At 45.2% G+C, this 71,316-nt stretch overlaps 2 protein-coding genes across 3 annotated transcripts; one reads left to right on the top strand and one right to left on the bottom strand.

Moving 5' to 3' along the window:
• The first annotated feature begins 25,581 nt into the window (after nucleotides 1-25,581).
• Nucleotides 25,582-65,848, top strand: KCNS3 (potassium voltage-gated channel modifier subfamily S member 3). 2 transcript variants are annotated; one of them, XM_044262040.1, is made up of 3 exons: nucleotides 25,582-25,941; nucleotides 50,060-50,250; nucleotides 63,847-65,848. In XM_044262040.1, the coding sequence occupies exon 3, from the start codon at nucleotides 63,906-63,908 to the stop codon at nucleotides 65,379-65,381; it is 1,476 nt and encodes a 491-aa protein (XP_044117975.1). In that variant the 5' UTR covers nucleotides 25,582-25,941; nucleotides 50,060-50,250; nucleotides 63,847-63,905; the 3' UTR covers nucleotides 65,382-65,848. The 2 variants fall into 2 exon arrangements, with proteins under 2 accessions (XP_044117975.1, XP_044117976.1); XM_044262041.1 differs by lacking the exon at nucleotides 25,582-25,941 and adding an exon at nucleotides 26,664-26,696.
• Nucleotides 34,974-43,406, bottom strand: LOC122915497 (10 kDa heat shock protein, mitochondrial-like). Its single transcript, XM_044262256.1, has 2 exons — nucleotides 43,247-43,406; nucleotides 34,974-35,275 (listed from the first exon to the last, which is right to left on the bottom strand). The coding sequence occupies exons 1-2, from the start codon at nucleotides 43,404-43,406 to the stop codon at nucleotides 34,974-34,976; spliced, it is 462 nt and encodes a 153-aa protein (XP_044118191.1).
• Nucleotides 65,849-71,316: the final 5,468 nt, after the last annotated feature.

Below are 71,316 nucleotides of genomic sequence, written 5' to 3'. Positions count from 1 at the left end.
TTACACATATTGAAAATGTTTCCTCCTGATTTATCATTTTTGTGATAGTCTTTGTTTATGGTATCATATATTTATGATTTTGATTATGGTATTTTTTTTGCTCTAGGAAGCTTTTCATTTTCACATGATCACTCTCTCTCCTTTTTATGGCTTATGTGTTTTTCCCTCTTGCTTAATTTTTTCCAGTCCTGAAGCTTTCCAAACATTCAGATTTTTTCAAATACTTTCATAGTTATTTGTGTACGTATCTTTTTAAAATAAGTGTTATGCACTATTTTTTTTTTAAAAGTAGGCTCTATGCTGAGTATGGGGCCCAACATGGGGCTTGAACCCACCATATTGAGATCAAGACCCTCGCCAAGATCAACTGATTGAGCCACCCAGGAGCCCCTATATGTATCTCTAATATACCAGCATTTTATTTTTGTCTACAGTGCAAAGAAGGAGTCTAACTTTATTTCTGATTAGTGTTCTTACAACTGAAGAATATATATATATATATATAGAGTCATCAAGAGTGATGAGCTGGGGTGGGGCACAGCTGCTAAAATGTCATTCTGTGTATACAAACCTCCGTCAGCTTCTCGTGTATTTGCTCCTGGTGCTTTCCTGAAGAGACCAGAAAGTGTTGGACAGCATCAAGTTTTTCTTCAACGGACTCTGCCTTGTGCTTATATAGATATTCATGTGAGACTGTATGTTTGTGCACATGTACCTGTATTTGTATTGGGTGTATGTGTGTGTGTGGTTTCACATGTTGGGGAGGACTGGGGAAGACAGTAATGTGGGGAAGGGGGTGTCTCGTGTTTGATCAGGTTTTAGATCAATCACTATTTTCCTTGCCATTTTTAAAAGAGTGGGATCCAAATGCTCTTAGCTTTGATTTTTTCAAGCTCAAGCATTAAGAATGGTTTATGAATAATTTGGGTAATTTGGGTTTCCCATACGGACCAGAATCTGTGCACGAGCTAGAGGACTCACTTGTCCTCACTCTCTAAAAACCTGGAAAGCCACACACTCACCTACTAGTTGGGCTGGCCCTCGGTTCGCCTACAGTGTCCACTGGAAAATGAGGAGGAGGCGACCGCTTGGTGGAAGGGGTGCCTCTGGCTCTAGGCCTTGTCACACCCACACGGCGGAGCTCAGCATGGAGGCAGTGCGCCTCAGGCCGGCTCTGCAGCAGCAGCCAGGTCCAGGAGAGGCCGCTGTCTGTGACTCGGCATTTGATTCGGCAGCAATCCCCTGTGCAGAGGATAGCCGGACCAGGACCCCAATTCCCCTTCGGAGCATTCCGAAGCAGCTGGCCCAGGCAAAACTCATAAATTGGAAGAAGGTATTTCTAGTGCTTGGACAGGGAACCGCAATCTGTGTGTGTGCGAGCTGTGTATTGGTCAGATTTTCAAATTTATTATTTCAGTATTCCTCCTCACAATGCCAGGAGCAGGGCATTATTGTCCTATCTTGAGGATGAGGAAACTAAGGACTGAGCCAGCTCAACAGCACAGAGCCCCATGACTAGCTAGTAGCACATGGTTGAGAGGTTCGCGGAAGAGCTCAGCTCTATGTCCAGATCTCGAGTCTTTCTCCGAGTCATGCTGCCTTTCCTTCCGGCTAACCCCGGACACTGTGGGCTGGGCAGTGGAGATCTTTCTCGGCAAACACTTGCTCCCGGGCTTCTTGACTGTTTCTCTGCTTCCCCATCTCTGGTACCCCCATTTCTTTCAACCATCAGAAACATTTCTGATGAAGCTGTCATTCCTCTTGTCTTCTAAATTATTTCCCTTTGAAGTTCTGCCTCTGCCTCCAACATTTCCTCAAAAATTCCTTTTACTTCCTTGCGGGCCCCTAGGATGAACCAGCGAGGAAGCCTGACTTCTGTTCATTTGTGTTCAATAAAGTGTTCCACAATTCACACTGGGTTGAGGTTTCTTTGTTCTTGTAGTTTCTGCCACATTGGCTAATTGGGACAGACACCAGAGCAGGGATAGGGGAGATCCTATGTAAATGGACAAGGAGACAGAATTTCCCTTACTTTAGGATATTTAAAAAATTCAGCAGCCAAAGAAGATGTGTATGCAAGTGAGTTTGGGTGTCGTTGCCTTCGAGGTCTAGTTGCCATAGCTAAATATGTGTCTACTCTAAAGAGTCATTTGCTTCTTATACACGCTCCAGGCTGCAGAAAGGGCTGGGCCTTGACCCAGGCTGGCTTGAAGGCAGCCAGAGTTTGGCTCTCTCCTCTTGTCCTTATCTGACAATTTGAGAGTTGTTTACCTCCAAAGTGAAATCTGAAGCCAAAACAGCATTTCTTAGAGTACCTGGAAGGACTTGATATTTTGGTTCCAGAAATGCCCTTAAACTGTGAGAAGGAAGAAAGCAAAGAACTTTTGAGGAAGTTCTTGTTCTTTATTGCTTAGGTTTGGAAGCCATTCCCTTCCCTTAGCAGAATCTCCCCACCATGTTCTTCTGCAGATGAACTCTGTTGACTTCTGTTTTCCCTCATTAAGTGAGGTGGGGAGGAGAGCAGGGCTGGGCTCAGGGAAGCTGGAGGAAAGCACCACATGGGCTGCTCCCAGCATAGCTAACAGTTGTGGATTCATCACCTGAGGTACCAGGCTCAAGGTCAAAGTCTTCCCTTACTTTTTCTCCTTCAGAATGGACTTTCAGACTTGATAGCTGACAATAGCACAGGGCTATATTAGCCCATTTTGCAAATAAAGAAACAGAGTCAGAGAAGTCAAGCCACCTTGCCCAAGGTCACGTAATCGGTGGCGAGCGCAGGGTTCCAGCAGATCTGCTTGACTCCTTCTTTTGGCCATTCTAGACCTTAGGCTCCAGCTGCCAGGAATGAAGCAAACAAACAATAGAAAAGTCTCGGCATTCGAGCCTTTCTCAGGAGCTTCTGCTCTCATTTGAAAAAGCTTCCATTGCGAAGGTGCACAGTCCAACAGACTGATTAGAATTTACGTAGATCAGGGCATAGTTTCAACTGTGATATCCTTTCTAGTCTCCTCCTATGCAAGGCGGAGTGTGATCATTCTCTCTTATAAAACGGAATGTGAGAAAAGTGTGGGGATTTGTCACAACTTTGGGGCATTTGTATGTTTCCATAGAGATCATATATTAGATTTCAAAACATACCCATTCTTAGGGACTACAGTTCACACACTTTTCCTTCAGTTTCTTTAGACATGAATTAACAAAACTAAAAATGGCAATTATAATAATAACAACAACTCATACTTACTGTGCCTTACTCATGGTAAGGCACTGTTTTTTTTTTTTTAATTTTAAAAAGATTTTATGTATTTGAGAGAGAGATAGAGAGAGACAGAACGAGTGGTAGGGGGGCAGAGAGAGGGAGAAGCAGACTCCCACTGCAGGGCTCAATCCCAGGACCCCACGATGAGGACTTGAGCTAAAGTCAGACGCTTAACTGACTGAGTCACTCAGGTGTTCCTAGGCCCTGTTCTAAGTACTTTACAAGGAATAGCTATTTTAACCTTTCTGAGGTGAGAGATAGCTACTTAAACAACCCTACAACGTAAGGACCAAAGCGATCCCATTTTAGAGCTTAGGAAGCTGAGGCATGGAGAGGTGAAAGCTTATTTAAATTGTGCAACTCGGCAGCAACAGACCCAGGATTCAATCCAGTCGTGCTCCCGCTAGGCCCTTCCTCGCACTCCCAACATGCCTTCGCGTTGCTTTCCTGATTACAAAGCATTTTACTTACATTATCCGGCTTAGTTCTTATTTATAACTCATTGCATATGAAACTGAATAGGGATGGTTACGTCCATTTTACGGATGTAGAGGTTAATGCTCATCAGGACGAAATATCACAACTGCTAATAAATGACAGACTCGGCATCAGATTTCAAATTTCTAGATTCCTAGTCTGGTTCTTTCCGGTTAAACTCTTCTGTTCCTGAGGATATCTAGTTGTGCCCGGAAGCCTGCCCCACAGGGCATCATCCTAAAGACAGAACAACAAAATGTGCTCTATGGGACAATTCCTTCTTGGTGGGTTTTGCAAGCAACCTTTCTGAATTTTTACGTCTCATCAGTGTGCACACAGAAAACAGTCAACGTCTGCAGGTAGGGTGGGGTGATGAAATCCTAAGCCCTTGAACTGAGTTTCACTCATGATTCAAGAATTTGCGTTCCCAGGAACCTCCCATCACTATTCTGACTACAATTAGCAGACGTTTAAGCAACTTCAGTCCTGGGGTACTAACAAGCATCACCATGTGCAAAAGCAGGGAGGTCTGTGAGTGCCCCAGGATCTAGGGGGTCAGATGTGGGCTGGTTTGGCTGAAGCACAGAGTCAGTCTGGAGGTTCAGGGAGAGGAGAACCCACGGGAAGGCAGGAGCTGGACCCGGAGGGCTGGAACATCCTTCAAGCTCTGGGAAGCCGACTCCACCTAGCCAAATCCCTCTCATGCCGGGACTGCCTTGGGGCACCTGGGTGGCTCAGTGGGTTAAACACGGGACTCTGGGTTTTGGCCCAGGTCATGTTGTCAGGGTCCTGGAATGGAGCCACACAGGGGACACAGCTTGGAGTCCTCCTTCTCCCTCCCCTTCTCTCCCTCCCCTTCCCCCTCTCTCCTTCTTCCTTTTCCCCTCTCCCCTTTTACCCCTTCCCCTCCCACTGCTCTTGATCTCTCTCTGTCTCTCTCTTGTTCTAAAATAAATAAATAAATAAAAATTTAAAAAAGAAAAAAAAGATAAAAGGACCTGGTATTGAACAAAACACTAGAATGAATGACAGGCTGTGCCCCACGTGGCTCAGTTACTAAATACTTAAGGATTTCCTGATTTACTTCTCACACTATAGTTCTTCAACCCATGAAGGAATAATCCCGTTTTTGGTGATAATGCTTACAATCCTCTTGCTTCTGTTGTTTTTTCTGTATCTCACAGCTCCTGCCATACCTTTATTTCAAACTTTGCAAAAATTCCCTCCCCAGTTGTACCCACATGACCCATGTCCTTCAACCCCTCTGTCTCTCACCACCCCCACCTTCTGTACATGCCCCTCCCTCTGTTCAACCCTCAGGATCAATTTATGAGGGCAAAACACAATCCCTTTTCTCAAGATAATTAAATGGAGCTGGGGGAATAGGCTTACAAGTAAATAAGCATTAAAAAAGCACCTAAATAATTAAAAAAAATTTTTTTTAAAAAAAGGTCCAAAATCCTTGGGAATAAGGGAAGGAGAGAGGAGTTCTAGCTGATGGGGCACCTGGCTTCATAGGTGAGCTAGCACCGAACTTGAACCTGAATGGGTAAGTGGGATATGGGTAGGGCAGAGAGATATTTCAAGAAAGACAGCAAAGCCAAGGTAAAAGGCAGGAAGGCAAGAGGCACGGCACGTGGGCATGGGGACTGAGGGTGTGTGAGTATAGACTGTAAAGGGCCAAATGCCAAGTTAAGGGGTTGGATGTAGCAAATACCTTTATTTTTTTGTTTGTCTCATTCTGTAACGGTATGCAGTGGTGATGAATTAATGCACTGATCAAGGTTTTATGGGCTCGTGGGATGTTTCTTAGCCTGCACTTGGTACCTGGGAGAGAGGCAGGATCCCTGCTCTTGGGGAGTTTATTTTTATTTTTTTAAAGATTTTATTTATTTACTTGAGAGAAAGTGTGAGACAGAGCACAAGTGGGAAGGAGGGGCAGAGGGAGAGGGAGAAGCAGACCCCTCGCCGGGCAGGGAGTCTGACACTGGGATCCATCCCAGGACCCTGGGACCACGACCTGAGCCGAAGGCGGACCTTCACGGACTGAGTGACCCAGCACCCACTCCTCTTTGGGAGTTCGTGTCTAGTGATGGAGGAGTAAGGTTCCCTGACCTAGGAGAAAGGATCTGGCGTTGGACAGTGAGTCTGCAGGAACTCTGGCGAGAGAGGTGAACTCTCTGGCAGTTAGAAGCATGGGTGGAGGGGTTGGAGGGTTACAGAATGTGAGAGCAGAGGCTGCAGGCTTGGGAAGGGAACAAGGGCAGAGCATTCTTAGAGGAACAGAAAGGTATGGGGAAGGAGGGACCAGGAGCGGCGAGAAGGGAACGGTGGGTCTAGTTCCGCAAAGTTATGGAAAAGCCAGCGCAGGAGACATCATTCCGAAATACTGACCAGTCCCCCAGCATTCTGTTGTTTCTCGAATGTTCACTTCAGTGAGTACCTGCCACTAACAGACCTGCCACTTTCCAGCACATCCATCAGGCTGTGAGGTAGCTGCCATTTCCCCCATTTTACAGACAAGAAAACGAGGCTCACAGAGGTCCAGCAAGTGGCCTGGGGCCCACGATTGATGGAGGGCTTCCCCCAGGCCTCTCGGCTGCACTACCCTCCTTCACACAAAGATCCTGGAAGTGAAATTAGAGCATGACAACCCCATGGGAGGAACGACGGATTGCTCAGGACAGTTCTGAAGACAGGAAATATCTGGGATTAACACTAAAACTGAAGCATTCCAGGAAAGGGGGAGAGACAGATTTCTTTGTTTATAGCTGATTTAAGGAAGTACAAATGCCTCCCCCTTTTGATCTTTCAGTTTTCGTGTTTGGGAAGGATCTATCCAAAATTCCTAGGGGGGTTAAATAAGTATACGAAACCAAATACAATCGATGCTCCCGTCACTTCCCACTTCCCTCCGCCTCTTCCAAAAGAGGCCCTTTCCGTCCTTCCTACCTTGGTGTCCCCCTGCCCACCTTTCTACACGGCGGCAGGTGAGCAGGCTAGAGGTGCCAAAGTAGGTCCTCAGGAGGCCAGAGGGACCAGGAGGTGCCATTACGAAGGGCTCTACTTAAAAGGAGCAAAAGGTATCAGAGAAATGCTAGGGCCTTGTTGTTTGTGTGTGTGTGTTTTAAATACCAGGAGGGAATGACCACGTCATTCCTGAGCCCAAGGCAAGGTTCACAATGCCAGGCGCTGGGCAGCAGCAGAGCAGTGCGACGTTGAGGAAGCAGGAGCTGGAGGCAGCCGCGATCTCCCCCACTTTTGGAATGCCCTGCCCATCCTCTTTGTGGACAAAGCTGCAGGTGAGTTTCCCGAGCCACCAAGCATCCAGTCCTTGCTTCCAAACCCAGCTGCTCTAGGTCACCCTGCAACTCAGGCACACCGGGAAGGCCATGGACAGATGTTTGGGATGCCAGGGAGGCCCACTTGCTGCAAAACAAGGAATCCATTCAGAAAACTTTATATCCAGGTGACAGGCAATCCTGCACCTGCGATGGTCCTGGACTATAGAGAGGGAAGCCCGGAGCAAATGGGCTGCTAGAGAATTTCCCAGCAGGCACCTCGGGGGCTGTGTTCCTGGGCTCCAAGGGGACATCCCTTTCTCCCAGCCAGGCTATGGACAGACTGTGTACCAAGGCAGAAGAAGAGATCTGGGGACCCAATTTTGTGGTCTGAGAACATGAGACAGTGAGAAGCCGTGTGGGTCAGTGTAGGAACTTAGCAGTGTCTCCAAAGTCACAAACTTCATGAAGTCTTTATCTGCAAAATGGGGAAGCAAAGTTTAATTCACAGGCCAGGTGTGAAGATTCAATGAAATGATGACCCTAAGCTCCATGCATAGCAACTGATGGTGTAAATGCTTGTTTCTTTCCCCTCAGGTTGAGGACATCTGGTAAAAAAAATTTGTCAACAAGTTAAATCAGCAAGCTTAGTGGAGGAGAGAAGCTGTCCATGAGTGTCTTCCCCAGAGGGATGGCAGGGGGTGGGTGGCCCCATGATGTCGGAGACCGGGCTCACCATGAACGATCCATCCTGGGGGCAGAGGTCCCAGCTCAACCACAGAAAGAAGCTGACGTCCTTATTTCAGCCTTGTGATGATAGAATTATTAAGTGCTTTGTTATATAGCAACCACACAAAAAATTCAAACGGTTTGGACGAACTGAAAATGCAAAGTAAAACTAACTTTCCTCATTGTCTAGACAACTATTACACTTTTTTAACTCTAGAGATTGCCCTATGAGTTTAAATGTCTGATGAAAGACAACGAAATTGGCATTTGCCTGTTTCAAGCACTGCATCTCCTAATTGTTCTTAATGACTTTTTTTTTTTACATCAGTAGGATTTATTTTTATTTTTTAAAAATATTTTATTTATTTATTTGAGAGAGAGAGGAAGAGAGAGAGAGAGAAAGCATGAGCCGGGGGGAGGGGCAGAGAGAGAAGCAGGCCTCGGAGGAGCAGGGAGCCCAACCAAAGCTGCTGATCCCAGGACCCTGGGATCGTGACCTGAGCTGAAGGCAGAGGCTTAACCCACTGACCCACCCAGCTGCCTCACATCAGTACGATTTAGAACTTATAAATTTTGTTCTCTAATTACAGTGAGTTGTTCTGTGGTCTACTTATAGGTCAAGTCTAAAAACTGAAAACTGATGAACAGCATTTACAACGTTATTTGGTATATTTTATACCATGAATGTTTAACCACGAAACTGGGTTTGGAACCTTATGGAAGCAGTACATCCATGACTCAGTCTGATATCAAATGTATATTACCTGCACGGCCGGGAAGGGGGGACATCCAAACACAGACATGGTCACATTTGTCTCTAGTGGGAAAGAAGAGGACCCTGAACTTTTCTGGGTTTATCTTTGCCACAATAAGGAAGATCTTCCTGGGGACAAGGAAGATGAAGGAAGGGCCAAGCTAGGCATACCCCAAAGTCAATTCTAACTGGGAGGTTTTCCGTTTCCTAATGAAGAACTTAACTTCCTTTGACCTGTTCAGACCTGTTGACTGCGACCAAGAGCCCCAACATGGAAATAGTCCCTACATAATACAACAGGCTACCCCCCCCCATATTCCACAGCTATCCAAACACCCTGCTGTGGCTTACCCACAGGGCAGCCTGCAGCTGGGTCCAAATTAGCATCATTTAGCGCAGCTCACAGAAAATGTTTGATCTGGGCACCTGGGTGGCTCAGTTGGTTGAGCGATTGCCTTTGGCTCAGGTCAGGATCCTGGCCTTCCGTGATCGAGTCCTGCATCAGGCTCCCAGCTCCTTGGGGAGTCTGCTTCTCCCTCTGACCTTCTCCTCTCTCATGCTCTCTCTCAATAAATAATATCTTAAAAAAAAAAAAAAGAAAATGTTTGATCTAACAGTAAAAGTAATGCCTAGAATCTGCCAAGAACCACACATAGTTAGGATCTTGACAATTTGTTTCAAAGTTTGTTTCTGTAATAGCTAAGCTATATTGATGAGTGGTTATAAAATAAATCCATTTGCATTTTCTATACAAAATTTATATCTTAGAATTTTATGGGAAAAAGAGTCTGCTTCTTTTTGCAAGTGGTATTCCGCCTCTTGTCATTTAAAACCTCTTTGACTAAATAGTATTTTAATGACTTTTTAATGATGAAGAGACACCACAGTCTAAACAATCTTAAAATTTGAGATCTCTAACTTCCCTTAATGCTGCCATAATATTTATATAATCATATTTTCTATACTGAATCTATACATGTGTTCCTTTCAGGGGTATCCCAAGGTCAGGAAAATATGAATTTTGTAACAAATTCAGTGTTTTATAATTAGCGTTCTTATAATTTAGAAATTCTTTGTTAATTTTGTGGGGGAGATTAAAAAAAACCTGCAAGTTTTCATTTTTAATTCATAAATTGTTTTCATAGGAGGAAAAAATTTTCTTAAATTTAGAAATGCTGGGCTTTGGGGGCTGTGAACACAGCCTTCAACAGGACCCTGGTGTCAGTCCCCTTCAAGGTCACCCAGCTGGAGAAGAACATTTGGGGGGGTAAACTCAAGTCTAAGTGCTCTCCATAATCTTTCACAGTTTCTATCAGATGCATAGCTTCTTTTGAAGGGCTAGCCGCCCCCAAACAGCTGTTTCTTATTGGTAATAGTCAACTATTTCCATACATGCATACATTCCAATGTGAAATCAACGATCATGTCATGGCCAGAGGTCCAGGTCTCAGCGAAATAAAAATCTTCAGATGGTAAATGGGGCTGTTTAATGTTAAGAAAGACAAAAGGTGCCAGGGATTTATGGGAAACAGGAGGTTTGAGCTCTACTCACAAAATATATAATCCTTTGACAGTTAAAACCAAGGAGAGCTGCTGTGGCTCCCCCTGCCCCTGGAGAATACAGAACAGTCGAGGTTGCAGCAGGAAGGTCAGTTCACTAGTCTCTGCTGTGTGTGACCTCCAGGGTTATGTGCATGAGGCTCTCCCGCACTCCAGAGTCACCACGTCTACACCGTCAAGGGGATGGCGAGCCTATGATTACCACTTTAGACTGTCTATGTCCAGCTGGACCAGATGAACCTTATCACCTACCAGTGGTAGTGGCTGCATGTCTGAAAACCAACGCTCCTAGATGAATTAACATGCAATACAGCACAGACCCTACCGCTGGTCTATATACCAATGCCTTCCTCTCTCTGCTTTGAGAGTATTGAGAGAAGTTTACCAAATAGTCGGAGAAAGAGGGGATGGGGTGGGGGATGGGAAGAGAGACACACACAGACATACATGCACGGAGAGATGGAGATGGCCCCGAAGTAGGCTTCCAGATAAAATACAGGATACCTTGGTAATTTTTAATTTTAGATAATACTTGGAATATTGCCATATTTGGGACATACTTAGAGCAATACTTATCCCTTGTTTATCTGAAATTCAAATTTAACAAGGCATCTTTCATATGGATTTGCTAAACTCAACATCTCTACTGAAAAGGTTTTGGTTTTGTTGACCTGAAAAGGAAAAATTTAGGATAAGCTAGAATAGATGTATTTTTTCAAATAATTTTTTTTCTGCCACTTTTGGTCTGATGTGCAAATTAAATGGGTAGCCAGGGAGGGTCTGGGAGGTGTCTTTGGCCAGATGAGGGGGAGTCAGCCAGGATGTGAGTCACCCTGAATATGTTTGTGCACACCAGAAACTCTCTCTCCTCATCGGAATGGGAACTTTTCCATGGCAAGTACATGTTATGGCCTAAAACCCTTTTGACCAGGAATTTTGCAGAGACCAGGAATGCGGGCGTGAAGAAAACACTTGCTTTCTTGCTCCTGGCTCACCCGCTGGTAACTTGGGCTCCCCGCGGCTGGCATCACCGGGAACTTCGTGGGTGCCCCTGGGACTGGCTCTGCGCTCAGAGGGAAGGGACAGAGGAGGGCCATTCCAGACTGGTACGTGGCAGCTTTATTACACAAGAGAATTTCTTTATTCTACACAAGAGAATTTACGTCTGAGGCTTCTCCTGGGCACCACAAGATGAGATCTCCACACCCATCCAGCAGGGTCTTAAAAGGTGATAGAGGGGCCTTAACTGGGTTTAGTCACCTCCACTGTCCAGAAGCTCTCCTCAACCCACTGCTTTCTCAAGTCTGAATCCTTAGAACTAGCAATTACTTCACAGTTGTGTGCCATCTTTTTTTATATGAAAAAATGCCCGAGAATAGCAAAATTAAATTTTCTCGGGAAGCCAAGTGAAAAAGGAGGCATATATATCCGCATGCTTTCCGTGCTAATGGGAAGTCTGCCAGAAGTGAATATGACAGAAGAGTAATGCAACAATTTCTGTGCATAGGGTTCTTTTCTTCTTCTTCTTCTTCTTCTTCTTCTTCTTCTTCTTCTTCTTCTTCTTCTTCTTCTTCTTCTTCTTCTTCTTCTCCTCCTCCTCCTCCTCCTCCTCCTTCTTCTTCTTCTTCTTGAGAGAATTTTATTTTATTTTTTAAGATTTATCTTTTTTTCCCACTTATTTTTATTTAAATTCAATTGGCCAACACATACTACATCATTAGTTTGTGATGTACTGTCCAATGATTCATGGGGTGCCTTTAACACCGTGTGCATGTGCGTGCGTGTGTGTGTGCGTGTGTGTGTGTGTGCGTGTGTGTGTGTGTGTAGGATTCTGAACACTCAAATTTCTAGGAGGCGGCAGTCCTGAGCAGCTGCAATGGCAGAGTCCTGCCACAGGAGGGCGCGCGGGCCTCTCTAATGGTTTTCAGGAGGCGCCGCAGAACCGCCGGTGAGGCAGAAAGCCTCGTGTGGTAAGGACAGTCCTAGTCGCTGGAAGGACCCTACTGAAATAAAAAGTGCCCTAAGTCCTCCTTTGTACATTAGCTGGCCCCATGAGGGAAGGCGACCTGCTGGAACGAGGCTAGAGCTGAGAAAAACAGTCTTAGGTCTGACCTGTGTGTGGCTCAGAGTCAGGCCTCCCTCCTGCTCTTACTGGGTTGAGGGGGCCTTTTCCCTTGACCCTTAGGCATCTCTGGGAGCCCAAGTGGAAGGGCCCAGTCCCCCAGCAGGGCCAAGTGCCCACCACAAGCTCGGAAACGGGAAGTTCCGGGAGCTATGGGAAGGACAGCACGTACAGGCGAGAGTGGCCACCTGCCTGAGCAGAGATCTCGCAGTGCTGGGCTGAGCCACCCGTACGGAGCGAGCAGGAAGAGCTCTGGAGACAGACGGCAGGCGGGGAGGAGCGTGGACTGCCACCCCTGGGTGTGGGGAGAAGGAGGAGTTCCCCATGGGCCGACTGGGTACCGTGGGCGCCCCCCAAGGTGTGCAGGGTTGCCCTCTGTGACCAACGACTATGGGGAGGGGCTTCAGCTGCGAAAGGAAGGGGCTGGTGGTGGGGAGGGAAGAGGCAGCAATCTGGGCTGGAACCTCCTATGTTAGTGGCCTGGGGGGAAGGAGACTGTCAGGTCCTCCGAGGTGGGCACGGCTCTCCGCCCACGTGGGAACTTGTCGCACAAGAGCACTGCTGGCCAGTTGGTGGGAACCAGAGGAGCCACGACCACTAACAGAGAACCACAGCAGTGGCCAATTCATCAAAAAGAAAGAAAAGACCCCAAATCACACCACCCACCACACCCACAAAATGACTGTTTGGTTCCCCCCCCCCCCTTTCTTTCCTTCCTGTTGGCGTCTTGGTCCTGGAGAGTGAACGAGGTGGGGGAGGGGATGGGCTAGTAAACAAGTCACCCCTCTCCACTCCCAGGTGTGTCTGACTCCAGGTCCCTTGTCCTGGGCCGATTTCATAGACTCTGGTTATTTTCTCTTATTAAGGCGAGCACGGCCAGTTTATGATGCCAGACTCATCAGAGAATCTCAGCTCTTTTTCTTAGCGGTCTGAGGCCACTGTCCTGCTCCACAGCCTTAGAGGGTGGAGCGAGCATGTTCTCCTTTCCTCCTCCTCTCCTTCTCCTCCTTCTGCTTCTCCTGCCTCCTCTAGTCTTCAGTCCAGCAGAGAGCTGGGGTGAGGAGGTGGGAAGGGGAAGGAAGTGTCCCTGAGTTGTAGCATCTGCCTACTTCTGTGAGGTAAATGTCCCACCGTGGCTACTTCAAGCTGCCAGTGCGGTGTGGCTGGACGTGGCGTTGGGAAGTGGTTGGGAGCCCGTGCGAGGTGGCTGAATGAAGGATAAAGGCTAGTCTGCCTGAGGGGGTTTTGCTTGCATATTGTGTTTTATAAAGAAGGACGTGGAGGGTCCTTTAGAAATGGTTCTCTGAGAGCTAGCCTGCCCCAAGGAGACAGAGCTGGCACTCCTGACGACTGTGAATTCTCCAGCATCTAAGAAATAAACGGCAGACATTTGAGCTGGGAGTGAGCTCTGATCGGGAAAGGTTCCTTCCAACACTAAGCAAACCGGGTTCACCAACAGAGAGTACTAAATAAATCAGGAGTAATGTTCAGAGGAGCTTTTGGACAGTTTGAAAAGAATAAGCTAGGGATCTGGGTTTCTCACCAGTGGACAGTCTGCCTGGGAGCCTGAAGGGCTGCGATGGGGGCTTGGATCATCCCTCTGTGCTTGTTCCAAAGAGAGATGAATGGAGACCTGTGAGAAGCCATATGAACCCTAATGGAATGGCCAGACAAGGATTCTACATTAAGTTTTGCTGATCTTAATGAGCCTTTCAAATTATACACTGATTCCTACTTCAAAGGCTTGGAGGTGGTGTTCTGTGAGGAGAAGATGAGGAAGAGGATTTGTGTATTAGTGAAATTTGCGGAGCTCATCTAAAGGCAAAGTCCAATGCCTTGTTTATGATGTGGAGCTTTCAGTAATGACATGGGTTGCTGGGTCCATAGCAAGGCTAAGTTGGGTGCTGTGGGGCAGCCCTGGGCTCCAGCTCTAGTAATCACTGGTGTTAGCATTTATCAACAGCCTGGTGTAGGTGCAGAGTCTTAGGACGCATGTCCTACCTGTCCTATCCTCAGACCATTGGCATTGCTTCCAGTGAGGGACTGGGGGCCATCTGCAATGGCAAAGGGACTGGTCTATCGAAAAAGGAGCCATCGCTGATGACCGGGCAGACATCAGTCACAGATATGCCACTTAGACCTGCTCAAGGTAGGGAAGAATAATGGTTGGAAAATTCCTCACTGAGAAGATTCTAAGATGTAGAATGGGGGGAGGGGGAGGGGCAGGAAACAGGCCTTTTTGGTGGTGGGTATGATGGAGCTCCTGGCTACCAGTAACTGAAATGTGACTGATAAATTTAATCAAAGAGTAATTTCCTGGGAGCTCACAGAGTTCATGAGAGTCCAGAAGATCACATTTGGGGATGAGCAGAATCAAGAACATTCTGGGTGGTTAAGAAGCTAACTTTGGAAATCCAATGACTATAGGAAGTAAATACTATCCTTCCATAAAACCCGAGTGCATAGAAGACTAAAAACCTAGGAAAATACTAGAATAGAAAAACAAATCCACCTTTTGATAAATGGAACTGACAAGAAAGCTTGTCTGTTTCAATTTGGATTCTGGGCAGAATAATTTTTTTTCTACCTTCCCAACTAGGTTTGGGGTTTGTATTTACACTATCTTATGGTCCCCAGAACTCCCATGCCATGCCATTAACCTAAATGTGGTCTCCAATGATAATGTACCCAAGAAAATAAACACCTTTTGGTACAGCAAGCTTGAAACCAGGACTTACAGACATCTTGGATGAGTGGGTTGATATGTTCATTAGGGTGAGTGTGCGGCTCCCTTACACTGTTGGAAGGAACCAGAATGGGAAGGCAAGAGTATCTGATAAGGGTCAGGAGACCTCTACCTGTGCTCTTGTCATGGCCTCACAAATATTAGGATAGGGACAGAACTAAATCCATGGGTTACTTTGCCAACCAGCATTTGCTAATCAGTCAATCTTTGGAGGTCATATTAGATCTGGCCAACTGGCTGATTGGTAAAAATTTCCCATTGACTATGAGCTTTTCTTTTTTTTAATTTTTAAAAAGTTTTAAAAAGATTTTATTTATTTATTCGGCAGAGAGAGAGAGATCACAAGTAGGCAGAGAGGCAGGCAGAGAGACAGGGGGAAGCAGGCTCCCTGCTGAGCAGAGAGCCCGATGTTGGGGCTCAATCCCAGGACCCCAAGATCATGACCGGAGCCGAAGGCAGAGGCTTAACCCATTGAGCCTCCCAGGCGCCCCAACTATGAGCTTTTTAATGACAGGGACCACGGATGCTTAATATATAGTAAGATAATGTTTTAAAATATTAATCAGAGTGTTTCTCTCATCCACAGTTTTTATATACAATTGTCTCCCCATTTAGTTAGAGGTTAGGATTAAGATTATGGGGATGCAAAGAGGAGGAAATATCAGAGTTTGACTTTTGACTTGCAAAATAGGCTCTTGATGCTCATATCTCCATAGCTTTGAGAGAAAGGAATTAAATTATAGAAGCTCAAGAGCTAAGATTCTAGCAAAAACAGTAAATGGGAAAGTGGATACGTGAAAACCAGTTTTCCTAGAGTTGATACAGCAAGTGAGAGACGGTGGGAAGACCTTTGATCTGAGAGCTGGTGGAGGCCTTAAAGAGGGGGGGAAGAGGAAAAGTCTGGGTAAATTTGGAAGAATCCCAGAGCAAAGGATACCAGTGCCCACATTTGAAGCCAAATAAAGAGATCTGCTCTTGGTGTCTGAGGCAGAGTAGTGTGCTGAGTAAGCTATTGGGGAATATGGGCCCAAGTGTACCTTACAGGGTGCCATACACACCACATGGTATAGGAAATGAGACAAGGAGTTCTACATCCTGTAGAAATGCTGCAGATTGCAAAGGTGGGTGATGGCCGCAAAGCACTAGGGTCAAGTCCATGAGGGACACAGTGAACTCAAGAAGCCCAGCGAAAACTAGTAACACATGATGGGGTAGGATGAGTATCAAGTACTGGGCAGCCCAGCCCAATGGAGGGTTGTAGTAATGCTTTACTTCACTTACCCTCATTGCTGGGGTGATGGTCACAGGCCTCTACAGATCTTACCTTTGACCTCAGAGAATAAGGGAAGGCAGCAGGTGGAGGGGAGGCTGATTTTACAGAATTTAATCCTATGAATCCCAGGATTTACCTGGAATTGCCAATATTGTTTTCTGCTGTCATGTAGAAATTAGTTCTCAAGAGCTGTCAGAGATAGAGAAATAAAGAAAATAAAAAAAATTGCACCTATAGATCTGTGTTCTTGAAATTCACATTCAATAATCCCAGTACTTTGCACTGATCCAGATGTAATAGTCATGTTCTGAAAACCTTTGTTGACTAGGAGATTGAATGAATGACAACACAGGTCTTCTGATCATTGGGGAGAGCATACTAGGAAGCCATGCTGCCAGCCCTCTGTCCTACGGGGTCCTTCCTGTCATCATCTGGCAGGACTTGGAGACTCAGCCCTGGGATGGTTTACGTAGAATGAGAATGTTGTTCAACCAGATGCTCAAATCCTAGTACTTTATTGTCAGAACAGAAGGGTACACTTTGAAGTTTATGTGGAATTTATATTGATGCTTCTCATTAGCCAGCTAGAAATTTATTTTGTTTATGAGGAATTCCTCTTTATATACAGAACAGGAGCATGGGTGCTATAAGCCAGAAAGAAAAGAAGAAGATAAATCACACTTATTACTCTCTCTTGTGCTTGGTGGGGCACCAAAGCCTCAATACAAACTTCTAAGTTGGTAGTATTATTACCACTGCACTCCCCTCCCCCCCTTAATGACTAAATTGTAGCTGTGGTTAGTATACTTGACACTCAGTAGACCTTCAAATATTGGTTGAAGGAATTAATAAGTGAAAATTGAGTCACATGCTCAAGGTGAAACAGGTGATAAGTTGTACATCCTGGATACAACTCTGAAACCTACATATTTCCATCACATGGTGACATGCATTCTAGGACTGTAATTCATTCCTTATGCAATATCTGGAAAATCTTCTGAAAGAAACATTCTCTCAAAAAGCAATGATATGGGGCACCTGGGTGGCTCAGTCAGTCAAGCATTGGTCCTCAGGTCAGGTCATGATCCTGGGGTCCTAGGATCAAGCCTAGTGTTGGGCTCCTTGCTCAGCAGGGAGTCTGTTTCTCCCTCTCCCTCTGCCCCTCCCTTCACTTGTGCTCTATCTCCTTCAGTCTCTCTCTCAAATAAATAAATAAATAAAATCTTTAAAAAAACACCTCTCTTTCCCTTTAGTCTTGCTTCTCTTGGGGACCTCAAAGTACATGGGTATAAGAGGCTTTCCTCAAAGCAGGAGCAAAAGAAAATGTGTCAACCTCAGAGAGACTTTGACGTGGAGCAGATGGAAGGTGAGGGACCACACGTCCTGCAACTTCTATTGTCTCAGTAAGCAGATGGCCAGGTTACATGCTACGGATGAGAACTGGGGATTTGGTGGGGATGGAGACACTCCAGGGCTCAGAATGGAGACTTGGTGGGGTTCTATGGGAAATGTGGACAAAATTGAAGTTGAGTAAGAAAGATTTGCTGAGCACAGAAAGAGATCCCCGAGTAGATGTGTCACACATTTCTGAGGGTGGAAGTTTTTATCCCCAAGGTTCCACAGGTAGTAAGTGTTATTTGAGATCTGTGTCAACTCCTGTAATTCTCTGTGCATTTTTAGAGCTGGCTCTCCACATTTATCTCTCAGTTGATTATCTTCTAGAATGCTCACTTCTTGAAAGCAGAGATTGTTTCTTCATCTTTGTGTGTTCCAAAGTCCTTAAGACAATGTGCAGCTCTGAGCAGCCTCTCTAAGGACCAGGATCCGAGCTGGAGGTTGAGGGCTAGGAGATGTCAACATATACAAGCAGAGGTTGAGTCAGCAGATAAGCTTGCCCAGAGGAGCAACCCTGGAGAGAGGACAGAGGCCGGGAGAGGAGCTGAATTCACTCGCTCATGGAAGTGTCCTCTACCAGGGTGAGCTCTTGTAAGGACCAAACTGCCTCCCGGGTCATCAGGATTCTTCTTCTGACTCTGGATCAGTGTGTGGAAGGGGATCCCCTTCTTCCTGCTTCTCCTTGAGTTCACCTCCATGGCTGATGATTGACTCTCAAGCTTTCTTGCCCTTGCTCTCTATGACTCAGCATCCTACAGCCAGCCTGGTGTACAAGGTTATTGAAAATGATAACTCGTGATAGCTCAGTGCTCTGATGAAGGAGAAATCTGGGGCCTTCACAGTGTCAGAGAACCACAGGAGAGTGTCCCTGGGTGTGGAAACAAGGGTGTACCCATGTGTGGCTCTGTGTGTGTGTGTGTGTGTAGCACATATGTAACTTCTTGAGAGCATACGTATATGCCCACACAGGTGTGTGCATTTTTGTGTCTTTGTGTATGAATGAGGGTACACGGGAGCCTGAGTCTTGTACAACAGACTTGCTGTCCTAGAAATCTATCTGCTGGATCAGACGAAAGGAGAATTTTCCATACTTTGCAGCCACAGAACAACCTGAGCCCAAACATTTATTTGGGTCTCCTAAAGGGAGTTATGAAAAATTCCTACCATGCATTGCTGCACCACCACAAAACTTGGCATTTCAGAAGCAATAAATAAATAAATAAATAAAATCCTTGAAGCATCTCCATTTTTAAAAAACGTCATGACTGCTTTAAGAGCTAAATAAAATAGTACATGTAATATTTATTAATAGTCATGAAGTAGCCATTGAGATTAGGATCACTCTCATTCATACACACACAGGCACACAAACAAATTGCTTGTTTTTCTCTCAGGTAAAAGGGTTGCAGTGATTGGCAGTATATGGCATTTCTCTCATAGCTCCCTGAAGTGGGGAAGGCTCCAGAGTTACAGCTCTTTGAGATGGGTGTCTGTCAGTTCCGATCACCTCCTAGTCACCTGGTTGGCAAAGGAGTGTTCTTGCCATAAATAGGATGAGCCTTGAACACACGACAGCTGACACAGGACAGATGAGACTGACAGCAGTTTATTAGTCACACGTACTCATAGCCACGGGGAGGAGGACACCGCACCCCACAGGGGGCCACTTGGGAAAGCTTGGGAGCAGAGAACCAGCAGGGGCTCGCAGGAAGAGTGCTTTGCAGTGATGAGAGGATGAGGAGATTGTTGGTTCCTGCAGGAGGATGTGATTGGCTTGTTTGAATAATTCCACAGGCTGGCAGGGAGGCAAAACCCATTAGATGAAGAAGCAGGTAAGGCACAGCTGGTCTAATCAATAGGGGAACTCGCCAGAAGGGGAGACTTTCCCCCTGTGGGGGGCATATCTGGCTAGAGTAGTAGAACTCCTGGCTAAGCCTCGGGGGTCCTGCAAAGTTCAAAGGTGTTAAGGCAGCACAAGGAATCTCATAATAATTGGGGGATACCCTACAGTATAATTATCCCCATTTTACATGGGAGAAACAGAGACCGAAGAGGGCCAGGTGACAGAGCTAAATTTTATGTTGAGTTGGATACCAAGAGACTTTTTTTTTTCTTCCTCTATATTGCTCATTATCTTATTTGAACCCTACTGCCACCCTGTCAGGGAACATCTACACAATGAAGAGATTGAGGGTCAGAGAGAGAAGAAATGCTCCAAGTCTCACAGCTAGAGGGGAGTAGAGCCAAGATCAAACTCAGAGGATTGAGTCTAGGTCAAACTCAGAACAGAGCCAAGGTCAAACTCAGAGGATTGTGTCTAGGTCAAACTCAGAACAGAGCCAAGGTCAAACTTGGGGTTGAGTCTAGGTCAAACTCAGAACAGAGCCAAGGTCAAACTCAGGGGGTTGAGTCTCAGGTGCCTCACCTGCTGGCAGAGCAGGCTCAAGGGCCGGCCCTGAGAGTCGTCACAGTCTGCAGGCTCCCACATCTCTGCACGGCATTGGGTAGGATACAGCCCCCATAATGCAGATGGAAACATCAGCAGGGTTCTGCAGCTCTGAGAATTCCATATAATAGGACAAGAAACTGGACTGAATTCTTCAGATAAGTTTGTTTTTGTTGTTATTGCTATATGAAAAAATAAGGACTGGGACCATTGTGTCGAGCATGTGCCTATCCAGGGGCAATTGTCAAAGTATTTAACAACTGCTAGAAAGACTGTTCAGTCTGGTTGGGCCAGGCATTGACTCTTTAGTTGTAGGATGGTGGGAAGTTCTGGGGGATCCTGAAGAAGGGCTGACACAACAGGAAGGATACTCAGGGAGGTTCAGGGCAGCACTATTTACCAACTGGTATAAGTATTTCAATATTTCTATCAGTCTTGTCCACACCTTCTGACCTGCAATCCTGCTGTTGGGTGTATATATATATAATCATCTCAAATTCTTCCCAGGTCCATAAGGGGGCACATGTAAGGATGTCCGGTTCAGTGCTGTGGTGGTGGTGGTTCAGAATGTAGGGCATTCTTGGCACCCATCATTGAGGGGGGGGATGATGTTCACAATTAAAATGAAGAAAAGGGACAGATCAGATGCACTCAGAGCAACAAACAGGGATGGAGGTCAAAACCACCACAGTGTGGAATGAAACACTCCAGAAGATTAAGATAAAGGACACATTTCCATTTGCATAAATTAAAAATGCATATACTCAAAACAACCTTCTACAAGGACATGTGGAAACAGAAGGTTATCGATAAGCACATTAGAATGGCTGCCTATGGAGGGTGGGCTGGCAATGCAAGTGTGGAATGGGGAATAAAGGAATAAATAAACAGAAACAGGAGAGAGGTTTTGTGTGTGCTGCTGCTGCCAATATGCCATACCCAAGGATGGTGAGTGATTTAATCCTCTGCAACCAAGAGGAAAAAAAAGAAAAAGGCAAGAAACATAAAGTCAGTACAGCTACCCAACTCTCATGGGTATTTACAGCTGCATTTAAAGAGGAAGAGGAAGAGTGGGGTGCATTGGAGAGAGTGGTCTCCCAGCAGACAGGAGGGCACTAACTTTCCATCTTGCTCTTCCACAAAGATCTTTTGGTTGCTTCTCACTGTTGTGTCTTGATATGGGAGAATCTCCTCTTTATCACTGTAGTAAGAAGTTGTGATTTTTTTCCAAAGAAACTTTAATAGAACATTCCTTCTGTCACTGAGACTGAATAAGCCACTTCCATGGCCATCCATAAAAGAACTCAGTCATCTGATCTCCCCTGGTGATATGTGACATGGGAGACTTGGACATGTAGGCTTTATCCTGGGGCTCAGTGTATCGAGTATGATGATCAGAGTCCTGGTTTGTCTGGATCAAGGAGGTTCCAGAAATACTGGACTTCTGTTTTTTTTTTTTTTTTTGAAAGTAAAACAATTCTAGGAAAACCAGGAAGAGTTGGTCACCTTATGATCCAGGTAACCATTGGGGATATTTTTACTGAAGAAACAGAAGAGAAAAGATCATGGGGTTGTGCCTGACTCTCTCTACTATGGAGAAAATTTCCACTCCTCTAGTTGGAAATAAAGGCTAGACCCTAAGTTCTATCACAGGTATGCAGGATTATTAAAATAGATGCAGAACTCCCCATGAGGAGAAAAACCATGAGGCTGGCCCATCCAGTATTTGGTCCCTCTGAGTTTGTTTTCCTCTGTACTCTCCCTGAAGTCGGAAGACCTTAGTTCATCCATCTATCCATCCACCTACCCACCCAACTACCTATCCGTCCGTCCATCCATCCATCTATCCATCCAGCCATTCATCCGTCATCTTTTTTTTTTATTATTCTTAGAGTAGTCACTGAGCATCTGTAATGCACCAGGCTCTGAAAATACTGAGATGAATAATGCCACATAGTGCTTGCCCTCAAGGAGCCCACAGTTAATGGAGAAGACTCAGTCTCCACAGGTGACCATATTGTAAGAGCATAACTATAACTAGAGGTCTGTATGAAGTATGATGGAGCCCAGTAGAAGGAATAACTAAATATGATTTCTGAAAGCTTCAAAGAATAGGTGATAGTGATATTGCAGGTAGGGCTGGCATTTGCCAGGCAGGGAAGGGGGCCTTGTAGAAACACGGTGCAGGCAGGGCCAAGGTGCAGAAAGCACACAATAAACACAATGGAAAAATGGATCTAATGTGTTAGACTGGAAGGTACGAGGGGACGGTGTGTATCAGTGTGGGGGAGGGTGTGTGGAATGAATGAGGCTGGGAGAAAAGTGGGAAGAGCTGGAAATATGAGTGAAGAGGGAAGCTTAAGCCAGATTGTGAGCCCTCTGGGAGTCCATCCCTTGGAGTATTTTCATGGCCTGACCTCTCAGACACAGCCCTTACTACGCTGAAGTAGATTATTATGAATACTGAGACATGGAACATAGTATGTGCTTGCCCAAAGTCTTCTTGACTACGACACAGGTATTCTATGGAATTCATCTTGGGAAATGCTCAAGAGTCCTCAGAGGACATCTCCAAGACTTGAGGAGAGGATTCCTTTGTGCCTGGAGACTTAAGACATATTCTGTTTCAGAGGCTTTTTTTTTTTAATTGAATAATTTATAAATGATGTCCTTTTATCTGGGTAGCCGTAAGGCTTTTAGAACTGGCAAACACCTTGGGGATCATCTTGCCCAAACCCAAATAGAAAGCCAGAGAGAAGATATCACTGAGCTGATCAGAGGCAGAGACAGATGAGAATTCAAGTCTTTGGACTTGAAGAACACAAATATTTAAGGCACTTTCTTTATTTTTGCTTTATGTTTTTTAAAAGATTTTATTTATTTATTTATTTATTTATTTATTTAAGAGCCAGAGCGTGCACACCTGTGCATCATGGGGGAGGGGCAAAGGGAGAGAGGGAAAGAGAATCTCAAGACTCTGCAATGAGCACAAAGCCCAACCAGGGGCTCAATCTCATGACCCTGAGATCATGACCTGAGCTGAAATCAAGAGTCCTAAATTCATCCGAATGAGCCACCCAGACACCCCCAAGGTACGTTGAATATAAAAATAATATAACAGGGCATTTAAAGTAAACATACACATAATTTTGTGAAAGAACAGAGATCATCGTAGCAATAATCTGGAATAAAATAATTCTAGGTAATTAACCAGATTCGATCTTGACCTGCCTGGCATCCAAGCAGAGACTGACGTGATGGTTCATATGTTTTCTCTTTACCTGATAGAAGAAATAAAATATTTCAGTTCCCATTGGGAGCACACAGAGCAGAGCAGCCCTATGATGGAGGCTATGTTAAATCACTTCACAAACATGCAGACCCTACTGAAGGTCCTAGAAATTCAGCCTTCAAGGAGCTCACTGTCTTTTTGAAGATAAACAGTGAAAATCCAGTATGTAGGTGCTACGTAAGTAAGAAGCAAAAGGCATGAGGGAGAAAGAGAGAGAGGTTCAGAGCCCTGGGCAGGAGAGGGGGCTTTCCAGAGGGTAGTGATTAAGAGCAGAATGGTGTCCTAAGGGAAAGGGAGTTGGTTGAGCAAAGAAAGGCTTCTGGTTGGGAAGGATAGTCCAAGCAGAGGGAGACCACTGTGAGTGCAGGGAGACATCAAAAAGTCTGGCACTTCAGGAACTGCAAATGTTCCAAGGGCTCCCATTGGCTGGTGTGACATTCAGGAGGCTGTTTAATGAGAAGCCAGTAAAAGGAGCAAATGTTAGCCACCATTACTAATACTCCCTCACTCACCGTCTTCCTGTCAGAGATGAGAACACCTTCATTTTCACACGAAGACCTTTTTCCACTTAAAAAACAAATTAATACCTCCCCTTCCTCCAGCAATGACACACAGCTGGGTTTAGGGTCAGGGACAGGTTTGGGAGGGGAGAGGAGCAGGAGAACGTGGACCTGTGGGTAAGTGGGTAAGAGAGGAAGAACTTACCAAAGGAGTGTCCAGAGCAAGGAGAATATGGAAGCCTGAAAGACAGGCTTTCCTGGGCCCACATTTGCTTGGCATATCTCCACTGACTCTAGGAGTCCTCTGCAAACCATGGAGGGGTGAGTACTACTGTCAGCTGATGATCAACCCCTTATAGGTTAATGCATGGCTTGCACAGATGCTATTCTATGTACACAGTTAATAAAAAGGGGATGGGCCTTATCCTGTGGCATAAAGACATTAGGATAGGGTAGGAAGGAGGCAGTTAAATCGACCAGAGCAGGCACTGCAGCAATGAAGACTGAGTTCAAAGAGGCCCTAGGAACAGGGGGCGAGAACATGGCCGTGTGTGTGTGTGTGTGTGTGTGTGTGTGTGAGAATCCATTTACTTTGCCTGGCTCAACCTTGGTAAACTGTCAGGGATGAACTTTTGGGGAAACAGACATGCACTTTATGACCCACACAATGCTTTCCTGTGTATTAATTCCATTTGCTTCATAGGATTGCCCTCTAAGGGAGGAACTTTTCTTACCGAAGAAGAAACGTTGAACCACTAAGTGACTTGCTCACAAGGCTTCCCCTGAGTCCAGCATGACGAGAAGCCCACTCTGTTTCTTAAGTCTGTGCCCCTTCTATACCCTGTCCCATATGCGCACAGTGGAGGCCTGTCCATTCTGTCCCAGCTTTCACAGAAGCTGCGTGGAGGTCTTTTCTGACCTCCACCGTGGGTGCCTCCCTCCAGTTCGCAGGTGCCGTCCAGACCTGTGAGAAGGCCCTGGTTCCCTGGCTTTTCTGCACTGCAGATAGGCTCTGCAGCGCATGGAGATTCTGAACATCTCTTATTCTCAAGTAAACAATGCTGTACTTTTCAGATAACTTAGTGATTGAAAATGATTAAATAGCTAACTGCTGGGAGAGATTCGGAAGCATTTTTCTCAGGTGTGACAAAATATAAGCATATTTTTAGAATAATCTTAGATCTTAGGCTAAAGATGCTGATTGTATATGCAAATTACCTTCTTCAGAGGCTTGTGAACAGCAGTGTAGACCAAAGCTTTGGCTTCTCCTCAGGACAGGCTTGGGGGAGCCAAAGAACAATGGAATTAAAGACAGGGGCCCCCAAACATCTGTTCCCCAGCCACCTGCCTCCCCACCTTGCCTTCCATGAGCCAGATGAAAGTGCTGGTGTCTGAGGGAACACTGAGTTGGGCTTATGTCTCTCCTGTGCCTGTTCCTGCTTGCTACTACTTTATCCTCCAGCCAAAACTCTCTGTAAGGTGCAGGTTTCACGCCCTTAACCTACAAGATACCCTGAACATTGCTCCTCTTTTTCTGATTCCTACTGTGGGTTTTGATCAAACAAAAACAATGAGGAACTCCAGACACCCCCGGGTACTTGCATGAGGTCAGAAAAAGTGTCTTTCACCTTTTCCATGCATCTCTTCGCCCCTGGCCCCTCCTTAATGCCGGCTCAGTGCCTGGAACTTAACTCTGTGTGGTCTCGCTAGGTGCTTGTCTGAGGCCAGTGGTCAGCAGGAGCTGGCTTGGGGGCAGTTGTCCTATTGCGTGATGTGGGGGCGGGAACACCGGGCGCCTATAGCTTGGAGCAGCTGGCTCGGAGGAATTATTGCAAGTCTGCACAACTTAAAAATCTGCAGTTTGGGGGCGGGAGGGGGAGCGCGGGGGTGGGTCCCCGAGCGTCCCATTTCTCCTCCCGGCGGTTCACTGAGTTCTTGCTCACTGCAGAGGGGCCGACCATGCCTTCCGGACCGCAGGCCGTCCTCGCTGAGGCCCCGTTCGTTCCTCAACCTCGGGCTGAAGGCATCTCCCTGTGACCTCCTCTTCCATCCTTCAGGAAGGAGAACCGGCTCGTCGCCGTTTCGCTCAGTGCATGTGACTTGCTGGGTAAGTCGAGGAACAGAGCAAGAAACAGTCTTGCTCTGCGCAGTGCCCGAATATTCGGGCAGCGGGGCTGGTGGTAAACAGGCTGGACCGGGGCGACTGTTTCTTCCTTGCACTTTGTTTTAAAACAAGTTGGGGCCTCGATACTTCCTAGGAGAATCCTGGCAAATTTGCAGAGTGTCGCCTTTCGGGAGGCTGTTGCCGGTGCCGCGGGGGGCAGCGGAGGAGACGGTCTGCCTCCCGCCGAATCGCGGGCTCCAGCCCGAAGGGCGCGCAGGTGGGAGGCAGCGGGCGCGCTCCTGCTCCCGCCGGGACAGGGCATGCGGCTCCGGGGGTGACTCTGCACTCGGGTCTCGGCGGGGGCACGCGCCCCGCCAGGGCGCCAGTCTGTCCTTCCGTGTGTCCATGGGTCGCACGGCCCGAGCCCGGTAACCTGCAGCAGACCTCCGCGGAGCGCCTGGCCCTCGGCCCGGGGAGCGCAGGCGGGGGCCAGAAGCTAGGCGGCGGGCGAAGCGGGACCAATGGGGCGGTGGCCGAGCAGCCGGCCCCGCCCCGTCCCTCCCCGCCCCGCCCTATCCGCGGCTCCCGGGAGCCGCGCTCCGGCCGGGCGGAACCGACGGACAGACCCAGGCGGGCCACCCGGCTCTCCTCGCCGCCGCCGCGGCGGGCGCCGGGCCGCGCGGCGAGGCCTGATTCCTGCAGCGCGGGCGGGCGGCGTCGCCAAGCGGAGCGAGCCTGAGGCACCAGGACTCCTGCAGGTACCTGCTCGTGTCCCCTCCTCCGCGCGCACTCCGGCGACTTCTCCGTGCGACCCCGCAACTTTGGCCACATTTTGCTGCCCCTGCAGCCCCGTGGCTCGGGTCACGAGTGCACGGCCGCGCAGGTCTCGGACCGCAGGGGACTTGGCATTCTGCTGAGCGCCTGCCTCGCGGCGCCCCCTCATCCTCCGGTTCCCGGAGCCCGCCGTCGCTGGAGTCCTCAAGACCCGCCTGTTGCGCGAGCTGCGGCCGGCGGCGCGGTGGCCGAGCCCCTCGGAAGGCCGCAGCCGGGGTCGCTAGGATCCGCTGTTGGGCGTGGGGTGGGTAGTCGCGGGGTGGGGGACTCACTGGAGGCGGGAGAGTCGGGGAGCCGGGGAGAGGCGGCACTTCGCGGAGGGCATCCCTGGGGCGTTTCCTTAGCCGGGAAGCCTTTCCTTCTCTTCCTCGAGAGGAGGCGCTTTCCTGGCGAATGTAAGTGCTTCCCCGGCCGCCTGCTCCGCCTTCTTCCCCGTCATTCCTCCCCTCCCCTTTGCCCTGCAGCGGGGCCGGGCGCCCCGCGACCGTCGCAGGGCAGAGCGCACCCCCGGCCCGGGGGCTGGTGCCGCGCTGTGCCCACGGGCCGGCCGCGCGCTCTGTCTGCGAGCGGCTTGGGGCTTGCAGGGCCGCCCGCCGGCTCCCCGCCTTTGCCTCGGGGGTGGGTGGGGGGTGTCGGGAACGTCCCTTTCCCGCGCCGCTCTGAGGGGGTGGCTGCCGGACCACCCGAGGTGCATGGGCTGGTGAGCGAGCCAGACCGTGCCACGGCGGCCGCGGCCCGCCAGGCTGGGCTCCTTTCGCATTGCAGGGCTCCGGCTCCCCCCAACCCCTCCTTCCCCGCTCTGTCTCTCCCCGTCTCTTTTGGGAAAGGAGCACCTTTGGCGTCCTTGGTGTGTCACCCGCGTCTCGGCTCGGGAGACGGAGCCGGTAGTCTAACTCCGGCAGCCCGCAGCGGCGGTGGTGGGCGGCAAAGATTCCCCTCCAGCCGCCGGAACAGCCCCGGCTCTGGTTCGATGTCTGAGCGTGAGCGGGTGAAGCGGGGTCGTACCTGGGCACAGAGAGCGGACTTGCCAATCGTCCCGCTCTTGGATTTTTTTTTTTTTTTTTAAACTTCGTCTTTCCCTCTGAAGAGCCGGGCAGGTGAGGAAAACCGGATCAGAAACCTTCCCCTCCATCTTCCTTGTATTTGTTTAAGTGATTTGCATAACCATTTGCTTAGTACTCTATACATTGTCCTCCCCCCCCTTTTAGACTTCTTGCAAATACCTGCCTAGGTAAACAGGAAGCCAGCATTTTTCCTGAGCACCTACCCCCACACAGTTCAGGCTGAAGGAGGGTGGCATTGATAGTGTGGTTGAACTTGGTGTAACATTTCGGTTTCACTCCTCACTTGGGTTGTAGAGTCCGTGGGGCCGTTGATTGAATCAGTTTGCGTTTACAGCCGGCTTTCCCGGGCTAGGCCCCGGGCTCTGTCCTAGGGATACACAGTACAAAATGAAGTTTCTACTTCGTCTAGTCTGGCCCTTCTTTTTCCTTTTTTCATCAGATTCCTTCCTTGTGTTCTAACATTAAATCTGTCTTTTCACAACTAGGGATTGTCAATATTGGGGTAAGGAGGAGAAGATGAGGTGCTTACAAACTCTGAATCCAAAGCACGTTGTGAAAATCCTAAGAAGATCTGTGGAATCTGTTTTAATTCACTTTTGTGTTGAGCCATTTTTTGCCTGGAAAATCAGCCTGAATAAGCCCATTCATCAATGCAGCAAAGCTAAGCTTTTATGGGTCAAGTGTATAAAAGCAAATGGGGGTGTGTGTGTGCAAGCCCTCTTTGCTTTGTTGAGACATATTACAATATCAAAAATCCGATGCTCGGATGCTTGGCCTTGCCAGCAAAGCAAAGCTAAGTATTTTTTCTTCTTCCTTATTATTACTGTCATTGTCATTCTTATTTTTAAGAAAGATGGGGAACAGTGGGGACTCCAGACACTTCCTCTATCTTAAGTGAATTTCGCCCTTCATGTCAATCCTTTGCGGACTCTGTGTTCTTCTGTTCTACCCAAGCAAGATCTCAATCTACCTTGTGTCTGGCATTTGGGGTTGGAATGTGCGCAGCTTTGAGAGAGCAGACAGGCACTACAGGGTTTTCCTCCTCCTCCTCTTTCTTTTCTTTCTTTCTTTCTTTCTTTCTTTTTAAATAGAGATCATTTATTGGCTGAATACCATATACCAGCCACTCTGCTGGGCACTTTTCCAGATATTATCTCATTTAATGTTCAGAACCACCCCATGAGGAAATGAGGCTTTCCTTCTTCATCACAGTGTTTCTAGGGGAGCCAGCAGTAGATGGAACACCTCTAGGTACATTCTGAGTCCCATGGGAGACCAAAAGGGTGGGGCTGGGCTTTGGGGTCCCACTGGCAGGCAAGGGCCACTATGCAGGGTAGCTGGAGGCAGAGCCGAAGGTGGGTATCATTACTGGCCTGGCTTATCAGGTTTCAGGAAGGCAGATTCTCCAGAGTGCCCCTTGTGTGACATACCCACAAGGACCTGGGTTCCAGCCCTGACTTTAATCTCTTCATGGATCCTTGACCTAAGTCAGTTTTCTTCTCTGAGTCGTAATCTGTTCAGTGACAAGAATCTGGATGTCTCCTATGTGTTCTTACCCTATACTAGGCACTGTGCTAAAAGCTCTGGATGTCATGACTCATTTCATCCTGATGATGACCTTTGGAGGTGCGGGGTCTATTACCACCCAATTTTATCTTATTTATTTATTTTTATTGAGGTATTCTTGACATACAATATTATATTAGTTCCAGAATATACAATGTACAGCGATTCGACAATACTATACATTACACAGTGCTCACCAGGATAAGTGTAGCAATCATCAGCCTATTTTAGATGAGAAAAAAAGAGAACAACTGGATGACTTATGCAAAATCATACAATTAGGACTATATGGAGCCAGGATCTATACCTGGCAGTCCAGCTACACAGCTACTATGGGATTCTGCCCTTTTTGGTTATCTGGACAGCCCCAACACTAACCTATGCATTGTAGAACTCAGGTGGGGTTTGTTGATTAGTGAGCGGTAGACGTGGCTTGCCATTACCAAGGGGCTTTTTGGTCTCCATCTCATCCTTAGAAGGAACCTTGACAATGGCACTGGAGAAGCGTTCTTTTTGCTTTTGCCAAAAATGTCATCTTTCCAATGTAATTGGGAAAAAAGAAGACAGACCATAAAGATCACGGGCTAGGTAAACATGGCTGTCTCCGGAGAAAGTGCTTATTATCAATGAGGAATCCAGAAGAATGGGAGGTCAGTTTGTATGGAGTCAAATTCATCAAAAATGCCAACAAGTAACTAGCCTGCAAGAATGTGTTGTGTGGGTGTGATGTGCCCAGTACTGAGACACCAAGGGCAGGCGGACTGTAAGAACGTGTGTTCTCTGAGCCTGAGTGCACAGTGGACCTGGACACTCGAGATGAACAGGCACTAGACAGGTCAACACAAGATGCTAAATATTTGCATCCTGATAACAGTCACAAACTGTCGTATTTGTAGAGCCTGCTACAGTTTGCAGAAACTCTCACAGGGTTACCTCATTTCAGTTTAGTAACGGAGTGTAATATGCCCGGGGCGGGGTGGGGGTGTGCAAGCCCCTATTGCAGATGAGGAAAGCAAGGCAAAGTGAGCCTCTTGGACTTGGCCAGAGCCAGGGGTCTTCTGACTCCGAAGCCATCATCTCTCATCCTCACAAGGAACGTGGAAGATGTGGAAGGTCCTGGGAGGAGGCAGCGTTTGAACTTCATTCCGAAGCTGGCTTTTGGTCACTGCTCTTGGCTAGTCAGGAGGAGCAGGGGAGGAGAAGAAAATCTTTACTGCTGTTGTCTTATTTTTGCATTCAGGGGTCTGGTATGTGAGACGTGGAGAGAAACCCCAATTATGATGAATTCCATAAAAATGTTGAGAAGGGGCAATCAAATGTAGAACGTGGTTTAGAAAAATTTCCGTCCCTGACTTCCTTTATCATTTTTCTTTCTCTTTTATCATTTCTTTGTGGGCAAGAGGGTCTTGCTCTCTTTGGAACCCTGCAGAGGCTTGCCCCACGGTTTGCTTGGAGTAGATACCCTTTAAAATGATCTTTAATTGCACAAGTGTTGAATGATAATGGCCCAACATCTGCTTTTAGCTAATAATGTTACAGATAAGCAGTTAATGTTGACAGCAGCTGGCTTCAGTGTGCTGTGAGGTCCCCCCGTGAATGAAAGCCTCCTGCTCATCAGCCCGAGAAGATCAACTGAGCTCATCTGAGCCGCCAGCAGATGCTTATCAATGTTGACTTAATGATTAACTTATGCAGTCATATATACCCTCTTTACAGTTACAAATACAACCCTCTTTCCATTTATAAAAATACACATATATCTTCTTTACATTTACATTACAAATACATTTACAAGGATTCATTCTGTAAGGATTGGAGTACTTACCTGGCATTACGGACTGTTAGATGCTGGGTATTCTGCGGTAAAGGAAACAGGCACGGAGGGAGTGGGCAGCTACTGGGGAGACAGACATTAAACAAAGACGTGCAAACATTTAAGTAGGGCCAGGTGCTTCAAAGAACTTCCTGGGGGGAGAGGAACAAGGTTGGGGAGGGCACTAGGTTAGATGGGGGACCCAGGAAGACCTTTCTGAGAAAGGGACTTTCCATTCTGAGGGATGCACGGATGTTTATCCAGTAGAAAGCGGGAGAAGGAGGATCTTAGACGTGGAAGGAGCGTGAGGGTTTGAAGGCAAGGACGCGCACGGAGACTTGGAGGAACTTCTGGAGAGCTGGGGTGGGGGGCTGGGAGGGGGCCGAGGAGGGGGGCAAGGGCAGATCATGCTGCACCCTTTACACCGGCTTAGGGACCTTAGAGTTTATTTTGGGGGCTGTGGGAAGGAGCTCGTGGATTTGTAGGGGGGGGGAGTATCAGGAGCCAATTTACATTTCTGCAGGATGGCCCATGAAGACAGGGAAGAACAGATTGGGGAGGCTCAGGCATGGCAATTGGGAGCCTTCTTACCTGGGGGATTAGAGAGTTGGGACCAGATCGGACCGAGTGGAAACCAATAGGAGCTGAGGAAGTAGCGGCCACACTTGTACAGAACCCTTTTGGTTCTGAAAGGAATCAGAGAGGGTGTGGGGATCTGCCCGTGTGTGTGGAACCCACACAGAGCTGAGGTCAGGGAGCTGAGTCCAGTCAACATGTCCACATCTCTGTGCTTGGAGTCATACGGCGTTCGAGCTTCTAGAACAGAAGACATTGGAATCTTGGCTCTGGTTTTGTCTCTAACTGGTGGGGAAATTTGAGTTTATCTCTTGTTCTTCTCTGTTTTTGTTTTTGTTCTTATTTTCCTCACAGCCTGTTGATTGTATGATTAAAAAAAAACAGGTAATCTGTCTATGAATATTTTTTCTTCATAGTATCATTCACGTGTGTTAATTTGGATCATTTTTATAAATTGAACTAGGAGAGTTATGAGTGCGTATGTGGAACATTTGTGGTAAGATTCTAAGCATTTGCTCTTTGATGATTCCCAATACGCTGCTTTCGAACTGCCTTCAATGGAGAGACCGGAGTGATAAGCCTGGTACTGTGGAGACCCGGAGCCCCGTGAAGCTATGTGGGGGTGAGGCCTGGTGGAGAGCCCTGGGCGCGGCTAAGCCAACTTTCTGCGTCTCAGTGGATTCCTTCCTTACCTGCCCTTCCTTATCCCATGAGACTTCCTCTTTCTCCATAGATATGGTATAAAAACATGCAAGAGAGGTACCTCTGGTCTGTCACCTGGGGACCCACGTTCAGCAGAATATAATGGTCTGTGTCGTTGTCTCTGTCACTATCTCTTTCTCACTCAAATAAATGAATAAAATCTTCTTTTTAAAATATTTTATTTATTTGTGACAGAAAGAGATAGCAAGAGAAGGAACACGAGCAGGGGAAGCAGCAGGCAGAGGGAGAAGCAGGTTCCCTGAGCAGGGATCCGGCTATGGGGCTTGATCCCAGGATGCTGGGATCATGACCTGAGCCGAAGACAGAAGCTTAACGACTGAGCTACCCAGGCGCCCCTAAATAAATAAAATCTAAAAAAAAAAAGGAAAAGGAATGTCTTTGCAGCTGTGTGGAATGAGAAGGTAGATAGGACCATAGGACTTAAAGTTACTCCAAAGATCATTTAAGACATTTGTTATTTCCTGAAGACTTCTTTCAGGAATGCGGACTTCTATCCTGGCAAATAATTATTGTGGTGAGATAAAAACATGCCAGTAGACTAAATGTGGCGCTTGAATATGTCCACATTTTTTTTTAAACTTTCATTCTTTTATGGACTAGTTTGGCTTTCTTAAGCCCTGACCGATACAAGCCAAGGTGAATCCGAGAGCATTTCCTAGCATTTACTTAAGGTAAAGAATTTCATTGGCCAGAGGGATGAGAAAACTTGGCAGCTAAAGACTCGTGGTTGGTAGGTTTGGATTGAGAGGAGGAGCCTGGGTTCTGGCAAAAAGTTAGGTCAGCACTCTTGTCTTGGTGGTCAGGAAATCAGACCTCCTGGGCAGGGCTTTTCCCGTGGGTTTTTAAGATCCCAGTTTTCTAAGTGTGGTTCCTTCATGAAGCTGCTGACATCAAACCTCCTTCTCCCCTCCTCCTCTTGGTGATTAGACATCCCCTGGTCACGATTTAGCTCTGAGACTATTTCAGGGTTGAGCCTTCTCTGTCTCCTGGCTAAAAGTATAAATGAAAAATGTCATTAAAAGGCAGTGTCCTTCTGTCTGTCTATCTATCTATCTATATCTTCTTTAATAAAAGGATTTACTTATTTGTTTTGGAGAGAAAGATAAAGCATGAGCAGAAGGAGGGAGAGAATTGCCTTAAATGGAGACACAGGAGTCTTTCAAGGGAGAGAGACCATCCAGCAGACTTCCCGCTGAGTGTGGAGCTGGCACGGGGCTCTATCTCAGGACCCTGAGATCATGACCTGAGTTGAAATCAAGAGTCAGACGATCAACCGACTGGGCCACCCAGGTGCCCCTCTATCTATCATCGTTGTCAAAGAGTAAAAAAGTATCTATATCTCTTATCATCTCCTTAAATCACAATTCTGTAGGGTAGGCTCTCTGCATATGCAAAAATGGGAATCTCATGGGCATTCATACTATGCCTGAGAACTTCACCTTTTATGCAGCTTCCCCAGATTTTTTGACCTAATTTGAAAGCAGATGTCACTGTGGTGCATCTTGGCAGTGATATGCACTGAGTTTTCTCCCAGCGCCCCCCAGACTTAAAATGCAGGCACTGGAGAGCATTTTGCCTTCTCATCTGGTGTCCTTTCAATGGGGCTTTGAAACAAAGAGGACAGGATGCAGTTCTGTAATGTGGCCCTCAACTCTAATGGGTTTGCTTTTAGCTGTTTTCGACAGTCACTCCTGTCAGCCACATCATTTAAAAGCACACAAGCCAGCCCTGTTTTATAACCAACCCTTCCTTCGTAAGTCAGGGTCAGCAGCTCAGAAATAAATCCCACTGAGGCATTATTAGATACTGGGGTTAGGTTTTAGAATACGTGCAAATGCAGAGGTATGTCATAGGAGTGGGAAGCTAGAAGGAACTTTGTGGAACTCCAGGATTGTGTGGTGTTGAAGGGAGATGGAGTTGTCTCTGTTGGAAACAGGGCCTGGATCCCCATGCCACGCACACAGACATACGCCCTCCAGGGGACAGAGGTGGTGCGGGCTGCTTTGCTGATTGCATAGACGTAGACCAACCACAAAGAAGTACCAATTGCTTATAAAGTTTCAGTTTGACAAGAGGCAAGGAGTTTAGCAGTTAAATGGTACTACTGATAGTTATGTACTAGGAATGCTTTCAATACCACTGAACCATAGCCTTAAAAATGGCAAAGATGGTCAATTTTATGTCACGTGTATTTTATCACAGTAACAAAATTAAAAAAAAAAAAGAATTTGAGATTCCTTTTTTTGGTCTCAGATTCTTTCCATGCTTAAAAATTATTGAGAACTCCCCCCCACCAAAGCTCCTGTTAATGGGGGTTATATCTGTCAATATGTTTTATTTGGATACCATCAGTTTATTATAAAAGAGAGACATAGAAATTATTTACATGATGGAAGATTTCACAACTTCAGTTACAAAATGGGAACTTCACGTGAATAGCATTACAATAATAATGTGTTTCAGTCTGTGTGCTTTCTGAGAATGTCACGGTCTCTAAATAGGAAGTAATCTTTGTTATCTAGAACTACTTTGGTGCCTCCATATTTTGGCAGAAGAAATTTATCCTCAACTTTCATGCTAACTGGCTGAATCTCTCCACACTTTCCTTTAGAGCCGGAACCAACAGCTACTACTGTCACATACCATGCTTTTTCCTGAGGCTTTTCTGGACGCATAATGGGTCCTTTTGTTACAGGTTTGGCTGCATTCCTTTCAACCAAAACTCGGTCCAAGAGGGGAGGAAACGTCCTAAACTCCTGTCCTGCCCATGACTCCAGCCAGGGCAGTACATACTCTCATCTACCAATATGTATATATTAGAAATTAAAATAGTTACATTTTAAGGGCACCTGCCTTGTTCCATTGGCAGAGCACATGACTCTTGATCTCGGGGTTGTAAATTGTAATCTTGACCATATTGGGTGTAAAGATTACTTAAAAAAAAAGATAAAATCTTAAAATAGTTACATTTTGAAGTGTTAATTATTAATTCATTTAGAGTTACAGTAATATTCTCATTGCATGTTAACATAAATGGCCTATTTTTATGAAAAATAACCATCTTCAAAACAAAAACAATGCATTAGCAGGGAGCCTGCTTCCTTCTCTCTCTCTCTCTGCCTGCCTCTCTGCCTACTTGTGATCTCTGTCTGTCAAAAAAAAAAATGCAAGGGTGGCATTGTTTTACGTTTTTAGAAATGTATTTATTGTCTGGTTTAATGGAAGGCAGTGGGATTCTTAGACTTGCCTCTTTCTTTAGCCTAGGATCTCACACGTCATATGCTCCCTGGAAAACTCCACCGGACACTTGTGAGAGAAGGAAAGTAAACAGGAAAATATCTTAGTTGATTAGGAAAACAGTTTTGATCTTCTGGGCACTTTAAAGGGTCTTAGGAGTCCCACGGGTCTCCTGACCACATTTTGAGAACTGTAAAATAAATCTGCAGCCATGTTAATTTTTTGTTATGATCTATGTTTTAGCTCTTTTCATCAAATGTTATCTGAACTTGAACTTCAGCATTTCAATGTATTGTTTTATCTGTGATTTCAAATGAAAGAACTAGGTAGCTTCTGGGGAAAAAAATACCATATTTTTTCCCCCTGAGTTATTATAACAAACAAGCAACAAAAAAAATTCTGTTTGTACCATTCTGTTGTTAACTTTTTCAGAAGCTACCAGACTGGTCTAGTGTGTAACTATTTAGAATTTCCCTTGCTAAACTAACTTGAGTAGGAAACGCAAGACATGGAAAATTTTGAGTGTGAGAATCAGGTAAAGAAAGCCATGCTTTCCTCCAGGGTACACAAAGTTTGCTTTTTTCAAGCGTGCATTCCTGTTTACTGTGGAGTGTGTCCCAAGGTGGTGCCCAAAGCTCTCTCCTGGGGCTTGATCTTGAACTTCACTCTTGGGAAGATACTTCAGTCTTCAGAGAATCTCCTTGTTCTCCCTCCATCTGTACCCCACCCCCTTCTCCCTCCTTTGGAAAACTTGGAAACTCCAAGAGGAGGGTGCACTTAGGAAATGAATTGGAAAAAGAGAGGTGAGAGATTTAATGTTAATAAGTCAAACTGAAAGCTTTTTGGCTGGCATTGTCTTGGGGGGAATCTCATTATTTTATAATTTTTTTTTTCATGTTGATGAAGTATGGAATTAGTCACAGCAGATAGTTCTGGGAAAAGTGTTAAAAAAAAAAAAATTCCTCCCAGGGTGGCTTCTAGGAGCTGGATGAGGATGATTGTGAAACATAAAACCTTTTTCTCCTACCTTCCAAATAACAGATTAGGTGCCGTATGAACGATCGTATTTATTGCACTGCATCTTTTAAAATGTTAAATGAAACTTTTTTTTTTTTTTTTAAACCCCATGAAATAGCTACTGGGGCAGCTTGCTAGAGCAGTAGACATTAGGTTTCTTGAGTTCCTTGCCAACATACTGAGGATTTATGATTTGGCAAAAGTACTCTTACTTCTAGTAGCAGTAAGTGCTTTTCTTCAATCCTTTGGAAAGGTCATAATGTGTTGGGTGCTCCCATTGGGTAGAGAGAAGCAATAGCTCGTGAGGCATCTTCATCCCAGTGTCCTGGAGCCCCCGGGGAGGCCCGTATGTGAAAGCAGCTCCCAAGTGGCCTTCTTTGCTCCATTTTGAGCGGGAAAATCTTTGTTTTTTACCCTAAAGTAGATAATTCATTTAGTCATACTTCCACCCAAATCCCCCACTTGTCGGCCGTGTGTCAGACATTATCACTGTGTATCCGTGAGGTTGCTAAGGAACTGGGAACAGGGGTGCCTGGGTGGCTCAGTCGGCTGAGCGCCAGGTCACGAGCTCTGGGTCTTGAGATGGAGCCCTGCATTGGGCTCAAGCTGGGTGTGGAGTCTGCTTAAGGTTCTCTCTCTCCCTCTTCCTCTGACCCTCCTCCCTGCTCCCCCCCACCCAAAAAAAGAAATTGAGTGGAAGCACCAAGGAGACATGCCTACTTTTTTGTTCCTATTTGCATCAGTTTTGTGTGTGTCTGTACCTATGTGTGTGTGTGCTCACGTGTGGTACATCAAAGGGAAGTGTCCTTAGAGAGGTGATCTTTGAGCTGATTTCTTGAAGACAAAAGTCGAATTAACTGGAAAAGAAAGGAATAGAAGTCACAGCTTCAAGGAGCTTTGGGAAGGAGAGTGCACTGTGGTTTGGGGTTGGGGCTGAGGGAGAGGGTTTTGGAGTGGACTGGTGGATGTCGAGGCTAGAGAGGTGGGCAGGATGTTCTTGCTGCCTCCCCTGTGTGCCGAACTGTTCTGAACCCCACACTGAAGAGCCGGATCATGATGGTGCCTGCCTGTCTGGGGTGATCTGCAATTAGAGAAGTTCCTCCAGTCATTCATTATTTTCCGCTGAACATTAAGGACATAAAGATTAAGAAGAAATAGGTCCTGCCTTTGTGGGACTCATAGCGTGGTGGTGGAGGCTTCCAGGAAATTGTTCTACTGCAGTTCAGCAGGTTAGACACTCGATGGAGGCAATGGAGGCAGGCAGTGGTTGTTGCGAGCCTGGGTTTGGGGCAGGGAGAGTCCTGGGGTCAAGACTTGGTTCTGAAGACTACGATAAAGAATATGAGCTCCAAGGGCATTTGGAGCAGATAAATGAGTGAGAAGTCAAAGATGCTTTGGGAGAATCTCAGGTAATTCTTTACAGTTGTAGAGTTTCAGTTGGTGGTGGAAAGTGAGGCTAGTGGATGAGGAATCATGTCAGTTAACATTTAATTGAGCATTTACTTATACTAAGCACAGAGAGCTTTATTTTTATAATCTCATTTTTAAACTTCATGACTGCTCTAATGTGACATGTGATAGTATCCATGGTTTACAAATGAAAAAAAAAAAAAAACAAAAAACCCCAAAAAACCCAAACTCAAACTTAAGTAATTGCCCAAGGCCTCACAGCTAGGGGGTGGTGAAGCTAGGACTCACTCCAGCACTCTGGGGCCAGAGTTTATCCTAAAGGGCAAAGGCAGCTATCAGAGGACCTGAAGACTGCACATTTTAGAAGGTAGCTTGAACTTGGGGTGGGGAACGAATCTGAAGGTAGGGGATGGAGATGGCTCTAAGGCAGGGAAGACAATTAGAGGTGTTTTGTAATAAACAATGGAAAAATACCAAGCACCTGAATTAAATCAGGCAGGGAGGATAAGGGAAGGAAAGGAATCTGAGAAATGTTTGGGAATAGAGGATGAAAGGAAAATGTGGACACATTTATTTTAAGGTCCCAGTGGGACATTCAAGTGGACATGTCCAGTAGGCCGTTGTAAGAGTCTGAAATGGAGAGGGGACATCAGGGCTGGAGATTCACACCCAGCCTCTGAGCGCAATGAAATTCCCAGGACGAGGAGCAGAAGGACAGGAGAAACCCAAGGGGTTGCAGTGACAGGCATTGGAGATTATCTCCCGCATACAGATTTTTGTGATTTGGCTCACAATAGCAAAACATTAAAAGCAGTAATTGTCAACATTTAGAAAATTGGGAAAGTTCACACAAAAATAAGATTTGTGGGTGTTCTTGACAAGTTGGGTGATCCGATCCCCTGATATACACAAATAAGGGCCCGCAGTCCCCTTCTGGCAGGGCTGGTGCTCTCCAGCTTGTCACAGCAGCCAGACGTCCCCTTTTTTTTCATTTCAGTCACCTGCATGGCCCCCAAAAGGTATTTTATTTTGTGACCCCCCCCCGGCCCCCAGATTTAAGGTTTGGGAAGACAAAGCAGAGTTTCACAGGAAACCAGGAGTGAGAGGTGACATCAGTGACCCTCAGGGGCTGGGAGGAGGGCAGTGACAAATGCCTTGGGCAGGTTAAGTCACGCGCAGATGAGAAGCGTGCTTTGGGTTTGGTCATCTAGAGGTGCCCTTAGCAAAAATGCTTATTGGGGTGTTAGGGCAAGAATTGCACAAGAAGAAGGAAGGGCGAGTCTAAAAAGTGATTTTAAGAAGCTGTGCTGCAGAGAGTTGGGGTTGGGAGAGTTTGTTTTGTTACTTTTTAATATGAGACTGACTTGATCGGATCCGTATAAGGATGCATGAGATACAAAATAGTACTTTCTTTGTCCGCGACTCACATTTCGTAACTACAAGGAATCCCGTCTTAGGTTTGGTTGTTCTTATTAAAACAGGGTGCTCCAGGGGCCAGAATGGAGTGAGGTTTCTTGCATGTGTGTGAAGGCAGCCCTGCCGAGTTCAGATCTCCACAGCATCAGGTGCCTTCTTGCTGGTTTGAACAACAGAGCCTGCAAGTGGGCGACGGCACATTTCAACAGCAGCAGGACGAGTGGAGCAGGGCCCGTGTGGTGACTTACTCCCCGCATTTACCCCTGGGTCGTGCACTGCCTGTTTCCTTATATCGCTCAGCAGGTGGGCTCTGTGTGATGCTCTCATATGCTAGCGTCACCTCTATTTCAAGCTCCAAGACTGGGCCTTTTCCTGGTTGGATGCCACGTACCAATTTTTCCATTTACTTTTTTGTATTTGTCTTATGACATGATTTGATCTAATAACTTAGTGTGTGTGTGTGTGTGTGTGTGTGTGAGAGAGAGAGAGAGAGAGAGAGAGAGAGAATTTGTCTGTCTTGTCTTTTTTTAACTTTATTTTTTTAGTATTCTAAGTTTCATTGTTTATGCACCACACCCAGTGCTCCAGTGCCCTCCATCATACCCACCACCAGGCTCACCCAACCCTCTACCCCCTGCCCTTCCAAAACCCTCAGTTTGTTTCTCAGGGTCCACAGTCTCTCGTGGTTCACCTCCCCTTCCAATTTACCCCAACTCCCTTCTCCTCTCTAACGCCCCTTGTCCTCCATGCTATTTGTTATGCTCCCCAAATAAGTGAAACCATATGATAATTGACTCTCTCTGCTTGACTTATTTCACTCAGCATAATCTCTTCCAGTCCTGTCCATGTTGCTACAAAAGTTGGGTATTCATCCTTTCTGATGGAGGCATCATACTCCGTCGTGTATATGGACCATGTCTTCCTTATCCGTTTGTCCGTTGAAGGGCATCTTGGTTCTTTCCACAGTTTGGCGACTGTGGCCATTGCTGCAATGAGCGTTGGGGTGCACGTGGCTCTTCTTTTCACTACATCTGTATCTTTGGGGTAAATACCCAGTAGTGCAATTTCAGGGTCATAGGGTATCTCTATTGTCTGTCTTGTCTTTGATGAAAACTCTTTATTAAGAAAAAAAAAAGCAGCAGCTGATAAATAAGCTAGCTTTTTATTGGGATGAACACAATTTCACAGGCACATTTGCTGTGATTTTTCTTTTTTCCCAGAAATGCAGTGGGCAGGGAGAGACTTTAAAATCCAACCTGGAATGGAAGCAGCCAGCAGCCAAGCTATATAACAAAAGTCACCTAGTTAATTAATGCAACAACTAACTTTTAAGAACCTACTGGGTGTCAGACAAGGTTGTAGGCACTTGGGATACGGATACGGTGGAGCTGTCGTCTGAGTGGGGAAATAATAAATATGATAAAGAAATAAAGTACCTGTCTTGAAGTATATTTTAGGGAGTGATAAATGCTTAGGAGAAAAATTAGAGCAAGGAGCGGGGGGATGGGAGTTTCACTAGGGGGCATTTTAGATAGGGTAGCCAAGAAAGGCTTCGTTTGGAAGATATCATTTGAGTCCAGGCCTGAAGAGAGAGGGGAAGCAAGCCATGCAATCCCTTATGGATAGGGCATTCCAGGCACTGGGGTCAGCCAGTACAAAGGCCCTGAGGCAGGAAAGATGAAGGAATAACAGGGACACCAGTATGCTGGTTGGGAATGAAAGAAAGAGGGGAAGGAGATGAAAACAGACAAATAACATGGGAGGAAGGGAGTTTTGCTTTGAGGAAGGTGGAAGACATTGAAGAGTGAAAAAGAATGAGTGACATGGTATGAGTTACATTTTAACAGGATCTCTAGCTAATGGATTCTTTTCTTTTTAAAGATTTATTTATTTATTTATTTGGCAGAGACAGAGAGAGAACATAAGCAGGGGGAGCGGGAAAGGGAGAGGCAGGCTTCCTGCTGAGCAGGGAGCCTGATTTGGGCCTGGATCCCAGGATCCTGGGATCATGACCTGAGCTGAAGACAGCTGCTTAACTACTAAGCCACCCAGCCACCCTAGCTAATGGACCCTTAACCCTTTTTGTGCCATGGACTCCTTTGGTAGTCTGGGGGAGCCTATGGACCACTTTTCAGAACAGGGTCCTTAAATTAAAAAAACAAAACCGAAACAACAACAACAAAAAACCCTCAAGAGTCACAAAATATAAAGGAATCCAACTGTATGGAAATACAGTGTTATCAAAATATTTTAAACCTACTTATGATTTAGTGATGAATGTGCTTCTATATCAACTCCTTAAGGATAATCTAACAGTAGGTCTATAACTATCATGATTTCAAGGAAGTAATGAATTTATGTGATTATTTTCTGAGACCTGGAACAAGTGTGCTATGATATGAGATTACCTGGAATTTCTAAAGGGGTGAAGTCACTGGTCCTGCTGTTTACTGCCCTGGGCCACTGCCTGCATTTTTAATGGGAGGAATAACTAAATTTTAGTTAGAGATTAGCAAAAATTAAGATTTTTACCCCCCTATCTGAATTCAAGGACCTCCTGAATTCTCTCTACTGAGCCCTGCTTTCCTTTACTTTTTTTTTCCAGTTATGTTATGTTAGTCACCGAACAGTACATCATTAGTTTTTGATGTAGTATTCCATGATTCATTGTTTGCATATGACACCCAGCGAGCCCTGCTTTCCTGTGTTGTTCGGGGGAGGTGAAGAGAGAAGTCGGGTAAATTCTTGAGATGTTGCCTACGTCTCTGGCCTTGCCTCTGTCTGCGCTTCATAGACATTGCTGGGATTCACTGTCATCCTAGGTCAGCAGTGCGTGGTGGATTATTGTACCCAAAACCAGCCTCTAATTTTCCAGATGTTTTGGAAATGGCCATAACTCTGAGAGGTTTCGTTTTGTTTTTTAAAGATTTTTTATTTATTTATTTGACAGAGATCACAAGTAGGCAGAGAGGCAGGTGGGGGGGGGGGAAGCAGGCTCCCTGCTGAGCAGAGAACCCAATGTAGGACTCGATCCCAGGACCCTGGGATCATGACCTGAGCTGAAAGCAGAGGCTTTAACCCACTGAGCCACCCAGGCACACCCCACTGAGAGGTTTTTTTTTTTTTTTTTTTTAATGTCTGCCTGATTGTTTCCTTGTGGTTAAGTAGTTCAGGAGACCCGAGTTACAGTCCTTGTTTCAGTAGTTTCTCGGTATGGCCACCTGCAATCTGTTCTCCTTTCCTAAATCTGTCACTCACTCACCCTGGTTATCCCTGGCTCACAGAGGTGTGGGCTAGTACAGGTAGGGTTCTTTATATCCTACATGAATATCTCTAGGTCACAGGGCTCCATTAGCCAGACTCAACTATTTTCTGATCTCTGTGCCTACCACAAGCTTTCTCGCCCCTGTGGCTTTGTGTGGGTTCCTTCCTCTCCTTGGAGAACGACCTTCTTAACTCTTAACTGTTTTCTTTACTTGTCCATGTCTGACCCAACCTTCAAGTCTCAGCTTAAATGCCACCTGTTCCTGGAGTCGTGCCTCCTTCCTGATCCCAGAGGTACCCCTTACCTCCTGTGAATTTCCACGGCACCTCGGTATCTCTCCTCAGGGTACCTGACATCTTCTGGCTCATACTGCAATTATTTATTTACCTGTGTACCCTCCTCTGACCACTTCTAACCAACTGTAAGCTCTGAGGGTAGGAGCCACGTTATCTTCTGTTCTCTGTAGTTGCCGGGGCAGTGCCTGCCCCAGAGCAGACGTGCATGAGCGGCAGAAGCGTATGATTCTACAGATGCCAAAGGAGACCATCGCGGAAGATCCTACCTCACCCAAATCTGTATGTTCACTTAGTGTCTAGCCTGTTCCCCCTTCCCCTCCCCAGGTACTGACCAAGTCTGCTTTTGATCTTTTATTTTTTCCAAAAAGAAACGACTATTTACTTATTATTTTATTTTGATTTGTTATTTATTTATTTTTTAAAGATTTTATTTATTTATTTGAGAGAGAGAGAGAGCACAAGAAGGGGAGCATCAGGCAGAGGGAGAAGCAGACTCCCTGCTGAGCAGGGAGCCCAACATGGGGCTCGATCCCAGGACGCTGGGATCATGATCTGAGCCGAAGGCAGACACTTAATGGACTGAGCCCCCAGGCACCCCGAAACGACTATTTACATAAGTGTTTCATCATACTTGCAAAGAAAGTCACACAGCATTGAGAGGTACAGAGTAAAAAGCAAAAGTCACTGAATTCTAGCATCCAGGGTGAAACGCATTTAACACTGTAGTGTATATTCTTAGAGATTATTTTTTCTCTTTGTAAAGTTAGACCTCTTTTATAAAGATCAGATCATGCCATATGTTGTACTATAATTATTTTGTCTTTGTACTTAACATATTGTGGTGACCATTCATGAATCCATAGGTAGTGGAGTGTTGTGGTTCAGAGGATGGCTTTGGAGCATTATTGTTTCAATTCAAGTGAGGCTCTCACTTAGTAGCTGTTGACCCTGGAGAGCTAGTTAATTTCTCTATTTACCAGCTCCTCCATCTGTAAAATGAATCCAGTAAAAATACTACTAGTTCAAGTGCTGTGAGCGTTACGTGGGTTCAGACGTGCAAACACCCAGAGGTACTGAAACACCTGATTGAGTATCCGGGAGCTCTTTCTACGATTATTTCAGTGTTTTTAATGGCCACAGAATATCCCATTACCTGGCTACCCCCTGATTTGACGATTTCCCCGCTGATGGACATTTAGGTTGCCTTTGACTTTTCACTTTTATGAATAAGTACTGGTGCCCTGAATATCCTTGGATACCCATCCCTGCACACTTGTCTAATTTATTCCCTCAGCAGACAGTCTCAGATGGGAGACTGAGACTTTGTAATGCACATTGCTACAGTGTCCTCCAGAAGGTTTCCTTTTGCCAGTTTCCATCAGTATTACCATGGGATGATAGATTTTTTTCCCCCCTCTCCTCTCTAAAACGGCTTGCTCGCCGTTGCTCTTTTAATCACTGTGTTAGTGCAGACGCTTGATGCATCAGCCTTGGAAAACACAGTGACAGATGAGACTGAGCCTGGGTCTCCAGCCCCCTGGGTGGGCTGATTTGCCTGCCTGTGTCCTCAATGCAGTCTGAGCCCCTGATTTCGCCTAGTTCTGCTTCAGGGGGTTCCTGAAATGGGGAGGGAGCCAGGGGAGTTCCTTCCTGGGACTGGTGGAACAGTGGCCCCCACTCAGGGTGTTATTAAGCCCTGTTATTAAGTGTGGATGACCACACTGGGGTCAGCGGCTGCGATGTTTCGCTCCCTCTTATGTGAGGCCCACCCTTCCACAGGGCTTTTCCTCACTTTCCTTTCTGAAGAGGTGACTAGGTGACTCAGCAGCAGCTCGCTGTCTCCCTCTGTTCCCCAGGGAGGGTTGTCTAGGAACACAGAACCCGAGGAGAGCAAAATGGTGTCTAGTTACCCATGCATCAAGCCTTAGGGATTTCTGGAGATGGTATTGCATTTACTCATTCTGGATGGCCAAGTGAAATATAATTTATATTAACTTTTGAAATATAATTTAGAGGCTTTGCTTTGGAAGGCACTTACTGGTCTCCTCCCTGAAGACTTCTATAAATTCATTTTTAATCCCTGAATGTATTGGGTCCTGAGAAGTGTTCATTTTCTTCTGGGGACAGAGCAAAGATTTTTAAAAATTCATTGTTAATTCAAGGGTTTCTCATGTTAAGATTTGATAATTTGGAAAAACGAAGTCATTCAGAGATATTCTTAGTAGTCTGCTGTCTGAATCAACTGGGAAGTGATGTAGTCTTCTGTTTGCTTTGGATTATAGGGTTTAAATGTAAGGACAATTTTTTGGGCATCCTAAATCCAATTACAACAGTCTGATTGTGAGATTTTAATTTTATTTAAGCAAAACCTCAGACTACAACTCTCATTAGTTAATCAAGATAGAATTAGGGTTGAATTTCACCTTTTGTTAGTATTCTTATTATTGCATTACTCTTAGATTTTATTGAAAATTAGTCTATGATTGATAAATAGGGGCAAGACTAAACTGGCCTGTCATCTTTGCATTTTTCCTGGGACATCAATGGGTTTCCACAAGAGTGGAGCTTGGTCAGGGGTGGGTATGGTCAGCAAGAAGACTCCCACCTACAGAGAGCTGTAGTAAGACATCTTTCAAGCTGTCTTAGTGTGCTGTCCTGTGCATAATCCTGGCACCAAAAATGTTAGCAAATATCAGATAGATTCTCAGAGAAAATCACTAACCTTTACTCTAGACTCCAATTGCGTGAAGCATGCTTCAAGTCTGAACAAAAGGTTAACTTGCCTCTTATCTTTTCTTACTTGCAAAGTTTTGCTTGTCTGATACCAGAAATGCCATGACTGAATTCTAGAAGAACAAATGTCCGGGAGAGCATCCCTGTCCCGGGTCACAGACATGTGACACAGATGAGTGCCACCTGCCATTCTGAGCTTTCTGAACTTCCAGCTTCCAAACGCGCATCGAAGATCTTTCTACTCTACTCCAGAGCAGTGGTTCCCAATTGGGGACGGTTTTGCTCTCTGGGGTACATTTGGCAATTTTTGTTGTCATGACCTTAGGGGACAGGGAGGAGATACGCTCCTAGTGTCTTGTAGGTCAAGGCCAGGGAAGCCGCTAACCATCCTGTAGGGCATCGGACCGCCCCCTGCAGGAGGTTGTCTGGCCTCAAAACGTCAGTAGTGCCAAGGCTGGGGAAGCTCTTCTGGAGAAGTTGTCAAAGGCAGGGTATCTCCAGGGAAGCTGGCTGCCTGTCAGGATGATGCTTAAAGGTGCCATTCACCTGGTGACCTTATCCCAGGTCAGGGTCAGGCTCTCTGGCAGCCTGTCAACTTCACAAACTCACTTCCAGGTGTCCCACAGTTGATCAGACTCTAGCAGGTTGACTCTTACAGAAACTTACAGAAAATGGAGTCACTAAACCTCTTCCTACCTTATTACGTTCCACTAAGAGGTATATCTAGTTGACGGAGTGGACGTGCTCGTGTGCTCTCTGTCGGCGACGTGCCCGGAAGCTGACGTCACCATCAGGTGCCTTGGAGAGTCAGAATCAAAACAAGGAGAGGTTTTTGGGCATCTAATGATACTTGGAACTCTAGGTGTAGACACTTAAAAATCCACTTGGGATGTCTCCATCAGGGCTGGACAATCCTGCCTCTTCAGGATGAGATCTTTGGAAAGTGCTGGGAGGGGTCTTGGGCAACCAACTTAGATCTTTTACACTTTCCTCCTCTGCTTCCCTGGCTGACCAACTGCCTTTCATTATCCATATTGATTCTTTTAATTAATTTACTCTTTAGTCTCGTTGCCTTGGGGGAGAGGAATTGGTTCAATAAAAATGTGTCAAGCACAATTGTGGAACAGGGATAATGACTATGAAGACTGATATTATATCACTGTCCCTCACTGGAGGCTTCTCAGTCTAGTGGGTAGACGGAGGTGACAACATTTCAGAACAATGTGAGAAGGGCAGTAACAGGTACACTCAGGATTCTGGGCAAGTACACCAGACCCAGATCTATGCAGCAGTGTCCCTCAGAGTGTCTGTTTTGATCTCTCAGACACTGATTTTATGGTTTAAGTTTTGGAGAGTCACCTTAGTCCTGTGAATCTGAGTCTTAAGAGACGGGCATTAGGAATTATTATTACCCCTGGGTACTGTCTGCTTGTCCATTTGATTTCCTCGTTCTGTTCCAAGATTGGATGTCAACTCTCTGGATGATGAAAGAGTCCAATAGGTCACTTAATCTTCACCGTTCCCTCTCAATAACGGAGCCAGTCTTTTTGTGCATTTTTGAATGCTGCTGTCAACCCACCAGGAAATACAGCCAAGCTGGGGGGTCCACCAGGAGGATGCTGTAGACAGCCTTCTTTTTTATAATGAAGAGATTTTCCTACAGAGGCTAGCAATACTTGAGCGAACGTGACGTGTTTTGCCACGATCCTGCTGAATTACTCAGCAAAGTCAGAAGCCTGCTTAGGTACTAAATCACAGATGATCCCGTCTTCTTCTGAACCATTCCACACTGATGGCGTGGTGGGAACGTAGAGGATGGAACCATGGGGCGGGATGGTTAAGCAGGAAGGGGAGACCGTGTTGGATTTTTCTTTCTCGAGTCTTCTGGTTTGGGACACATTCTGCTCACTCCTCCCCGTCCTTCACTTTCCCTGACAACTAACTTTTTTCATCAGTTTCTCGTATAGTCATATCAAAGTTGATTTTCTGTGCTGAGGGGGCATCAGGCAGGCCTACCTCAGTTTGAATCCTGGCTCTGGCATGGACTGGGTTCAGGACATTGGACAAATCACTTCCCTGAGCCTCGATGTCCCACCTATAAAATGGGGATCACAACAGTTAATACTCCCAGTAGCTGAGGGCAGAGGTAATGTGTGTGAAACTCCTGGAAGGTTCCTGGCGTGTTGTAGGGACTCAGAGAATGCTGGTTATCATTTTACATGGAAAAGTCATGCTTAAAATGGGAATGCCCTAGAAGGGGTGTGCATTGACATAAATTCACACCGAGAGCTACTGAGTGGTATTATATCTTTTCCAAAAATCTAGTTTTTTGGACGGGAGTCATAGTGATGGAAAATGAGGCAGAACCCTGGCATTCTGAATTTGTGGGGAGACAGAGAGAAAAGGCAGGCTGGGAGGTTTTAATTCATCAGACATTGATGGAGGGCCTACTAAGTACCAGTTTTTGTAAAAAAAAAAAGACACACTTGGCCCCCCTCACAGTCTGTCCCCGGGCCAGTCCTTCTGTGATGAGCCAGTGCCCAGCAGTGCTTGGGGTTTCTTAGAAGTGCCAGATAGCTTAAGTACTTTGCTAATTTTTTTCTTCAGTAATTAATATAGTCATGTCAAAGCTGTTTGCAGCTAATTATCCCCCAGCAAGATTAATCATACCTTCCTTTAACATGTGCTACATTTGGAAAGGTATCTGGCAGGCAGAAGAAGACTGTACGTGTGTGCTGTACCCTTGAGAAAAGGCACAGCAGCATTTCAGTGGGACGCAGATATTTGAGACTGACCCAATGTTGTGTTGCTGGGAGGCTGTGCAGAAGGAAGAGTAGGAGGAGGACTTTAACTCCTGAGTTGATTTTATTTATCCCTGCTGAGGTTGCTATACCTCTTCTGCTAAAGAGTCCCAGCTCAGAAATTCACTTTGGGTAAAGCTGCACTTTTTTTTTTTTCCCCCCTGGATCTTTTCTTGTTATCTTTATTAGAGGTGAAAATGCACTGAAGGATTTCTCTGGCCATTATTGGGATCAGGGTGTTCCTGCTCTGCCCCCTCTCCCTTGCCCCCTTGATGTTGGTAGGATACCATGCTTTGTTTATTACATTTGGTCCTGCGCCTGGGAGCTCCTAGGGTAGAGAGGAAGGGGCAAGCACTGTATCTTGTGTGTGATCCCAAAGCCCATGATAATTCCAGGCAGATCTTAAGCTATAATGAATGTTTGTTTAATGACTGACGTAGCCGAAGACACTTCTTTCATTTTCTTTCTGAAGCTCGGAATCAATCTTTTCTTCCTCCTCCCCACCCAGCCTGGGCCCCCTTTAAGACCTACAATTGATTGGAAAACATGAAAATCAATGGATGGATGCTTAGATACTAATATAAATCTATGGGAAGGCATCAACATGAAGCAAGGCTTACCTTTTTGGGAACTGGAACTTTTTTTGCTTTCTTTAATTTATTCAGAGAGAGAAATGTAAATTTGTCCTTTTGTTTTGGTACAAGCTAAAACTCCCTAGACACACTACGCACACATCCATAGACACACGTTTAACCAGAGGACTCTGATCTAGCATGCATAGTCACTTCTGATCTGTGAAATATAACAATGGACAAAGAAAGCAAAATCGAATCTGGCCAGGCTTTGAAACCTATTGATTTCAAATTAGAGCAGTGGTGTTAATTCTATTAGGGCAGTCACACTGAGAACTTGGTCTCTGAAATGGATTAAAATGTATTCATTTAGAAGCTTATAAGTATATCCTTGATAAATTAGTCAGGAAAATAATGCTCCTAGAAGAAACTGTGTGGGAAGTGAATAACCACAGTCCTAATTCCAGTGCCTCGTTTTAGCTTTGGATGTTCTGTTGGCTTTGGGGTCAGTGGAGATGTCCCAAGTGTCCACTATAGTCAAAACCTGAGGGTCCTTAAGCCTGAGAATGACTGCAAGTCAGGTCCTGGGGCAATGATGTCTCCCAATCCCTGTGTCTAGTGAGAGGGATGCTTCCATGGAGGCGGGCGGAGGGGAAGAGCGCTCTGTCCCTGAGAGGAGATAGGGCTCTAAGAGATGGTTCTAATCGGTGAAGTGCCCAGATCACTGAGTCTGAGTTAGAATGTCTTGGGTGTGTTTCTTCCTTGGAGCTAAAACTTGACTTCTGGCTTCTTCTGCAGGTGAGAATGATTTCCCAGTGATTGCTTTGGCCCCTTCAACCAGAAAACAGGATTCTTCTCTTCTTGTGGCCACTAAATGCCTCTGTGTACCACACACACCCGTGAGGGAAGAAGGGTGGAGCTTCTTGGATGATGATGGATGTTCTGCTGGACAGGATGAGGGCAGAGAGTGTACCATCGACACCACAAGGGTAAGAGCCGCCACTGATCTTTCCTCTGGCCCCATCACTAACCGGAGAGGGGAGAGTGAGCCGCACAGAGCAGTGACAGAGAGGAAGGTCACACACCAGGGAGACTCTTCTGACTAACATTCACTGGCAGTTGGGGCAGACGAGTAAAGGAGGGAGGTGAGAAAGCCAGCCTGGAAGGATTAGGTTGGGTTCTTTTGGGGGAGGCACCGAGCCCGCTTTGGAAGACTCATTGCCCACTCCGCTTTCTGAGATTCCTGGCTCAAACTTGAGGAAGTAACAGCTGCCTTTATTGTGTTAAGATTATGTTTGAGTCCATTTAAGTCAGTCTGGTTTAAAATGGGCTGTGGATTGGTAAGTCTGGCTCAGGTCATAGAAGGGGCGGAGGTTCCTGGAAGTACATGGTCTGGAGACACATGTTGTTTGAGCCAAATAATGTTGAACACATGTTGGATCAATTCCAATTAATCTTGAGATGCCCCATAGAAAAATCAGGGTTTCTGGGTCTCCTGGCTCACTGTAAGATACATGCGTGCTGGCTCTCTGTTCCCACAAAGGACTCTGGGGCTGAATGAGATTTGCCTCTGGAGAATTCACTGCAGTCCCAACCAAATTTGTTTAACTTACTTGTTTGGCTGCTGGAGGCATTTCATTTCCCCTTGTCTGGTCTAGATCTTTCTGCTAGCTCTTTGACAAAAACAGTGATAGCCTTTTAATTCTTCCGGATCAAAGCGAGTATCTTTCACTGGATTATGGACAGAAATTAGCATACGGCTCCGAGACTGCGGAAGCGGCCATGCCTGTTTCCTTCCATGGAACAGCTTAGGGTGTAGGGACACTACCTGTGGGGGGCGGGGGGGGAGACCTGTGAAAGAATTATAATATCTTGTGGGGGGTGCTAACACAATTGTGCACTGGGGGCTGTTGGGAGAAGGTGAGAGGGCTGAGGAACCGGGGGGGGGGGGCTGTTAATTTGGCCCAGGTGCGTTCAGATTCTCCAGAAGTCCCCTGGACCCCAGTATGAGCATGTGTTTGTGGGTTCCCCCACAAAGGTGACTCCTGAGTGGGTATTACCTGCGGAGTAAAGGCTCCCCTCTTATGGTGGAAAATCTTCCCTCCGTGATTCTTTTTTTTTTTTTTTTTAACCAAGGGGACAGATTTCTGGCCACTCATTTCTAGCCTCAGTAAATCCCCCAGCCTTCTGAGTGGCCTCCGCTTGGAGAAGAGCTGTGGGAATGACAGGATGCCCGGGCTTTGCAGAAGGAGTAGCCACATAAAGAGAGGCCCAGAGGGAATGAGTGCAGTCCTGATCCGACTGTCCCAGGTAGAGAGAGCTGCCTCTTTTCCAGAAGGCTCTTTGAAGTTTGATGTACTCTCCAGACTGGCGCTGGGCATGACCTTCTAGATGGCTTATAAGTAGCCATTCATTTCCTGGAACTGCACTATTTTAGCTGCTCCAATGACACTGGTTCAGGAAGGTCTGCGCTAAGGAATGCCAGCATCTCGGTTTCTCAACCACACGGGGTGGGCTCTGCAGTGCCACTGACATTTCCCCGTGCTCTCTGCTCTTCTGTGCTCAGCACTGATTACCAATCTTCTGTTCCTTACGTGTTACACCAGTGCCCGGGGAGCTCGCTGGAAGAGAAGGTCAGGGAAGGCGCCCGGTGGGAACACCTCCATCCACAGGTGTGGACTGACTTTAGGTTTTGAATTCTGTTTATATCTGCTTGTTTTTATTTGGAATATACTCACAAGCCATGGGCAGAAATAGAATTTAGCACAAACCTACCCTTTTAAAAAACATGAGTGATTGTTCTTTTAAATTTATTAGGATGAAATGCAGCTCTCAGGATAGCCCAAAAAGGTGACAATGCCCTATTTTTTTTTAATTTGATGGAAAGATTAATGTAGACTTTGGACAAGTAGGAGGGCAGAAGGAATCAAGGCCTTTGTCTACATTTGTGGAATCGATTGAAAAAAGTGATTCTGCCCAATCAAAATACTGACTTGTATTTATTATGCTCTTGTTACATTTCTGAACAAGCAAGAGCCTCTGCAAAGCCACTCATGCACATGTGTCTATGTATATTTGTCTGGCTTAAGAAGACACAGTTCTGAGAGTATTTCTTAAGTGAGTTTGAGAACAGAAAACAAAAAGAGAGGGAAGTGGACTAAGAAGAGGTGATTAAGAGGTTAATGGCTTCAAAAAGCCTTTTAAAGGGTGCCACTTGGAGAGAGGAAGATCAATGCCATTTTTCTTTTAAGCTTCCAGTGAATATCTTGGATTTTTGACATCTTTTTCTTTCTTTTAAAAAAGAAAACACCAAGTAAACACCAAGGGACCCAAGGTGGCCAAATACAGTCTATAGTGGTCCCACGATGCATAATTTGGGGTGATAATGGGCAAGGGGAGTGGCACAGGGAGCTGACGTTCTTGAGAAAAAGAATGAAAATAGCATTGGAGTTTTCAGCTTTGTGGCCAGATGCCTTTTGTACTCCCAGATGTGCCTGATTGGAGATCCCATGTGTCCTCGTCATAATTATACCAAATCCCCTATTAAAGAGTATAGTGCTCTTTAATGAGGATGATGAAAAACTAGGTAAATTCAAAGATCAGCCAGTCCCTCCTCCCTCCCACTTAAAAAAAATTAAATACTCATATTTGATGCATAGTGGAAAGAATCTACTGCATAAAATCCGGATAATGTTGGGTAGACTCTGCTCCTTAGGTGTCCCTATTTGCAAGGTGGGGTATAAGATTTCACTTAGGACAGTTAGGGAATTAAAGGATATTATTCATTCATTCAGTGATGCCTCCTCATCGCCCCCTAGTGCCCAGGTACTACATGGACTGCTGGGAATTCCAGGATGAACGAGTCTCTATTCAAGTGCTTACTACCATGCATGACCTGAAAAGGTGCTTCGTAAATTTTTCTTGAAACGTTTTTGATGGAGAATTTTAACATGAACAAAAATAGGGAGAATAATACATTAAACTCCTGTACGCATCATCCAACTGCAACAGTGATCAATTCAGTGATCAATGCCCCCTCCAGCGTTCCTGCAGTTTTGAAATCCATCCTACAGAAGTAACCCTAACACCTGAGAGGGGTAGCTGAGCAGGCACCGGGACGGTCACGGACCGACAGGATGTCTCTGAACAGTGATGTAATGTAGTAGTTGACTGCTCTTGGTCCCTGTGGTGAAGAGCCCCGTGCAGTCCCTCTTCTTATGACTCTTAAAGGACTGCCCCTGAGAGCTTCGCGGGATCTCTGGGGGCGTGGCGGCCTCCCTCCCGGGGCCCGCGGGACGCCCATGTAGTGCTCACTCACCGCACTCTCATCGACATTGTTCTAGGACGTATAACGAGACGGTACCACAAGTGAACACGTAATGCCAGTGCATACGAACATTCTCGTAGGAGTGGTTAGCGAAGCCGACGCCTCACTTCTGCATTTTGTCATTAGCTATTATCCTCTAACGTTTCAGTGTATCCTTACAGAAATAAAGCAGCATATAAAAAAATATGGCCATATCTTGTATGAGCAAGAGACACCTCCCCTTCCTTCCCCAACCCCCCACCTCCTGGCTCTCTTACCAACCTCCCTCCCCAGGGATTATTTTGAAATGAACCCCAAATGTGGCATACTTTTATATTTTAGTATACATTTTCAAAAGGTAATGGTTCTTTTAAAACAGTATACTTCCAATACCATCAACGCATTGAAATCTTAATAATTCTTTTGTATTATCAAGTATCTTGTTGATACTCAAACTCTCCTGTTTTTCATATGTATTTTTTTAAGCATTTGGCTAGTTAAAATCAGGATTCATACAAAGCCCACACATTGGATCTCTCTGATACATCTCTTATCTGGTCTGTGCTGTCTGTCCCGCACAGTTTCCCACAGTCTGGATTTTGCTGTGTCACTGCACATGTTCCTCTGAAATCTCTATCTGATTTCAAATGGCAGATCTAGATTCTCAAAAACATTCAGGCCTGATTGTTGGTTGTTGTTGAAATATTGCAGAATTGCGTATATACTTCCATCAAGAGGCATGCTCTGTCTTGTGTCTTTCCGTTACTTCTGACTCAGGTATTGTTATTCTGACGTAGCTGTTAGTTAAGTACCGCATCAGATTTTTATCTGGGTTTTAGCAGCCTAGATCCATTATTGCAGGATGACTTGCATTCCTTCTTCATTAGCTGGGATCCTTTCTTACATAACAGTTTTATTGAGATACATTTCACTTATGATAAAATTTACCTTTCTAAAATGTAGAATTCAGTAGTTCTTACTATTTTTTAAGGCTGTACAGCCAACTAATTGCAGAACATTCTTATGACGCCTGAAAGAAACACATACCTACTGTTGGTTACACCCTATTCTTTCTTCTTCCCAGTCCCGAACAACCACTTTCTAATGGGGTTTGCCTATTCTGAATGTTCCATATAAATGGAATTGTAGAATATGAGGTCTTTCTTGGTTTGTCTTCTTTCACTGGAATAATGTTTTCCAAATTCACCCATGTTATAAGTACCTGGTACTTCATTCCTTTCTATGGCCAGATAAGATTCCTTCGAATGGACATACCATTTTGTTTATCCCTCCCTCTATTAATGGACATGGGTGTTTGGGTTATTTTCCCTCTTTGACTCTTATGAATAATGCTGCTTTGTACATTAATGTGCATGTTTTGTTTGAAAATATGTTTTCAGTTTTCTTGGAAATATGCTTAGAAGTGGAATGGTTGGGTCATATGCTAACTCTATGTTTAACTTGTTCAGAAATGGACCAAATTATTTTCCAACATGGTTGCACCATTTTTTTTAAAAGATTTTATTTATTCATTTGACAGAGATCACAAGTAGGCAGAGAGGCAGGCAGAGAGAGAGTGAGAGAGGGAAGCAGGCTCCCTGCTGAGCAGAGAGCCGGATGTGGGACTCGATCCCAGGACCCTGAGATCATGACCTGAGCCGAAGGCAGTGGCTTAACCCACTGAGCCACCCAGGCGCCCTGGTTGCACCATTGTAACTTACCCCTGGTAATGCATGACGGTTCCAGTTGCTGCATATCCTCACAAACACTTGCACTATAGTATAATGCTTGTATTATTATTCCTTTTTGATTTTAGCCATCCTACTAGTGTGGTGTTACCTTTTTGATCGTCATTTTCTCTGATGACAAATGATGTTCCCTCTCTTCATGGGCTTTTTGGACATTTTTTTATCTTCAGGGAAATGTCTGTCGAAACCTGTTGCCCATTTTTAAGTAGGTTATTTGTCTTTTTATGGTTGAGTTGTAAGAGTTCTTTATTTTGGATACTAGATCATTCTCAGATAAATGATTTGCAAATGTTTTCCCCCATCATGTGGGTCACCTTTTCATTTTCTTGATACTTGTCCTTTGACCTGATAATGTCCTTTGAAGCACAACATTTTCAATTTTCATGAAGTCAGTTTACCTATTGTTCCTTTTTTGTATTATGATTTTGGTGTGTATCTAAGAAGTCATTTTAATCCAAGGTCACCAAAATTTATGCCTGTGTTTCCTTATGCATGTTTCCTAGTTTTGGCACCTATATTTAGGTCTCTATTCATAGATAAATTAACTTTTGTGTATAATATGAGGTGGACATCCAGTTTTATTCTTTGACCTGTCACTATCCAAGAGTTCCAGTACCCTTTATTGAAAAGATTGTTCTTTCGCTATTGAATTGTCTTGGTGTCCTTGTTGAAAATCAGTTGATCATAGATACGGACTTATTTCTGGATTCTTAATTTTTTCCTTTGATCTACCGGAGTTGATTTTCTTCCCCCCACCCTTACATTCCAGAATAATGAACTGATACTCTAATACCCTCCAAAGATGACCAGTATATTAATTTCTTTCTTTCTTAAAAAATACTATTATGAACTCAGGGATTTTAACATATCAATATAGGTCAGTCTATCGGGAAAATTTTTTTTTTCTTTTTGATGCACAAATTTACCCTCTTTGGCCAGTGAGAGTGTGCTTAACTTGGCCCAGAGTCCTTTTGACTCTGCCCCTGTCCTTGTTGATAGCTTCCTTGCTTTCTAATATAACAAGATAGTACAGGCTTATCTTGGGTATTTCTTTTTTTAAATTTAAATTTAATTAACCAACATATAGGACATCATTAGTTTCAGATGTAGAGCTCAGAAATTCATCAGTTGCATATGCTGAATGCTCATTACGTCATGAGTCCATCACCCAGTTACCCCAGCCACCTCTCCACCTCCCCTCCAGCAAGCCTCAGGTTGTTCCAAGAATCTCTCGTGGTTTTTCTTCCTCTCTGATTTATTCCCATTCAGTTTTTTTTTTGTTTGTTTGTTTTCTTTTTTTTTCCAATTTATTTATTTTCAGAAAAACAGTATTCATTATTTTTTCACCACACCCAGTGCTCCATGCAAGCTGTGCCCTCTATAATACCCACCACCTGGTACCCCAACCTCCCACCCCCCTGCCACTTCAAACCCCTCAGACTGTTTTTCAGAGTCCATAGTCTCTCATGGTTCACCTCCCCTTCCAATTTACCCAAATTCCCTACTCCTCTCTAACACCCCTTGTCCTCCATGCTATTTGTTATGCTCCACAAATAAGTGAAACCATATGATAATTGACTCTCTCTGCTTGACTTATTTCACTCAGCATAATCTCTTCCAGTCCCGTCCATGTTGCTACAAAAGTTGGGTATTCATCCTTTCTGATGGAGGCATAATACTCCATAGTGTATATGGACCACATCTTCCTTATCCATTCATCCGTTGAAGGGCATCTTGGTTCTTTCCATAGTTTGGCGACTGTGGCCATTGCTGCTATAAACATTGGGGTACAGATGGCCCTTCTTTTCATGACATCTGTGTCTTTGGGGTAAATACCCAGGAGTGCAATTGCAGAGTCATAGGGAAGCTCTATTTTTAATTTCTTGAGGAATCTCCACACTGTTCTCCAAAGAGGCTGCACCAACTTGCATTCCCACCAACAGTGTAAGAGGGTTCCCCTTTCTCCACATCCTCTCCAACACCTGTTGTTTCCTGTTTTGTTAATTTTGGCCATTCTAACTGGTGTAAGGTGATATCTCAATGTGGTTTTAATTTGAATCTCCCTGAGGGCTAATGATGATGAGCATTTTTTCATGTGTCTGATAGCCATTTGTATGTTTTGATTGGAGAAGTGTCTGTTCATATCTTCTGCCCATTTTTTGATGTGTTTGTCTGTTTCGTGTGGGTTGAGTTTGAGGAGTTCATTATAGATCCTGGATATCAACCTTTTGTCTGTACTGTCATTTGCAAATATCTTCTCTCATTCCGTGGGTTGCCTCTTTGTTTTTTTGACTGTTTCCTTTGCTGTGCAGAAGCTTTTGATTTTGATGAAGTCCCAGAAGTTTATTTTCGCTTTTGTTTCCTTTGCCTTTGGAGACGTATCTTGAAAGAAGTTGCTGTGGCTGATATCAAAGAGATTACTGCCTATGTTCTCCTCTAAGATTCTGCAACGTGGCAGGATACAAAGTCAATGTGCAGAAATCAGTGGCTTTCTTATACACTAACAATGAAAATACAGAAAGGGAAATTAGAGAATCGATTCCATTTACTATAGCACCAATAACCATAAGATACCTGGGAATAAACCTAACTAAAGAGGTAAAGGATCTGTACTTGAGGAACTACAGAACACTCATGAAAGAAATTGAAGAAGACACAAATAGATGGAAGACCATTCCATGCTCTTGGATCGGAAGAATAAACATTGTTAAAATGTCTATACTGCCTAGATCAATCTATACTTTTAATGCCATTCCGATAAAAATTCCACCGGCATTCTTCAAAGAGCTGGAGCAAATAATCCTAAAATTTGTATGGAATCAGAAGAGACCCCGAATCGCTAAGGAAATGTTGAAAAACAAAAATAAAGCTGGCGGCATCACCTTACCTGATTTTAAGCTTTATTACAAAGCTGTGATCACCAAGACAGCATGGTACTGGCATAAAAACAGACACATAGACCAGTGGAACAGAGTAGAGAGCCCAGATATGGACCCTCAACTCTATGGTCAATTAATCTTTGACAAAACAGGAAAAAATATACAGTGGAAAAAAGACAGTCTCTTCAATAAATGGTGCTGGGAAAACTGGACAGCTATATGTAGAAGAATGAAACTCGACCATTCTCTTACACCGTACATAAAGATAAACTCAAAATGGATAAAAGACCTCAAAGTGAGACAGGAACCCATTCAGTTTTCCCTCCCTTCCCCAATGATCCTTTGCATTATTTCTTATATTTCACAAGTGAGTGAAACTATATAATTGTCTTTCTCTGACTGACTTATTTTTCTCAGTATAATACCCTCCAGTTCCAACCATGTCAGTGTAAATGGTAAGATTTCATCCTTTTTGATAGCTGGTTAATATTCCATTGTATACACACACACACACACACACACACATCTATACCACATCTTCTTTTCCATTCATCTGTTGATGGACATCTGAGCTCTTTCCATAGTTTGACTATTATGGACATTGCTGCTATAAACATTGGGGTGAAGATACCCCTTCAGATCACTACATTTGTATCTTTGGGGTAAATACCTAGTGGTGAAATTTCTGGGTCATAGGGTAGCTCTATTTTTAATGCCTTGAGAAACCTCCATACTGTTTTACAGAGTGGCTGCACCAGCTCACATTTATCTTGGGCATTTCTTACTCCAGACCCAGGATTAGATATTTCTCCAAGGAGCCCTTGTTCTTTTAGTGAGAAATTGTATTTTGATGCTTCAATCTGCACAACTTGAGATGTTCATTGCTCTTGACTTGGTATCTTCAGTTGGGGTCCCAGGGAAATAGACTGAGCCAGAGATTGATGTGCAGGAAGTTTGTTTGGAGGTGCCCTTGGGACCAAGGCCAGCAGGAAGTGAGGGAAGTAGGATTGGGCAAGGAGAAGAGTTGAACTGTGATGAGGATGGAACAGAAATCTTAGCTGATCCTATGGAAACTCTGGAGCCTACCTTGAGAAAAAGGTGCTGGGTCTTTATAGCCCACTCATACATATGTCACTGGATGTGAACTGGCCTGGGGAAGGAGTGTGACCTTGGGCAAGACTTTGAATGAAGGTGATTCCCGAAGAGGGACTTAACTTAGGGCCCTTAACTATTACCACTTCCAGCAGGTGTGAGAATAAGTGGCTCAGTTCTAAAGGGGAGATATAAGTGACGCTTCATAGCATCCACAGGAGTTGGTCATTTTGTTGTAGGTCTTTTCAGTGGAAATAAAATCGTCCCTTAGAAAAAGTTAAATTATCAGTTCATAATGCTACTTCCAATTCAAATTTAGGATCATGGGGCTCTTATTTAATTTCTTTGATTTTTATATTTGTATTTTATTTTGCACTCAGAATCTTGGGGGCTTTTCATGACATTAACATAATCATTTATTTGCTTTACCTTATTTTTGTGTGTGCATAAGTTTCAGAGTCATGATTCCGATATGAATACTAAAAATATTTTTAAGATGTTTAGAGTTTGTCAGAGGGTGTATACCATTATGGACGTACAATTTATTAAAATTAAATCAAACTGAAAATAAATAAATTGAAAAAAAACATACAAAAAAACCCCCCAAAAAATTAAATCAAACTTCAAAAATCTGGAAAGAATTTAGCTCTTTGAGGTTAATGACCAATTTGATACACAGTAAGGTTAAATTTTTAGGGATTGTCTTTTTCTTTTTTATTTAATTTTGATTCATAATTGTGTAAAACATTTACATAGTTCCCAAGTCCGGCTTCCAACATTGTCGCCTATACCCTGTTCCCTCTCTCCCCAAACAGGGAAGCACTTTGTTTATTTTCAGTTTGTCTTTCTGCTGTTTTTCTCTGTGTGTGTGTGTACATATGTGTATGTATATACATATGCATGTATGTGTACATATACACACACATTTTCCCTTTACTTAAGTAACATATCCTAGAAATCACTCCATTGCATATAGGGAGAGAGACAGACCACAGTTTCTTTGGCCAATCTTTTATTGATGGCTATTTGGAATGTTTCCAGCTTATTCAAGTGTTTTCAGTGTTTGTCTTTCTTTGGGAGAGATTTCTAGATGAGAGATTGCTGGGGCAGAGGATAAATGCCGATGTAGTTTTGTTACATCTGGTCAAATTGCCCTCCAAAAGCCTTCTCCTTCATTTTGCATTCTTCCCCCATCCCCCGCTTCCCCACAGACTCATTAATAGAGTGTGCAATCCAATTTTTGGATTGCAGATCACATGAACACACCTAAAAAAATGCTTTAATGTATTTAAAGTTATTTGTGTATTTATAAATACACATATAAATGTGTCTATGTTTACATATATACATAAATGCATACGTTTACATATATAAATGAATTACAAATGTATAATTCATATAAATCATAAATATATGTAGACATGTATAAATATATCTTTGATCTTGTAAATGTTTTCTGGATAGGAGTAAATGAACAGGAATCTTGGAGAAAAGGTTGCTCAGTGTTTGCCTGTCTTTATGTTACTTTGGATGTGTGAGGCACCATGCTGTAGAAAGCTCTGGAATCGGGAGAATTTGCACCTATGCTCTAACCATTAATATCTGCACAAAGCCCACTCATCTCCTCTGATCCTGCCTCCTCATTGGCAAATGCCAGGGTGGTCGTGAGGGACAAATGACAGAGGGAATGTTTGCAATTGGAAAGGGACTGTCTGCCTGCCAGGGAACCTAGCTACCGAACATGAAGGTGGGAGATCCTTCTTCCTGGCCCCCTGTTGGCTGCTGTAGGCCGGACCCAGGCAAGGAAAACAAACCTACTTCTCTGGCTACCATGCCTTGGAAAATCTCAGCTTGCACTCTGAGATCAAGCATTTGGTATAATCCAGATGCTTTGCTTTTTTCTCTCCGCTGAAGCCCCACAACAAGAAGCCCTTATTTTACAATGTGTATTGCTTTTATGATGAGACTGTGTGGCATGAATGGGCTTCATAATGGGCTCTCTTTCACCAGCACGGAGTGATTAAAAAGCGGGGAGGACAGAACGGGAAGACTGACATGAAGGGTGATAACCGTGTTCTTTAGAAAAGTGACTGCAGATTGATCGGGAAACGGATTACACACTCATTGATTATGACACCGGCTTCTGTAGGTGTGTCATGAAGGCAGACACTGCTGTTCTATCACTGTAGCTTTCCAGAATAACCAAGAAGGTGAAAAATAAGCCACCAGAAGAAAATGTCCATTAATGTCTTAATGCCAGCTTAGCTGAAACTAGCTCCTTGGAACGTTTTACTATGTAAACGTGCCAGGAGCACAAGCTTGCTTTCCGAGATCTGAAGTTCCATAAATATTTGGACCAAGCCATGAGATCTGATTTAGGCCCATCAAAGAAGATATCTAGCTAAAAATAGAAAGCAGAGGCAGGAAAAAAAAAAAAGAGAACAAGTATTTTGAAGAGGTCAGCAAGTCTGTTAACTGGTATGTCAAGTTATGCGATGGTCTCTGGTTTCATGGGAACACACTCATGGGAATGCGTTCCGTTAGTGTCTCGAGAGCAAGTGCCCCATGCCTGCTTTATGACTGGAGGCTCCATCCTGGGGCAGATGTAAGGGGGCTGGACGTTGAGGCTGTGTCCTCTGGGGCCTTCCTCAGAGGAGGCATCTCTTGTCTCATTGAGAGCCTTGGCTTTTCATAAGCATAAGGGGCAGAAAATCCCTTCCTGACTTTTTTGCCTCCTCTAATGGTATCCTCATATCAGTCACTTATGCAGAGTGGGAAACACACCCTCTTTTCACTTTTCTACTTCCCTGTCCTTTTTCCCCCAAGTACTGTTGATTCAACATTATGAACTTTTCTTGATTTCTGTCACTTCCTTGTTACACACACCACCGCTGTTATGAGTTGGGGACCTCTCCCTTCTCTTGCACCTCTGACTCCCTGAACCTTTTTCCCCCCAGCCAATTCCCACCCTGCTGTCAGTGGGGTCATACTAGGTCACAGTCACAAAGACAGCTGTGTCCAGTCACTGATTAAGAGCATTTAGCGATCTTGCCTACAGATAAAGGCCAGACTCTAGACTTCTCTAAAGATTCTTACCAATCTGGCTTCTCCCCACCCCTCACCACCCCCGCCACAAACTGACCGGTGCCCACTGTTGGGAATGCCCTTTCCCCTTGTTTGGTCAGCTCTGCTTGAACCTTTAACTTCTGAGCCAGATCTAACCAATGACAAGGGTGATTGCTCTTTTCAGTAATGCCAAAGATGCTTGACTCATTTCTCTTATAGCACTTTCCACATTGGATTTTTGGATTATAATAAGGGAGTAAGTGGAGGAGAAGATATATATAGTAGAAGTATCATGGGTCTGGAGCTGATCCAACCCAGGTTTAAATCTTGGCTCTACCATTTACCTGTCCTGTAAGCTTTGATTCAACTTCTCTGAGTACCCATTTTTCTGTACACCTTCTGTAAAGTATTGGAAGGATAAAATGACAACATGTCTACAAAGCATCTAATAGTATCCTAAGTGGGAACTTAATATCTGACAAACTCCTTCTTTTCATCTGTACCATTTGCTCTGAGGGAGCACCATTGTATTGAGTGATGGTCAAAACCCATTACTTTCTCTCTGAGAAAGATCTGGTGAATCCCAGTTAGTGTCACAACCAGAAACAGGAAGCAGGTGCTGGACCAGTGGAGACTTGGTATCAGTGGAGCAACTGGGAGTGTGTGGGGGACAGTCTAGGAGGAGAGGGAGCAGGTGGAAGAGAAGCATGTTGGTGTCAGGAAACTGATAGTACAATTAACTTATAGAGGTTTTCCCAAGTCACTTTCTTCTCTGTGGATGTATACCTGAAACCAGCATCCCGTTAAGTGTAACTATATCTTTAAGATGTAGGGTACTTAAGGACAGGGAGATAATTATATCCTCCTGATTGTCCCCACCCAAACATAGGGGTAGAACATTCTCTTAAAAGAGTGAAACATGGGAGCACCATGGGAAAGATACATCTTTTGTAAGAGCTGAGCCGAGCCCCTGGTCAAGTGTAGTTTGGGGGTGAGGGTCAGAGCAGAAGGGGGAGCTATTTGGGAGGGTGCATGACTGAACCCTGGGCTCAGGGAGAGGTGAGCTCCGAGCCAGGCAGTGACCAGCCCATCACATCTGAACCGAGTATTCCCAAAGGCAAGAGGCTTGTGGTTGGGACTGGAAGTGCGTGTATAGTGTAAGTGGCCCATGCATTGTTCCTCTGGAGAGGGAGGGGTGAGAGGTAACTTTTGTGTGTTTAGAAAATAAAGAAATAAGAATTAAAGTTCAGGAAAAGGATATGGCAGTCTTCCCCACCCCCCAAGAAAATGGACCTGTGAACTCCAGCTTTTGCAAAAACAACCTGTTTTGTGTTGATTTTCTTCCAGTTCAAATGTGTAAATACTATATATTCCTCTTTATTCAATTTTCAGCTTTGTTCTTCATGTAGCCCATCATCCTGGAAAGGGCAGATTAAAAATAAGCTTGGCAAGGCACCACGGGACTGTGCTAATGCCGTCTTGTGCTCCTTCCAGGTGCAGCGTGAACTTCCTCATCTCCCTTCCCATCCAGCTCCCTGCCTCCTGGGTCCACCATGGTGTTTGGTGAATTTTTCCATCGCCCTGGACCAGACGAGGAACTTGTCAACTTGAACGTGGGGGGCTTTAAGCAGTCCGTCGACCAAAGCACCCTCCTGCGGTTTCCTCACACTCGACTTGGAAAGTTGCTCACCTGCCACTCGGAAGAGGCCATTCTGGAGCTGTGTGATGACTACAGCGTGGCCAATAAGGAGTACTATTTCGATCGGAACCCCTCCTTATTCAGATACGTTTTGAATTTTTATTACACGGGGAAGCTGCACGTCATGGAGGAGCTGTGTGTGTTCTCCTTCTGCCAGGAGATCGAGTACTGGGGCATCAACGAGCTTTTCATCGATTCCTGCTGCAGTCATCGCTACCAGGAGCGCAAGGAGGAAAACCACGAGAAGGACTGGGACCAGAAGAGCAATGACGTGAGTACCGACACCTCCTTTGAAGAGTCGTCTCTGTTCGAGAAGGAGCTGGAGAAGTTTGACAAGCTGCGATTTGGTCAGCTCCGGAAGAAGATCTGGATTCGAATGGAAAACCCAGCCTACTGCCTGTCCGCCAAGCTCATTGCCATCTCTTCCTTGAGCGTGGTGCTGGCCTCCATTGTGGCCATGTGTGTCCACAGCATGTCGGAGTTCCAGAACGAGGACGGGGAGGTAGACGACCCCGTGCTGGAAGGCGTGGAGATCGCGTGCATCACTTGGTTCACTGGCGAGCTCGCCATCCGGCTGGTGGCCACTCCCTGTCAAAAGAAGTTCTGGAAGAACCCTCTGAACATAATTGACTTCGTCTCCATTATCCCTTTCTATGCCACGTTGGCTGTGGACACCAAGGAGGAGGAGAGCGAGGACATCGAGAACATGGGCAAAGTTGTCCAGATCCTCAGGCTAATGAGGATTTTCCGAATTCTCAAGCTTGCCCGGCACTCGGTGGGACTTCGATCTCTCGGTGCCACACTGAGACACAGCTACCACGAAGTTGGGCTGCTGCTTCTCTTTCTCTCTGTGGGCATTTCCATCTTTTCTGTGCTTATCTATTCTGTGGAGAAGGATGAGCACATGTCCAGCCTCACCAGCATTCCCATCTGCTGGTGGTGGGCCACCATCAGCATGACGACCGTGGGCTATGGAGACACCCACCCAGTCACCTTGGCAGGGAAGCTTATCGCCAGCACGTGCATCATCTGTGGCATCTTGGTGGTGGCCCTTCCTATCACCATCATCTTCAACAAGTTTTCCAAGTACTACCAGAAGCAGAAGGACATTGACGTGGACCAGTGCAGCGAGGACCCCCCAGAGAAGGGTCATGATCTCCCTTACTTTAACATTAGGGATATTTACGCGCAGCGGATGCACGCCTTCATTACTAGCCTATCTTCCGTGGGAATTGTGGTGAGCGATCCCGATTCCACGGATGCTTCGAGCATTGAAGACAACGAGGATATTTATAACGCCGCATCCTTGGAGAACTGCACAGCAAAATGAGCAGGGACATTTGTGCCTGTATTTTGCGTCCCTTCCTGATGTTAGGTTAACACAGCTTTATAAACCTCAATGGGTTCGTTAAAATCATTTAATTCTCAGGGTATACCTTTCAGCCATAGTGGGACATTCATTGCTCCAAAATAATAGAATCTTCTTTATTTTTCTCAGTGAAGTGAATTAAATGCCTTGTTAGGAAATTTATTTTTTACAAGAGAGAGTTGTCATATGCTTTTGGAAAAAAGGTAAACGGTGTGGGGTGGGATTTGTTGCTACGGCTTACGTATCATTCTGTGTTTGTCACCTACTCACATTGAGCTAACTGTAAATTACCGACAAGTAGAATCAAAGGCCCAGCTGACTGAAGACTACATGCATGTAAGAGCCACAAAATGAGACAATGCATGTGAATCCATGTTCGTGTTCTAGACATGGAAATTAGGAGCCTAATAAACTTGCCTAATGCAGTACGGAGACTGTCTTGGCTGTTATGTTTTTATGTCAAGTAAGTACATGTCAGTATGTTCAAATGTTGGAAGGGAAATGCTCTTTTTTTGGAGTATCAAGTGTCCTTGCTGTTCGTTTCTGAATTTGGGGTAAACGTCAAAAACAGGCTATCTTTTGTTCAGGAGACCCAATGGTCGTAGGCGGGGAGAAGGTTCATGTCCTGTGTAAACTGATGAAACGTGTACACTTTCAGGACATACTCAAGTTAGCATATACGCACGAAGCATATGCCCTTACAGGTACCCTTCTAGTCTCTCGTTTGTATTTTATAATTTCTCCTTCTTTTTTTTTTTTTTTTAAAGATTTTATTTATTTATTTGACACACAGAGAGAGATCACAAGTAGGCAGAGAGGCAGGCAGAGAGAGAGGGGGAAGCAGGCTCCCCGCTGAGCAGAGAGCCAAAGCAGGGCTCGATCCCAGGACCCTGAGACCATGACCTGAGCCGAAGGCAGAGGCTCAACCCAGTGAGCCACCCAGGCGCCCCTATAATTTCTCCTTCTGAGAAAAAAACCTCATCACCTGAAAATTATGCAGAGCAGAGGAAAGCCCCACATTCACAGGCAGGGACACGCTCCGTGAGTGGAATAAAGGGGAAATAGTGCACAAACACACAGATGTGATTCATTATGGCCAGAGGAGCGAAACTTTAATCACCGGAAAAAGCGATGCCAGCAGCTATAAAACAAGCTGCCATTTTAAAATCGCCTTCGAGACAGTAATGTCTGCCTCTTCCATAAAAGCCCCTCCTGATGAAGGAAGACATATATACTCGTTTCCAGAGCGGTGACAGAGCAATTCCAGCCCAGGTGGAGAAAATTTACTAAAATCTTAATTTTGGAGATGTATGGTGACTCTAACTCCTGCTGTCAGACTGAGTTCTTTCCCTGAGATCTTTTCGAATGGAAAAGCCACATGGATATAGTATTCAACGTCCTATGTTTGCAGATGCAGTTCATTGAAAGAAGGACGTCGCCTGTAGGTTATCTGATGAAAAGAACTCTGACTCGTCTCTCAACATTTCTGTGCCTTCTGAGACGGATATAACTGACCAGGGTTTTATAGTCACTTTTAAATCTGGAGGTTTATTCATGCACGTGTGTCAGCCCCTGTCCATTTGAAAAAGCTTTCTTTTCCCCAAAACCCCTTTTTGATGGTGGTGTAAATGTACTTTTGAAGCGTAGCGATGGAAATCTTTTATCAAACATTTCCCAATTAGTAGCAAAGTAGCTGAAGGCCACTTCCATAGTAATAGTAATAGTTACAGTAAGAGTAATAGTACTAGCCGTGACATTGATAATGAGAACGGTAAGAAGAGCAACAGCAATGATAATAATCAGCTGCTGTGTAAGTGCACGACCTTTGCAGTCTCACCGGGGGCTTGCCAACATGGCTATGAGCAAGGGTTGATTCCTGTCTGCGCTTTAAGACGAGGAAACTGAGATTCGCAAGGAGAGTGCCGTGAATGATGACAGACTTGGGCTGAGAACCCCGGGATCCAGATTCCGGAACCCGTGCTTTGAACACGGCATCACACCGCCTCGTGCTCCGCTGTGTTGGGGAGCAGATTTAAAGACACATCAGGGCAGAGTTCATCAGGAGAGGCAAAGAACAACAAACTCTGTTGGACTTTGATTTTTCTAGTAGGTGTGTGGAACCGGGAAAATGCTGACCATATAGGTACCTGTCCTCCTCTGGTCCACAAAGCAGGCACGTTTGTTTACAAAGCTGAATTTTCTAGAGTGCCCTTGAAGCCAGAGCCGACTGTGAGGGGGCTTCCTTGAGCTCGAGTGGCAGGCGCGGTAGGCAGTCCGCAGTCACGGTGGAGTTCAGGAGTCTCCCAGCTGGTGGGTACTGAAGGAAAGCTCGAGTCCTACATCCTTTCACCCGAGCTTTTATGGTGGGAGCAGAACAGCACTTGTGTTTTTGCCTCTAACCACACAGGTCCCTGTTGTTCATCCCACGTGGTGACATGGCCGGCTTCTTGTTGCCTGAGGGTTGAGTCCATGGCTGAAGGAGCCCAGCACAGGGGGGCTGGTGGAGGAATGGACAATGAGGGGCCGAGCAAGAAGCCAGCCAACCCGACCTACTGACCCTGCCTGTTGCCGTGTGATCAGTCCTGGGCATTGGGGTTCATGTGAGTGGGATCAGGCCACTTTGGGAGAATTTTGGCTTTTAATTCTTTCAAATGCCTTGTCCCTACCCTGTGACCTCTTTGTCCATGTCCTCAGATTTGTGGTAGCGTCTTCAGCAGCGTTTGATGGCGGTCTGGAAGGCCAGTGACTCACCCCCGGACCTATCTCACCAGGCTTGATTTCTTCCCTCTTAAGTCTTCCTCCTCTGGAGATTGTCTCAGCTTGCTCGTGGTTCTACTTGCTGTTTCCCCAGTGCTTACTGGGATGTGTGCTCAGGGAATGCACTGGGAATGAAAGACTGACACATGATCTTTGCTCTTAGGGAGACTTTAGGCTAACAGGAGATAAATTAGTCAGCTGATATGTATGTATATGTGTGTGTATGTGTGAGAGAGAAGGAGGGCTTCCTGGAGGAGGTGACATCTGAGCTATATGGAACTTTAGTCTGAGATCCTGGTGAGTTGGGTTTAGTTTTAGGGAGAAAACCTTCTCTGCCACTGGATGGGTCCCAGCTGCAGACACGGCTAATCTCTGCCTTTGGGGCTTCTCTTCCACCCCTCTGCCAACCATCATCCTCTTTAGTTAAAGGATCTTCCGTCTTTAGACATGATTATCCCATTTTTTTCCCTCTGTGGAGGTTTAACTATGCCCATATTAGTCACAGTTGCTTTTTATATGCCTGAAATCATCCCCATGTGTTGATTTTATATTTAGCTTAGAATTTGGGGGGAAATTGTTATTGTCCCCATCTAGAGAGTCATGATGGGCCATTGTCTTGGGGTTTCTGTAATCTGAGACCCCTGTACTATTTTATGGAGTTGGTTAATATTATTGGAAAAGATTTTTTTTCTAACCTTCAGAAAAGGGATGCTTTCCACCATATGAAATTGTCATTATTCCATCTTTTTTTTTTTTTTTTGGGGTCTGGAATCACAACAGCTTCAATATGATTCAGCATAATATTAAGGGTTTGCCTTATGTCAACAAAAAGGTGTTTCTCAAGTCTCAGGCAAACTTGTGACTGATCCTATCTGTATGTCTACTTTAAAGAGGAAAGTGGGCATCAGGGAGCCTGGATACTGGGTATTAGCTCCAGAGCTAACTAGCTGGCCAGGCACCCTTTCTCTGAGCTCCTTTTCTTAGGCTGGATTTAAGAATAATCATTAGAATCCTTTCTATCTTGGACATTTATGTAATTCACTTTCTTTCTACAAATTGGTTAGTTCCCCTCCAACTTTGTTTGCATTATAAATTCACATAGAAAAAAAAATAGATTTTAACCTGCCAATGAATTTTTCTTATTCTCTGTCAGTAGAGTGCTAACCAATGAGGTTTTATTGCTGTTGCAGACACAGGGAATTAGCTTGCCTTAAAATTTAGGTTATTAAAAACATTTGCAGAGTCATTTCTTTCCCTTTGTCTGGTGATGAGGAGCAAAGGGCCCTAGAATTTCTGGAGAGTGGTGGAAGTAAAAGTTTTCTTGACCATCAGTAGATCCATAAAATAGATTTGCTTGAAAGTCACTCGGTGGCTTAACCTTTGTTCATTTTTGGCATCTGCTAGTTTGTCCTTCTCGGGAGGAATGCCAAGGCATTTAGGAACACAGGGCAGAGGAGGGGTGAGCTGAGAAACAGAAGGCACACAGGATACTAAGCACTGCTTAAAGCCATGAATGTGACAGCTCAGAGGGACCTGGGAGGTCATGAGGAAGAGGAGTGACCCAGCCCAGCCAAGGCCATGTAGCTAAAGGCATCCGTAGAGACGACGTCCAGATTGGAGCACACTACAGTGCATTCCACTTTCCCGCTCTGCCTTCTTCCCTACCTACATCTTATTATGAAAAATTTCAAGCATGTATAAAAGTTACAAGAATAGCATCATGGAACTGCATGTGCCTACCACCTGGCTTCAACATTATCAAACTCACTAGAAACCCATTTCCTCTCTTCCTCAACTCACTTCCTCCCCTCTCATTTGTTTTGAAGAAACTACCAGTCATCAAGTCATCTAATCCATAAGTATGGCAGTAAGTATAGTTAAAAAAATATTCTTTTTCTAAATACAAAGGCAATGCCGATAAACTAAAAAGTAACGATCTCTCTCTCTCTCTTTTTAAAGTAAGCCAGAGACCCAACATGGGGCTCGAACTCACAACCCTAAGATCAAGAGTCACGTGCTCTACTGACTGAGCCAGCCAGGTGCCCCCAGATTAATAATTTCTTAATAGTATCAAATGCCAGTCCTTGAAGGTATTGCATAACCGCTACTCTCCAGTTACTTGGCATTTCTGCACACTTGGTTCAGGTGAAAGAATTCTACGAATTATGTGTTGAAGCATCATAAGGAAGCAGGAGCTCAAGAACTAAGTGAAAGGATTTCTGCCGAGACCCTTGAATGATCTGAGGCAGATTGGTATTTCCTCAGTTTTAAAAGATCTTATTTATTTATTTCTTTGAGAGTGAGGGAGAAAGAAAGAGAGAGAGCGTGCGAACAGGGGGAGAGACAGAGGGAGAGGGAGAGAGAGAATCTCAAGCAGCCCTCATACTGAGGGCAGAGCCTGAGGTGGGGCTTGATCTCAGGACCCTGAGATCATCACCTGAGCTGAAACCAAGAGTACGACTCTAAAACTGAGTCACCCATGTGTCCCCTCCCTCAGTTTTTAAAGATCTCTGGAGACTGAGAGAGCACACCTTACGGCTTATGTTTAACCCAAGTGTTGCCAACAGTGCTTAAAAGTTGATTTGGGGGGGGGGTGGCTCAGCGGGTTAAGTCTCTGCCTTTGGCTCAGGTAATGGTCTCAAGGTCCTGGGATCAAGCCCTGCATCGGGCTCTCTGCTCAGTAGGGAGCCTGTTTCCCTTCTTCTCTCTCTGCCTGCCTCTCTACCTACTTGTGATCTCTGTCAAATAAATAAATAAATAAAAATATTTAAAAGTTGAATTGTCCCTGTGTTACACTCGCCGAAGGTGGAGCTAGTGGCTAACTGCCCCTTGAACAAAGAATGTCTGTGTTCTTCAAGCTGATCAGTTTCCATTCTCAACTCTCTTTTCCTGCTCTAAAGAATTCCAAGTTTGACATCTTTATTCACTTTTCTTTCCCCCCAGGAAAGTAAGAAAAAATATTTATTAGGTGTTACCAAATTTAACTAACATCCAAATGAGGTAGGAGTTTTAGTAGAAGGTTCAAACAACTTTCTTGCGTATTAGTTTCCTATGGCTGCTGTGATACTGTCACAGACTTGGTGACTTAAAACAACAGAAGTTTATTTCCTCGCAGTTCTGGAGGCAGAAGCTCGAACTG

Source organism: Neovison vison, chromosome 8, assembly GCF_020171115.1.
Source record: "Neovison vison isolate M4711 chromosome 8, ASM_NN_V1, whole genome shotgun sequence".
Taxonomy (NCBI): domain Eukaryota; kingdom Metazoa; phylum Chordata; class Mammalia; order Carnivora; family Mustelidae; genus Neogale; species Neogale vison.
The sequence above is the reverse complement of the archived record's forward strand: the minus strand, read 5'-3'. Positions and strand labels throughout refer to the sequence as shown.

Bases quoted from the DNA above. Each gene is read 5' to 3' on its own strand.
- LOC122915497 (XM_044262256.1), bottom strand. From the start codon at position 43,406: ATGGTCTCCTTTGGCATCTGTAGAATCATACGCTTCTGCCGCTCATGC. The intron at 35,276-43,246 runs GTAAATAAATAA...AGTCATGGGCAG, and splicing joins GGTCAGAGGAGGGTACACAG to GACAGGAGTTTAGGACGTTT.
- KCNS3 (XM_044262040.1), top strand. From the start codon at position 63,906: ATGGTGTTTGGTGAATTTTTCCATCGCCCTGGACCAGACGAGGAACTT.